Consider the following 70,446-nt stretch of genomic DNA (forward strand, 5'->3'; position numbering starts at 1 on the left):
ACAATTAATTTGTTAATGATCCCTTTTCAGGATCATCTAACTCAGTAGTTCTCAGAATGTGACCTCAAACCAGCAGCATCAGCATCACTGGAAACTTGATTGAAATGCAACACTGTGGGCCCAGCCCAGACTTACTAAATCAGAATTAGTGTTTAGCAAAACTACTAGAAGATTCTGATGCTCTTTAAAATTTGAGAATCAGTAGGCCAAAGCAGAAGTCTAAGTAAAAATATTCCTTTGCTCTCTTTATTAATGACTGATTCATATGTTCCCCGTTTCAACAAATTATTATTTTGTTACTGTGCTGCAGCTAATTTTTCCCAAATGGTTTTTCCTGGCTGTGGATACAGTTTGAAGGTCTCGGCCCTCAGGCTCGCTGGCCGTGGGCTAGTTCAGAATTGGGAGCCAATACCACCCTGGTTGTCAGCATTGAAGAGAACAAGCAGAGAGGGGGCTGGTTATCCCCCGTCAGCTGTAAGGTGGAATTGGAGCCCACCCAAACAATCAGAGCTGAAGCCCCAGGTCCTGGAACCATGCGACCAGCTTCTGTTGGGCATTACGTGTGTGTGACCCCTATGGGCATATCCCCTGTTCTTACCAGGCCTACCTGGAGGCACTCCACTCACTCTACACCCCACCTCGACACTGCTGGCCCTATCTTCACCACTCTCCCCTCTGCCCCAGTCACACTGTCCTCCTCCTGGCATTCCTGGATCACACCGGGGGAAATTTATACTTCCCATTCCTTCTTGCTGGAGCACTGCCCCCGCCCACCACACTTCCTGGCTGACATCCTCAATTCCTTCAAGTTTCTTGTCCAACGTCACCCGCCCATTGCCTATGATTGCTTTCTACTGTCATTTGTCTTCATTGCCTCTGTAGCGTCTGAAATGGTACAGTGATTTATCTCTGTTGTGCCTTTATCCTGCACTATACCATAAGCTTTAAGAACTTATGGGCTCTGGGCTCCGTTGTGTTTGCTCAGCACTGTGCCTGCAGCTCTGTGGAGGACACAAATGGAGAAGCAGGCAATTGTGTTGCTTGCTTCCAGAAGCACCTGAGGGCTCACTAATTGCCACTTGATTTGTGTAATTGCATCACCCGGCAGTTGCTCTAGGAAGAGCAGCAAGTAAATTTGGGCAGGGCAAGATGAGCCAAGTTGCTCAGAAAGTTCTACGGAAATCCATATTTTAATGACAGGTGGCCCATTTTTCTGCCTGCCCAACAGAACATGCTTGATCCAAATGGTTAAGGCTGAATTTTTCATCTCTCCTGACCTGCCAGCCGCTCTGTGGAACCTCATTTTCTCCTGTGGTAGGGGAAGCGGCATCCGCCTTGCAATATGCAGATGGGATAAGGAGCAGAGAGAAGACCAGGGAAGGAGCCCACAGACTCTGTGCCCAGCTGGGGCTCCAACCTCCAGCCCCCAGTCCTTCTGTTGGAGGGGGCACCGGGCACTCTCATCACCTTGCAGAAAGTGCTCAGGAAGTTGGTCTCATCCATCAGGGCATCCACTTTGGCCTCCAGGCCCACCTTGTTTATGTAGGCAGCATCCATGTTCCACAGAACACACTATCACTCTGGGCCTTACCCTTCCAGGGATAACCAGCCCCCTCTGTCTGTGAATTAGGTGGAAGAGCTTCAGTTCCCAAGGTCAGAACAACTGTCTACTCCAGGCCATGGAGTAGAACTTGGCAGGGAGAGAGGGAGTAGAACTTCCAAACTGTGTGAAGACCTGGGCCTTCAGGGGTGCCCACCTGCTCATTAGCTCTGGTGCCACATGGAAGGATCTCCTGCGTCACCTCACATGGTGAGGACTACCCTGTCCTGGCCCCGGCCACCAAGCAGGAAGGCCCAGAACTCCGTGGAGCTGCTTCCGGAGTGCCCCGTCCTCCTGAGCCTGACTGGGTGCCTGGAGACCCAGCCCAGGACAAGGCCCATTTTGTTTCCCGTCTCCACACTGGACTCCACACGGGGTGGGGGCTGGTGTTGGGATTTGCAGCTCAGACTCTGGAGTCCTGGGTCCTGACTCACTCCTGATTATCTAGGTAGCCCTGGGCAAGTGTCTTTACCTCTCCGAATTGTAGTTTTCCCACTGTTAAAGTAAGACCTACTTCTAGGCTTGCTGTGCAATTAAATAAGGCCTTGTATGAGGCCACTGGGAGCCGGGCAGGAGGAACTCTCTCCACTCACCTTGAGCACCACAAACTCATTCTCTGCCTCAGTGCACCTGTTGAGTTCTTCTTCATACCTGTGGGAAGGATCAATAAGTGGTTTGGGGTTGGAGTGGGTGCTAGGAGTTAGGTCAGACAGTGGAGTGGAGGTGGGCAGACAATGGCGGGTCTGCAGAGCAGCCTTAGCAAATCCTCCACTGTAGCCTGGCTCTCCTATGACACATATGGCCCCAAATCCCAAATCAAACAAACCACTAAACAAAACCCAAAACCAAAACAACAAGACAGATTCCCTCTCATTCTTTCTGAGGTTTCTTTTCTGACAGCTCGGCTCCTTGGAGTATTTGGGTCCCCTAAAGGGGCATATACATTTCCTTTTTTTTTTTTTTTTTTTTTTTTTTTTAATGGTCTTGCTCCAACCCAGGGCAGGGAGGAGAGGAACTGGGAGAAAGGTCAGAGGCCGGCAGCCCCTCACCCCACAACACCCGCATTTCCCTTACTCTGTTCAGGCACACTAAACTGTGGCCTAAGAAGTAGAGACTTCAGGCCCATAGGAACCCTCTCTCCCAAAGCTTTCTCATTCCTCAATTTGCCTGTAGGCAGCAACCCCGCCCTGTCTGTTCCCCAGGGGCATGAGGAGGTGCCCCCCTGCTCACTGAGCTCTGGGAATGAAGTTTCGCTTCTATTCCAGGTGAACCATTCCCCACCCAACCTACCTGGGTGCATCAGCACACCCCACCCTTGTGGTGCTAGACAGCTGTGGTTTTGATCTCAGCTGCTCTACCCATCAGTCATATGACCTCTCAGAGAATCTTTCTCTACTACGTAATGGAAAGTTGTCATTCTTTTAAAACCAGAGTCCCATCACATGACTTACATGAAGCAGGATCTTCCTGGCTTTCATATTTCCTCTGCTGCTCCATAGGATCTGAGAAAATCTCTTGCCTGCCATTGAAATTTCAATATTGTACTTTCTCCCAGTGTTCTCTGGGAAAAGCAATTCTGTTTTCCTTATTGTTTCCTTGAGTTGCCTTTTAAAGAACTCTGAATGTCTCTTCTTTACCTAACTCCGTACAACTGTCCTCATCTTCCATGCGGCCCAGCTCACAGTCCCTCTGCTGAAGGGCAAGCATCACCTGGCCCTGCACGGGCCACTTTGATGCCACAGGAACATTGCCTGGCCGTTGACCAGGAGCACACTCTTCAACAGATGCCCTGCCATATCCCTGCGCTGTGCCTCCTTCCTTTTCAACCCTAAGCTTTAGCCTTCTCCTCCAGGAAGCCTTCTTGGATTGAAACACTGTTAGTCCATGCTTGCATACATGTTATAAATTACCGATCTGCACTTGCTTCTTTTGTCTGCGTCTGTATCACTACACATACATCCCTAATCATAAATACAATAAACATAGCTAACACTTATTAACAACTTACTATGTGCCAGGCACTGTGAACCCTACCAAGCACCTTACATGCAAGTTTTGATTTAATAATCTCAGTGCTCTTGTGAGATGGGTACTATTGATGTTTCTTTTAATAGATAAAGAACCTGGGGCTTAGAGAGGTTAGTTTTCTTAAGGTCATTCAGCCATTAAGTGATTGAGCCAAGATCCTAAAACCACTGACTCTGAAGTCTATAGTGCTGTCCGGCAGAACTTTCCATGATGACAGAATTGCTCTGTATCTGTGTTCATTACAGGATCCATTAGCCACGTGTGGCCATTGAACACCTGAAATGTGGCATGTGTGACTGAGGAACTGAATTTTAAATTTTATTTAATTTTAATTAATTTAAATTTAAATACTCACGTGTGGCTTCTGGCTCCTGGCTACTATGCTGGATAGCACAACCCTAAAACCTGAACTTGTGCTATAGTATACAAACAGTGTTAACCAAAACTCAGGATCCAGTTACTAATTTTGGTTGGACCAAGATAATTAAAAATAATTGGAACCAGAAAAATAAGAAATAAAAATAAGCAAAAGCAATAAAATCAATAAATTTGTATCTATAGGCGTTAGTATTTGAGCATCTCATGTTTAGCGGGGTGGGTGTGTGTGTGTGTGTGTGTGTGTGTGTGTATGTGTGTGTGTGTGTGTATGTGTGTGTGTGTGTGTATGTGTGTGTGTGTGTGTTTGGGGGTATGTGTGTGTGTATGTGTGTGTGTGTTTGTGTGTGTGTGTGTATGTGTGTGTGTGTGTGTGTGTGTTTGTATGTATGTGGTTCTGGGAGAAGGCAGCAAATGTGTCTCTTTCTTTTTTGTTCTCCAGCCTCGTGGCCTGGATTGGAGTGAATATGTGAACACTGTGCAAATTAGCAGTGAGATTTACTTGCATTCATATGAGAGTAAGATTCTATGGGATTCATTCTTAACTCCCGAGTTGCCACTTTGTGTCTTCTTTGGTATGCTATCTCAGAGCCTTACTTTCCTCATCTGCAGAGTTTGAAGAATGTTGTGTGTATCATGCTTTTTGTACTTATGTTAGGTATCATCATCTACGATCCCAGCCCTTCACTAAAGCCTCGGCATTCTTGGCCACAGGGTGGGTCCCAGCTCTCTTGATACTTTTATGTTTATTTCTGATTCCACCTCTGTGCCCTAAGTGTGTTCCATTTCTCCACTGGACTGGACATTTCTGGAGAGCACAGGCTGTTTCTCCTGCCCCATCTGACCTCCCCTGGAGCCCCAGGGCAGGGCCCTGGCCCAGGCACTGGCTGAGTCTGCTCCCTTGTTCTTGAAGTCCCCTACCACGTCCTGGATGTTCTTTAACTCCACATCCAGCCTCCCCTCCCCTCCACCCAGGCAGTCCAGCTGCTGCCTCATGTTGTTGATGTGGGCAACAAACATGGGCTCAAAATTGGCCCTGACGATGTTTTGGTCTTGCAGGAAGCTCCATTTAGTCACCAGGACTTTGTTCTCCTGTTCCAGAAACCACACCTGCCCCAGCCAGAGGTAAGAGACTGAGAGAGCTTCCATGCAGGAGCCTCCCAGAAGGCTCTGGGATATGGGATCCCTAACAGTCCAGGGAGGTTCTGCACAACCTGGACCTCAGAGTCCAGGCGGCAGCCTCTTTCTCCTCTTCCTCAGCCTGGAAGGAGCCTGGAACGTAGAGAGCCAAGCAGATGTTGGGGCAATGGGCTTGGGAGACAAATGGTTTGGTTTGGAGAGGGAAGAAGCAGGAAGAGTCAGAGGGTCTGGCACCAACCAGGTGCATGTGTGGTAATTCAAGAAAAGAACACTCCACCATCATGTTACCGGGTAAAGTTTTGAATTCCATTAAACGGGCAGGAGGTCCTTGGCAGAAAGTTTAACATGTCCATTTTCTTTCTGACATGATCTCTCTAGACCTAGAATCTGGACTCAATTGCCCATATACTCTGGGAATGCTGCAATGGGTCACACTGGAGTTGAACTGCGAGGACCCGGGTATGTCCCCAGCCATGTCCATCATGAGCCATGTGGCCTTGGGCCAGCCCCCACGTCCCTTCCTCTCTCTGCTCTCTTGAGTCCTTTGTGGTCTTGTGCAGCCAATTTGGGTTTCTTGAATAACCTTCATCTCACCTCAATGTGGGAGACAGACTTGGGAAATACACACAATTTTCCCCCTTAAACAAAGTTCCCAGGACAAGGTATGGGGATTGGGGTCTGGAGCAGACGTGGGGCAAGCCTGAGGGTTTTCGGGCCCCCTACCCACCCAGGCTCTCAGCCACACATTGCGGACACTCCTGTAGCCTCTCGTCTGAACTCCCTTCTCTATTCCCAGGTCTTGGGCTCTGAACCCAAAGCCACTAAATTATGCTCCCTCCCATTCTATTCACTTATGATTTCTAAAAATTCATTTATTGGAGATTCAGTCTGTGCCGCACCACATGGCAGGTCAGCCGCAAGCATGATTTCATTTGATTCTCATAATAACTTTGTGAGGGTGGATGATAAAAATAACGACGATTTTGAATATTTTTTGAGCAGCCACTATGGGTAGCTGGTTTCCATGTATCTTCTTTAATCTGAAATAGCACTACAGGGGTCATTGTTATGATTCTTGTTTGACAAAGGAGGTGATTGAGGCACAGTGTAGTTAGGCACCTTGGCTGAGGTCACGTAGCTAGTGAGCACTGCGGCCATTGTCAGAACCCTGACTCCCGGTCCCATGCCCTGAATCATTGCACCCCACACAGATGGGAAAATCAGGCCAGAGAGGAGAGGCATTTTGGCCAGTGGAGAAAGCCTCAAGATGTCACTCCGAATTCCTGTCCCTCCACTTCTCTCCTCTCTCAGTCTGAACTTGCCCTTACCCCAACACTGGGGATTTCACAATTGTTCTCAGTGTCATTTCCCTCCTTCCTGCCATCCTCCCCCTCCCATCCATTCCAAATTTTAGCCCCTGGTTTTACACTCATCTTCCCTCCTGATTCAAGGCCTCCCTCTCCCCCCACTTCACTTCCTGCTCCTTCACCCTGGACAAAGGTGTTTTAGAACCCTGGCTCCCAAGTAGCTTACATCAGTCCTGAGCTTAGTCCCGAGCAATGAACCCACTCCCTCCAAGCCCACATTGACTGCCCCACTCTGGGTGAGCCCACTGGGCTATGCCCCAGCTCAGGCCTGATGGGAGGGGTCCAGGAGACTGTAAACTCAGGAATGTGGGAGCTTCCTGGATGTCTCACTGCTGCCTGCAATTATGGGCTAAATGGCTCCTCTCCTTGGTGAAAGCGTTGCTCCCAGGGCTGCCTTTTAACTCTTCTTCGTGGCCTGTTATTTCTCTGCTGGGTCTGCAAGTTTGAAGCTGTCAGGGAACAATCAGCCCCTCTGCTGGGCCGCCCACCCGGCGTCGGCATTCTGGAACACTGGTTTGGAACAGGGACGGCACCAACAGAGCAGGGAGCCCAGTCTGGGCTTCTCCCAGTAGCTCCAGCTCCCCAAACAATGCATGCCAAAGAGAGGGAAAAGGAAGTCTGGCCAGCCCTGCACTCCCTGCTCCTCTGCAGCCCGCCCTCCCTTCCTGCCAGCCAGCCTTCTTAGCTCAGAGGGAAGGGGCCAGGGCTGATGCCTCTGAGCACTGCTTGTGTGAGGCCTGTTCTGGGAGCAGGCCTGGGGGAGGAGGAGAATTACTTTGGGTCCGTCACCATTCCAAACAGAGGACCAGACAACAAACAGGTGACACATGCATTTAATAGACACATTCCAGGGAGGGAACAGAAGGAGCGCTCACTCCCAACAGGCTGCTTATAAACACGATGAGACAGGTGGGTGACAACCTAGCGTTGAGACAGACTCCCCAACCTCTGCATCTGGAGGGAGGGAGGGAGGTGGAGCTGGAGGAGGACTTTCCAGCTGCCTGGGCCTCACAAGATAGGCTGAATGAGAGCCTCGGGAGAGAGCAGGTTTTGGTTTTACATGTGTAGCAGACAGGTGCTGCCGGCAGTCTGGGCACTGTCAGGAGGGAGAAGCTAGCTTAGGCCTGGGAATGGGGTGTAGCCAGTACTCCAGGCTCCCAGCAGCACAGGTGCACCTTACAAGGAGAGAGGAAGGAGGAGGACCCAGGTGTCCAGGTGTGACTGCAAACAGGCCTCAAGGCAGGGGAGAGGGAGCCATGCGGCTCTCTTAGTGCTTGTAGCTCTTCCGGCTGGAGGATGTGGTAGAGACAAACTTGACACTAGAACCACTGCCCCCTAGGCCCCGGTTGCTGGTGGCACTGAAACCAGAACCTCCCAGGCCTGCACCCAGGCTATGCCCGCCACTGGTGGTGAAGGAGTAGCCGCTGCCCCCACCGAGGCCCAGGCTTCCACCTCCAATGCCGCTGCCGCTTCCATAGCCACTAGAAAGAGTGGAGGTGACCACAGCTGCCGGGAAGAAAGGAGGTGTGGTCAGATCAAGTGCAGGAGAGAAGACAGTGGGAGTGTCAGGGCCTGTGCCCTGGAGTCCTTTGGTGGGGAGGGGTGGTCTCATCAGCCAGCAGTTTGCCTCCTTCCAATATCCCCTGCTTAGTGAGATCACTGCCATATGCCTTGGCCTGTGTTCCTGAGCTGCAGCTCCAGGCAGCCTCTCAGGCAGGAATGGCTTCCTCCTCCCCTTCTAGAACCTACTGGAGCCCTCTCCTCCTGGAAGCAGCTCCAGTCCACCTGCTTTCCCTTTGATCTTCCTGCTGTGCCATCTGGGCCTGTCTCCCTCTCCGGGCCTGAGTCCAGAGTTTCTCTTCCTTCTAGATGCTCATCGGGGGAGGGGCACACTCCTCTTCCCTCAGGGTCCCCCAGCCCCACACTCAGAATCACAGAGTGGAGGCTGGAATATTCTTGATGGATCAAGTGACAGATTAACCTGTTGGCCAGTCAACTGTGCCCCAGTTATCCTCCCAACCTATTCTTCTCCTAATTTATAACTCATCCCCTTACACATTCTAATACCCTACTTAGGGTTCTGCAGAAGGAAAATCAAATAAAAAAAATAGACTCCGTTACAGAATGAACCGTGTCTTTCAAAAACCTATGATGAAGTGTTAACACCAGCATCCGTGAATGCAGTCTTATTTGGAAATGGGATTGTTGCAGGTACAACCAAGTTAAGATAAAGTCTGTAGGGTGGGCTCTGATCTAACATGACTGGTGTCCATAGAGAAAGAAGGAAGACATTCATCTGAAGCCACAGACACACAGGCACACGGTCATACAATCACAGAGACAGAGTGGAGGGATGCAGCCACAAGCCAAGGAACACCGAGGATGGATGGCCACTGCCAGAGCTAGGAGGAGGCTGGAGGGGGGCTGGGCCACCATGTTCCAGGACTCCATCTGGTTTGGAGAGGGGATAGCGCCACCCTGCCTGACATACAGAGCAGGAGGCTGGCCTGGGCTCCAAGTTTCAGAGGGAGCAGGGCCCTGCTAACCCCTAATTTCAGCCTCCGGAACTGTGAGACAAAACATTTCTGTTGCTTTAAGCTACCTGACTGGTGGTACTTTGCTGCAGCAGACCTGGAAAACTAATACAGACAATGAGGTGTTTTCAAGAGAAAAGGAGCTTCGAGGTTATGCTTGAAGGTCTGTCCCCAAAATTAGCTTAGAGGGTCTCCGGCACCACCAGACAAGGACATCAGGGAAGAAGGACACCTGGGTGGTTCAGACGGCTTTGCCTTCTAGAATCATTGGCTAATATAATCAATTGCCCTTATGAATGCCCATCAAGAAAACCAAACCCAAACTGATTTGTAGAGGGGGAGTTGTAAGAGTCATTTCTGTTGCCCTTGTGATGCCAGCACTGAGCTCTGTGAGTGACCACTTCTCTCACCAGCACAGGGCCATGCCATCTTGTTAATAACTCTCCTGTTTTAGAGCTACTGTACCTAACTGTCATATTTTATGCTGCCCTCACTGCTTTGAAAACCCTTGGCATCTTTCTGCAGATATACTCTGCAGAACTGAGCCAAGCAGCGGAGCTTCTTCAAAAATGGTTTGGGAGACAAGCTGCCTAGTTGGCAATGCTCTTGTCTGCAGCATAAAGGCTCCCTTTAAAGGTCCAAGCCAGACCAGGAATTGTCATAAATCCTGTCTTCATCAAATGCTCACTTCTGTGCTGGGCTTGCAGCCCCAACAAAAAAGGCAGGGAATTCTGGCAGGGAGGAGATGTGGCCAGGATCTTTTAAACCCACTCAGAACAATGACAACAAATCTCCCATCACCCCTTCTGTGACACCCTCACTCTCAAAGAGGAAAGAACTGTGACATCAAAGACTCTCCTAATATGGCTTGCTTTGTAAGGGACTCAAAACCTCCAACCTTCTCCAAATGAACTCTGTCTGTGAGGTCCCTTCTAACCCCTCATATCTTCACCCTCCTGCAGGCCCACCACATCCCCATCCCCTCCACCACACACACTCCAAATGGCACAAGAAGGATGTCATACTCACAAATGTTAACTGGAGAAACTCCCTCTCCACTCAACCTGATTGGGAAGAGCGGGGAGAAGAAAGGTTACCAATGTGGCCAGCAGCTTATGGGCCTTTGCAATGACACTTTTGTAATTGTTTTCAAAGCATTTAAACATACTTTATTATTTTTATTGCAGAAGTAATACAGGTTGAAATTATTTGAGAACTAGTAATATTAAAGATAATATTAATAATCTAATGAATAAAATAAGATGGAGTTTGAGGTTCATAGGAGCAAAAATCTATAATCTCAGAAATACATTTTTTGGTTTAAACTAGTTAGATGCCTTAAGGAAATTAAAAGTAATCATACACTGGCATCAACTGGATAGGAAGGGCCTGTCCTATAATAAGATTTGTCTCTCAACAAGGGTCCATTGTCAAGCACTGAGCCAGGGCAGAGCTTATTATACATAAGTGTGGAGAGGAGTCTGAGTCATAAAAATAACAATAGTAATATCAGTTTATTATTATCTTAGTAACCAAGTAACTTTGCTTTAGCATCTTCAGGACAGAACTGGCATTCATTCATAAACACATACTGAGAATCTTAACAAGAGCTAGCAGTTGTTGAGTATCTGTTACCTATATCACACCACTCAGTTCTCTCAACAACCCCATGAGGTAGGTATTATTCACTCACTTTTGTAGAGGGAGAAATGGAAGCTCAGACAAGTTAACTAACTTGCCCATAGTCACAAAGCTGGATTTGAAGCCAGATTAATCTGACACCAAAACCTATGTCTTTGGCCACGAAGCTGAATGATAGCTAACATTTATTGAACACGCTGTGTACCATGCATTGTTCTAAGAGCTTTGTGTGTATTCCCCTGTTTTAACACTTTTAATAATGTGAGAATTTAGAACTATTGTTATTCACATTTTATTGGGTGAGAACACTGAGACATGGAGAGGTTAAGTAATCTGCTCTTGGCTACAGAGCTTCTAACTGGTAGAGCACAAAACTCCCATGAAGCTTTGCAGATCATGTAATCTGACCTTTTCATTTTATCATTGAAGAAATTGAGGGCCAGAGAAGGGAGACTGACTTTCCCAAGGTTATGTAGCTACTTAGTGGTAGATCTGTAAGCCCAAATCCTAGGACTGTTTGTTTTCAGCCTATGGCCTTTTAGACCACATTTTGAGAGCTGCCATGTAACCAGATGTCTCCTTTGGTAGAATTCATTTACTTAGACCTGATCAGGTTTTAGGTTTCCATGGGGGTACTAATTGTAGTTGCACCTCAAATGATTTACTAGCCTGGAAGGAAATTAAAATTACTTTTTTTTTTTTTTTTTTGCCATAGCCCAATTCTGAGCTGCATTTTCTTCCAGGAGAAGAAGGGGCTGCAACAGCCTGAGCCCCTAGGAATGCCCAGGAAGCTGGGGGGAACTCAACTTGCTTTGAGGATGAAGTTGGTGCATCTATCTCACCTGCACTCCTCACCCTCCAGCAGCTTGCGGTAGGTGGCGATCTCCACGTCCAGGGCCAGCTTGATGTTCATCAGCTCCTGGTACTCACGCAGGAGCCGAGCCATATCCTGCTTGGCCTTCTGCAGAGCCTCCTCAAGGTCCACCAACTTGGCCCGTGCATCCTTGAGAGCCAGTTCTCCACGCTGTTCTGCATCAGCAATGGCTGTTTGCAAGCTGGAGCACTGTAAGGACAGGAGGAAACCATGAATCCTGCTGACAGCCCATGGAGGTGTGGTGCTTCTTGGGGAGGAGTTCTTAAAGATGGCAGAATGGCCCAGAAGAAATGAGCATTTGAGGAGCTCTTGGCCCTGCCAAAACTTTACCTGCTTCTTGATGCTGTCGATCTCAGCTCTCAGCCTCTGGATCATGCGGTTCATTTCAGAGATCTCTTGTTTGGTGTTTCGAAGGTCATCCCCATGTCTGCCTGCTGTGACCTGCAGCTCCTCATACTGAGAGAATCAGAGCAAACTCAGTCACTGAGTCAAATGCCTGGCCCGGCCACTCGCTGTGCACACAGACTCACCCTGGGTGCCACAAGCAGGCTCATTTATTCCTGGTCATTCACTCCTTCCCCCTGAAGCTTACAGTTTATTGGGGGACATAGACATTAATTGAATCAGCATATGATCAAATGTATAGTTCCACACTGAGATAAGTGCTCTTAGGAAATGAACAGTGTAGTGAAGGAATCTGACCTAGAGTTGGAAGTGGGGAGTGGTGGTCAGGGAAGTCTCTCCAGAGATGGAGATGCCTGAGCTGTGGTCTGAAGGATGAGAAGGAGGGACCTAAGTGACCAGCTGTGGGGGAGAACATTCCAGACAAAGGAAACAGCCTGCATGAAGGCCCTGGGTCAGGAAAGGAACATGGTGAGTTCTAGGAGTGAGATGGTGATTTGGTCACTATCCCTGGGGAGTTTCTGGTCACAAAGCATGCATCCAGACCAACTGTGCCCATGAATTTTGGTAGCCCACCAAACACCAGTGCTGGGGAAACAGGGAGGAGATATGGGGGAACGGTGTGGGATGGTACAGAGGCTGTGGAAGGCACAATTTTGAAGTCTTTGTAAAAGTATTTCCAATCTCAGGTAGTTCTCAATCTAATGGTGCATATCCAGGACACAGGACACATGAATTTAAGAGCGATAATTGCACCCTGTCTCCTCTAGCAGACTGAAGTGAAATGTACACCCTTCCCCAACACAAGGAGATCCCCTGCCCGAGTCAAGATCTGTGAGGTTCTTGAAAGTGCTGACGAGCTCAGCTTCCTGTTTCTATACACGATTAAATGGAGCAACAGCCCAACAACATGAGGAATTGTTTGCCATCGATTTCAACCACTTCACCTTGGGGTTAAGTGCATCATGTTTCCTCTCACCGTCAAGGCGCTGCCTCTGCGCTGTGGACCCCTGGCCCCTGCTACCCACCTTCCTTTCCACCACACTCCTGACCAGACGGGACTGAGGCAGTGCATGGAGCAGGCAAAGAGTAGGAACCAGCTTGTAAGTGAGCAGCTGCCCCAAGAGGGGTCTGGATTTGGCAGGGAGCTGGTATCGTGGGTCACCTGTACCCTTCCAAAGCCAAACATCTTTGTGGCTGTCTGAGCTCTGGGAAGTAGCTGTTTGTGTTTATCCCAGCCTTCCTCTTCCTGACGTAAACTCCCTTGCTTGTTTCTGCCTGCCAGCTCCTTGTTCAGCCTTAAATCTCTCCCCACTCCTCGGCAATCTTTTGTCCCTCACGGCTTCCCAACTGGACAAAGCTCCCACGTCTTCCTGGAAGCTTTTTATTCATGCTATCTTTTCCCTTCCATGATTATCTATTCACTTCATGGCCTTCCAGAGCTTGGGTTCTCTGTTTGCAGTTTATTCATTTGCAACCCTGTAACCTTGATTGGCATACAGCAGGAGCTCAGAAAATATATAGAGAATAAATAAGCCTTTTAGAAACTGCTTCATGACTGTGTCTCAGTTGTCCTGGTGTCTCACTCTGCTGCCACCCAGATCTTGAGGAATATGGGGCCGGTGGATGTCCCGAGCTCCCAGCATTGGGTTGACCACATATTAGTGTGTCTGGTTGGGCTTCCACATGCATTTTAAGCTAAGTTTTCATAGCATCAAAGACATGCCTGCTAAGTTGAAATAAACGAATGTGCTCACACATTTCCTGAGGTTGAGTTAAGTGATAATGTGCAGCCTCAGAGAACACTAACCCTGGAGCCTATCATGCAGGTGTCCATGCTCACCTTGGTCTGGTACCAGGACTCAGCCTCGGCCCGGCTGCGGTTGGCAATGTCCTCGTATTGCGCTTTGACCTCGGCGATGATACTGTCCAGGTCCAGGTTGCGGCTGTTGTCCATGGACAGCACCACTGACGTGTCACTGACCTGGGTCTGCAACTGGGACAGCTCCTGCAGGGCAGTAAACTCAGCATCACCAAGGCATAAGAAGAAGGATCTTAAATCTTCATGGTTGACTACCCATCTAGGTCAGGAATCCTTTCCTTGGTATTCCTGGAAGATTCTCCCAGCTGTTCCCTAGGTATTCCCATTCATCCCCAAAGATCAGTGTGGTGAAAGTCTTTCCCAGCCTTGCTTCTCAAGGCTCCCATCTGTGTGCTTTCCCTGGGCGTAAGGATGGATAAGCATCTTCTGAATTAGAATTGCACAGATTTGAATGTGACATATGTCTGTTCAGTCTGCCAGCATAAAAGCCTTCTTCAAGAGCATCAGGGGACATCTGGGACCCTGCTTCCCCCTGCGCAGTGTGACTCCATCACTTTCCACCTCTCTCTCTCTTTCCACAGACCCAGGTCTCTGCCTTCGGAGGGTTAGCGCTCAGAAGGAGGCATCTTCAAAGGGCAGGAAGCCCCCTGACCAATGAGCTGAGGGGTAGCTTGCTTTTTTTCTTTTTAAATACTTTTCAGGGAAGGGGAAGGGAACAGGTATGTCTTGATTCCTTGGGAAAGTTACCCAGTGACCTTGAATTTGGGAATCAGTACTCTCTCCTTGCTAGATGTTGTCCTTTCATGGGATGAGGGAGTTCGGGGGAGAAGCATCAGAGCTGGGGTAGTTTAGTATGATAAGGCTCCAAGCAGTTCTCCCTGGTCCCCCTACCCCCAAGCCCCAGCTTGAAGTATCCAGGCAAGATATTGGGCAGAGGCACTGAGTAAATGAATGACACAATGCATCATCCTTTTCTTTCCAGGCCCCAGACCTAGGAGGGACAGAAATACTTGCAGACTCTTACTGCATCAAAGACTGAGTGGAGGAAGTTGATCTCCTCAGGCAGAGATTTGACCTTGGCCTCCAGCTCCACCTTGTTCATGTAGGCAGCATCTACGTCCTGGAACGACAGCACAGGATGCTTCTTTGAGTCTGCAGCCCCAAGCACTTAGCCCAAAAGAAGCTGAGCAGATTTCTCCCTAGCCCATCTAGTTTGGATTTTAGAAAACTCTGTGTCTGGGGGATTTGGGGTTGGGGATGAGTGATTACTAAGAACTGGGACTTGAATCCCTGAGCTCACAGAAACCCAAGTAGGGCTAATGGGGCCATCAACGTAGAGGGAACATGTTAGGAGGTTTGAACCCTGCAGATATTCTCATGGTTGATGTGACATTTTTTGGGTGGCCCAAGGGTCAGAGGTCAGGTTACCCGACACTCCAGATTCTGTTTTAAACCTTTTCCTTTGAGAGACTTCCCCACTCACCTTTTTCAGGGCTACAAATTCATTCTCAGCAGCCGTGCGCTTGTTAATTTCATCTTCATACCTATAAGGACAGAGGAGGGGGTGTGCTGTTGAGTAAGTTTGCATTGAACTCTTCCTGGGCTGGTGTAGCAAGAGTTAAGAGCCCTGGAATCATTTCCAGCTCTTCTGCTGACCTAGGCGTGACTTTGGGTGATTCACCTAACCTCTATTTCTCCCTCCATAAAAGGGGGATAATTTCTTCTGCTAGTTTTTAATAAACTTTTCTAAGAGTAGAAGGTGAGCATGGAACTTAAAGGAATAGAAAAATGTATTTAGGCAATTCCATCTTTTGATAGATATGCAATGCCAATCTTTAAAATGGTTTTCCACCTCAAGTGTCTGCTGAAATCGTGGAGTAAACTTTTTCTGTTCAGCAGGCTCTTTCAGGTACATTTTGATATATTTTCACTGAACCTCAGGGTGGCCCCCGAGAGGTATGCTTTTTGTAACTATGGGTAGCTCAAGCTCAGAAATAAGGGCAAGCTGGCTAACGGGTTAGCCTGCGTCAAATCCCTTTCCACTGGATACCTCACCTACTGCAGCCTGGATGATGTGCAGTCAAAAGTTGCCCCCCACAAGGAAGGTCAGATTGCCTCCTTTAAACTCTTCCTTGCTACCTCTCTTCACTCCACAGTGAATGCCATCCTGGAAATGCAAACCATCCCAGTAATTGAGCCCATGTCCAATGGAATTAAACAATATACTGACTGTGAAATTACATTATGATTTCTAGAGTGAGTAGCAATGTTTTGTCGGATGATGCTGATATCCCTTTGTAGTCATGTGGACAAAAGGAATAGGATCTTCATCAATAGAGATGCATGAGATGAAGGTCCTTGTGTTACCCCACACAGTGCTGTCTCCACCTTGAGGGATAACAGCTACAGTTCCAAAGCTCCCAGCTGATACCGGCATTTGCTCCTTTGCACCTCTCTGATCCTCATACAAAGGAGCCTTAGGATGGCTGTGTGTGGCCAGAAGCCAGTGTTCCACTTACCTGACTTTGAAATCTTCCACAACATCCTGCATGTTCCTCAGCTCAGCTTCAAGCCTGCCCCTCTCGGTGGTGATGCTTTCCAGCTGCCGTCGGAGCTCACTGATATAGGAATCAAAGAGGGGCTCTAGATTCTGCCTCACGGTCCTGGAGCCCTGCTCCTGCAGGAGGGCCCACTTGGTCTCTAGGACCTTGTTTTGCTGCTCCAAGAACCTCACCTGGAGGGAAGAAGAGAGAATGAAACCTTGAGAAGTTGGAGAGGCAGAGTCAGACACTCCTATTCATAAGGGAGAGAAGAAAAAGATATATTTTTTTCACGTGGCACCCATTGACAATAATGTAACTGACAACTCCAACGCAGAAGGAGGCAGTCCATGGAGCTACCAGAAAGTTCCCTAGGGCTTGCATAGGATTTGGGTGGTGGGGCCTAGAGGCTTCTGTTGGCTGCTTTTGGGTTAAATTTCTCAATACCACCTACTCTGGGTTAGGGTAGTTTGCTGAGCAGCAACTCTCCTGTAGAGAATCAACTAAACTCTTCCCTTGGTGTTGACTGAACCAGCCCGCGTGGTTGTGAAAGAGAGGAAATTTTTGCCAGGTCCTGTGGGGCAAGCTGGCCTGACTTGAAAGGGTCTCAGCCCCTGGGAGGCCTTGCTGAACAGTGCTCATTCCCACAGTGGAGTCGTTTCATTATTGCTCTCCCACCATGGGATGGCCCTTCCAAGAGTTTATTCGATACCAAACCCAAGGGGGTGGATGAAGCCCCTGCTCACCTTGTCGATGAAGGAGGCGAACTTGTTGTTGAGGGTCTTGATCTGCTCGCGCTCCTCGGCCCGTACCCGCTGGATGGTGGGGTCGATTTGCAGGTTGAGAGGAGTCAGGAGACTCTGGTTGACGGTGACCTCTTGGATGCCTCCAGGGGGACACACAGGGAAGCTGGGGCCACTGAAGCCTCCTCCAACTCCACCCCCATAGCCAAATCCACTGTTGACTCCAAACCCACTGCTGGCCCTGCCACCAAAGCCACTTCGGAAACTGCTGCCACACCCACTGATGGAGACCCGCTTGGCACCCCCCAGGTTGTAGAGGCTGCGGCTTCCAAAGCTGGCCCCAGCACTGCTGATCTTTCCCAGGCCCCCATTCCCCGCTGCAGAGCGGGCCACAGAGACAGAGCTGAAGCGAGAGCGGCCAGTTGCTGGGGTGGTGGCCGAGGTGGTGCTGAAGCCCCTGCGGCTGCCAGACTGGAAGGTGATGGAGGACTGCCGAGACATGGTGGGTGAGGAAGTCTGGTGAGAAGGCACCTGAGGTGGGCTGGTGCAGGCAGTGGAGAAGACAGGTGGCTGGGGAGCCCTGAGCCCATGACTTTTATGAGCATCCTGCGGGGGCGGGGCACTGCTAATGGAGAGGGCCTTCTGATGGCATCCCCTGGGCATCCGCCAACCCTGAGCTCACACTCGACATCCCTCGGGAAATGGTGTAAGGGCCACTCGCTGGTTCCCTGGCACCCCCTCCCCACAACGTGCAAACTCCTTTCCAGTTGCAACTTGATCAGCAGATGAGTAAGAAGCAAGTTAATTGCTTTCCGTCATGTGCTAATGATGCATCTTGTAAAGGACTCAGCAAACGCTGCCTCATTTCTAAACCGCTTTCTTAGGCCTGGGACCAACTCCTTCCTGTCCAAACATCTTGTGTTAATACAAGCCACTGTGCTTCACTGTTTCCTTGGGGTGCTTCCTATTCCCTAAGCATTTTCTCAGCAGCTACTGCCTGGTTCCCCAAGCCCCATCAAGCTATCTTTCCAGACCTTGAAGGTCCTGCTCTGTAATCATCTTCCTTAGTAATCCACCCCTCTTTGATGGCCCCTTTATTCTGCTCTTAATTTTCCATATCTATTGTGTAGGTCACACACGTGGTTTTCTGGAGCGTGTGTGTGCCTGTGCCCTGCCCACTGCAATATAATGTGACTCTCAAGGCCAGCCAGCGCTCTGTCTCCTGGGGACAGAGGTTGTGAGGGGCGGAAGACTTGGGTTTGAATCTCAGACCTGCTCATAGTTGTGGGACCTTGAGCAAGCCATGAAACTTTTCTGTGCCTCAACTTGCATGTCTGTAAAATGGGGTTTGTGATGAATATTCACATGTGAAAACTTTTGCAAGGCCTGATACATGTAAGTGCTGAGTAAATGTCTCTTGAGGCTTCCCTGCTTCTGATACAATGAAGTAATATTAAGGAAGTGCCAAACATGTGTCCATCCTGTGACTAGTCCTATGGGAATTCAAAAGAAACACACTGAACATTATTTACCTTCAACAAGTTCATGGTCCTGTTGGGAAGATAAAACTGTACAAGATGGTGTACCATGAAGCATCACCTCCAGGATGCATTTGAGGCTGCCTATCCCAGAAGTCTTCCAGGCAGGTCCCTCCTCCTCCTGAGGACCAAGAATTCCTAGCTCTCCAGTCCTTCATCAAAAGAGCTCCAACAGCTGCACCTAGCAGAGGATTTGTTATTTCCCTGTTTCTCCTGTTAACCTTGTAGATTGTCCCCTACATTCTCCATTAGTCTACAAACCACAAAGAACACTTCAAGGCACCTCATCCTTCTGTTCTGCAACTCATTGTCCCGTCTCTACCATGGCAAGAGTCAGACCAAACATTGCTGGATCTTCTTCCTTTTTTTTTTTTCTTCCTTGAGACAGGGTCTCACTCTGTCACCCAGGCTGGAGTGCAGTGGCTCCATCTCGGCTCACTGCAACCTCCACCTCCTGGGCTCAGGTGATCTTCCCACCTCAGCTTCCTGAGTAGCTGGGACTACAGGCATGCTCCACCACGCCCATCTATTTTTTTTTTTTTTTTTTTTTTTACTATTTTGCTCAGGCTGGTCTTGAACTCCTGAACTCAAGTCATCCATCCTCCTTGGTCTCCCAAAGTACTGAGATTACAGGCGTGAGCCACCGCACCTGGCCTGAATCTTCTTTTATCTTGCTGCCTGCTTTCTTCTTGCTGTGGTTTTGAAAGCTGGGAGAGTAAGAGAGGAATTAATCAGCATTCAGTCTCCATTTCATGGATGAGGGCATTGAGCCCAGAATGGTTAACTAGCCAGACAGACCCACAAGAAGTAGAGCCAGATTCCATGGTCTTTCCACACAGGTGTCCTTTTAGGGGCACACTGGTAACCGACCATTTGGCAGACGTTCTCACCTGCCTGGAATGGCAGCTTGGCACTCGGAGCGGCAGTTCTTTGTTCTCTAAGCTGTTTCCTCCTTGGGACTGAGGCCAGGGGGAGGCCTCTCCCCCATCTAGAGATTATTTGGGAGTCTCAGTTTGCACAGGAAAGATATGAATCATAGCTTGTGTTGATACAGGCCAGGAAGAGCAGAGGAGTTCCCTCACCTGGTTCCGTTGCCAACCCCAGCCAGGGTGGTGCATGGTTCTCAAGTGGAAAGAATAATTGTGTTTGTTTTCTGTACTCTTCATTGCATGATAATCTGGCCCCCAGAAGAAAGGACACTTGTTTCCTGAGCTGTGCTGAGCAAATGCTTGCAGAGCTTTCCACAAAACAAAGGCCTTGGAGGGTCCGGGTGTGGGGAGTGGCTGGGCCAGCATGTCCACGGGAAGGGAGGTCCCCAGCCTTCTCTCACCACGCTTCCCATGTGGGAAGCTGGCTCCAGGCTGACTTCCCTCCCAGCCATTCCTTTCTTTCCCATGTTCCCTGCTGGGGCCCTCTTCCTAGTCACTTCATCTCATTCTGTTTCCGTTCTGGTTTTTCTCAGCCATCACCTCTTGCCTGGGGCTGCTCGTTTATTCTTTTTCCCCTTCCCCCTCTAGTTTTCCCAAGACTGTTGTTTCTGAAGCTAGACAGTCTTACTCACAGGCTTTGCCAAGTTACATTGAAATAGAGAGATCGTTCACCTCCCTTCCTCCTCCACTCCCTCTTTTGTGACCTTTGACCTGCACCGTGACCTTTATCCTGGTGGTCAATATCTAGAAGAGTGGCTGGGACACCTGGTCTCCCGGACAACTTGTGTCACCACCCTTTTAAAAATCTCAAAACTCATAGATTGTTAACACCTTCTTCGCTTTCTGCCATTTTTGTTTTGTTTTTAACCTGTTTGTAATTCTGCTTACAACTTATCCCTCAGAAGTCATCGAAGATGAACTGGGCCTAGCACTACCCCTTAACGCTGTTTCCCTGGAGTGCCTGCCTCTGGCATGCCCTTTGATATCTTGGTTTTCTGGTGTTATGAGCGTTAGTCCACTTCTGAGGGTTGGGCGTTTTCCTCCCAGCTCCGACTAGCCTCCTAACCACCCCAGATAGAATTGTGGCAGAAGTTCGTGTGATTCAGGCTGTCTAATTTAAAGAAGAACTACACATTCCTTTCTGTTCTCCAGTCTTTCTGCAGCCCTCTCCAACTCTGTGTTATTGGGTCTATCTGAGACAAGTTTTCTTGAGTTTGGAGGAGTGCTGGATTCAAGGGCCATGGTGTGTGCTCTGGTGCCTGAAGCTGGCAGAGGCAAACTCTTCAATTTCCCTGTTCTCTGCCCATCCTGCTCAGGTGATCTCTGTCATCCTGGGAGGAACACTAAGGTCCTTGGCAGGTGGTGAATCCCAGGATGTGGGGCCAGTTGGCAATAGGGGCTGTGGAGGAGGAGAGGAAGTGGGTGGGAGATGCCTCTTCCACAGATGAGGAGTGGCGAACGCACCAGGGAACTTTGGCTTCCAGCCAGGCTAGGGCCAGGGCAGGGCTGGTAGGGCTAAAGACCGTGGGGCAGCAGGGGTTACCTCCCTAGAGCAGGCTGGCCTGAATCATAGAGCCAGGGCCCTGGGCACAGCATCTGAGGACCTAGGCCACAGCCACCTACCCCCAATTCCTCGACTGCTAGACTTCCCAGACTTCTACTCTCTGTGGAGTCCTGGGTTTAGTGAGTAACTACTTATTAGCATCTATAATATGCCAGGCACTTGCTGTTCTAGCATAGGAGATACAGCAGTGAAGAAAGCAGCCACAACTCCCTTCCCTCCTGGAGCTTATATGGAAAGAGGAGGGGAGCAGAGGTGATTTGGAGGGGCAGACAAAATCCGGGTCTCCCAGCTGACACTCCCAGGGGCCAAGTGTGAAGCTAGTTCTGCTGTGGACACTCCAGGGGCCGAGTGTGGAGAAGCTAATTCTGTTGTGGACACTCCAGGGGCCGAGTGTGGAGAAGGTAATTCTGTTGTGATGGCACCTGAGACATGCTGGCCAGAAATGTTTTGCCATCTTCACTATTTGTGCTGGGGTGGCCACACTTCCTCAATGTTTGGTGTGTCTAACAGGCACTGCCCAGCCTGCCTCAGATCCTCCACCTCACAGCCCCCTTTGTGCCTGTAGTCAGCAGCAATAATTGCTCCCCAAAGGGCACTAAAGGTGCCAGCTGATCTGAACAAACTGCCAAGGTCCAGGACTGGGGATATCTGCTTGCAAATGGCCACACTCACCTGATCCGCTCCTGTCCACTGCCAACTCAACGGTCACTTCACATGGGCCCAGATTTGATGGGCAGATGCAGAGCCTGTGCAGGTAAGCAGACAGCCTCCCCTCTCAGTCCATTTCAGCAGAAAAGTGGTGTGCTCTTTTTATTCAACCTCAGGCTTAAGAAAGTATGATGAGACTGTCCTGTCCCTCCACAATCCAGCCCTTCAGACACACCCAACAGATGTGCACATACAAGGTAGACACACAGACACACATGTCATCAGTGCATTCACAAAAGAGCAATCTGCCCGGGTGTGTCAGGATACAGAAGAGAAGAAGCAGAATTAGTCTTTAAAGGCTGGAGGAGCCCCAGAGATGAGGAAACGGGTCAGAGAGGGGAGAACTGTTGAAGGCCGCACAGCTGTTTGGTAGCTGGGCCAGAACTCCTGATCCCTTCTACTGCCCCGCATTAGCCCCGAGGCTTCTCCATGTCAGAGAGCACAGCAAGAACCCTCCCTGTTGCCTGAGAGGCACAGGTGGGGATCTCCTGGAGGGAGGATGTTGGTGAGATGCCAGCCTCTCAGAGGCCCTCCCAGGGAACCCCGACAGAAGGAGAACTGGAGAATTCCAGGTGTATCTTGGCTGTTCATCTCCAACCTTTTTTTTTTTGAGACAGGGTCTGGAGTGCTGTGGTACAATCACGGCTCACTGCAGCCTCAACCTCCCAGGCTCAAGTTATCCTTCTACCTTGGCTTCCCAAAGTGCTGGGACTACAAGTGTGAGCCACTGTGCTTGGCTCCTTCAGCCACTTCAATGGCCTCGTTTGTTCCCAGGGTTAGGATGCTTCCTCCACCAAGTCTCTCTGTGGCTCATACTGGGGAGAAGCTGCCACACAGGGAAACTGCAGGGAGGGAAAGTGGGGAGAAACAGGATGCCGCTCCAGCTCTTTCTCAGGGTGGGGACCCAGAGGCCCTGTCTGAACTGAGGAGTGCAGGACCTGGAAACCAGCCTGGTGAACACTGGCGTGGAGCTCCAGCCTGTGGGTGTGGGCTGAGGGGCTGGTGATCCTGGCACGCTGTGGGATGCTGCTGAAACCTCCTCAGTGTCTTGTCACTGGGTCTGGAGGTTGCTGTGGAGGATTGGGGGTGTTTGTCACCTGACACCTGATGGGAAGTCTGAGCTGAAAGTGGCAGCCTTACCCTCGTGCTGGGCTTGGCACTGCCTCAGTGTCTCTTGGACACTGAAAACTTGGACATCCTGAAAACTCTTCCCTTTTTCTTGCTTGCCAGCCCCCTTCCCTCTCCCAGTTACATCTGAGAGACATATCTGACCTGAGCCTTCAAACCAGCTGCCTTTGCTCAGCATTTATTCTTTCAAGAAATAGTTGTTGGAGACTTATGACACGCAAGGCACTGGGATACAGCAGTGAAGGAGGCACAGTCCCTGCATTGTGACAAGGAAGTGGGTCATTAAGAGAGGGTGTCACTTTAGGGTTAGGTGCAGGGTGTGCACGGGGAGCTCATAATACCTGGGAGGCCATCTCGCCGTCGGTGGCCAGGCTGTGGCCATGTGGCCTGGTGGCCAGACCTTTGCAGTTTACTACAACTCTGGAAGAGCTCAGGAAGCACACTTCATACAGTTCCCATATTTCATGGATGAGGAGTGTGAGGCCCAGAGCCTGACAGGAAGCTTAGAGTAAAACTGCAATAGGACAGTTGTCTCCTGTCCCCCAGAACAGTGTTTGCTCCATGCCGCACTGATCTGTGTGCTGGAGCAGATGGTAAGTGTTCTCCATGAGTTCCACCCACTAGGGGCTTGCTGGGCTGTGGGGAAGATAGAACTGACACGTGTGAAACAGGCATCATGTAAAATGGTATATGAGAGAATTTAAAAATATAGGCCAGGCGCAGTGGCTCACGCTTGTAATTCCAGCACTTTGGGAAGCCGAGGTGGGCGGGTAGCTTGAGCCTGGGAGTTTGAGACCAGCCTGGGCAACATGGCAAAACCCATCTCTACAAAAAATACAAAAATTAGCTGGGTGTGGTGGTGTGCACCTGTGGTCCCAGTTACGCAGGAGGCTGAAGCGGGAGGACGGCTTGAGCCTGGGAGATGGAGGCTGCAGTGAGTTGTAATTGTGCTACTGCAGTCTGTCCCAGGTGATAGAGTGAAACCCTGTCTCAAAAATAAAAAAAATAAACCAATGAAATTCAGACTGTGAGTGATGCAGTCTCTGGATGGACCTCGAGTGCTTCAGAGGACCCTTGCTCTCCTGCTGGCTCCAGATGCCCCATCTCAGGCACACACAGGAGCATGGTGGGAAGCAGCGGCAAGCACAGGAGGGGAGGCCGAGGCAGCTGGCTGGGTCTAAACATTTCCCACGGATAAATTAGAGTGGATCCACCCACACACACTTCAGATGGGATTGCTGAATGCATTCCCACCTTGTCTCTGTAAAGCTGTGTCCGACATGAGGCATCCAGGTGATGCATTGTTTGCTTGTGTGTTTCCATGAATGAGAGCTTCTGTAGCCATGGAGCTGTGTTTTTCATGATCCTGAGAGGGCAGTCCCTTGGGCACCCAGTCTTGGCCTAGGAATTCCTGCCTCATTCTGAGGTGCATGACGCCCAGCTGACCTATAGGCACTAAATCGGCACGTACTGATGATGAGTATGGTGACAGTGACAATGAGGTCAGGAAACTGAGAGCCATTATGCTAGGAGTGACTGACTCACCATAAATGGAGAACAGAAACCTCTTCCTGCTCTGCTTTAAGAGGGGTAGATATTTGAAAGCCCCGATGCAGAGGAATGAAAAATTAGGGCCCATGACTCATTCTTGCCAAAGAATTAGTCTCTTTGAAGGAGGACTCAGCAGAGGGCTCTTCTGATCAGTCAGCTCTCTTTGTGTATGTTCAAAGTGCAATTGATTGACATGTCACTTGCAGGAGGGCTTCCAGGGTGTAAAACCAGATATATTACTGGGATGTCATGAGTAAGATAGTCAGGGCTGTGTCTGTGATGCAGGTTACATCTGAGCAGCCAGAACACCACTTTCCTCCCTTCCCAGAAGAGGGTAAAATGGCCCAGAAGCACCACAGGCAGACGCCGGGATGACCTCTGCGTGATCCTACCTGTGGGTATTCTGGCTGTGCTCCCATCTGGCGGTGAGGGAGAGGAATTCCTTTTAAAGGAAATGCCTGAAAGTGCTTTTCATTCACCCCCTCCAGCACTCGTTTATTAAGCAAGAGTTAGTCAACTTGGGGTGAGCCCAGAGACTAATGAAAATGACCAATGAATTGGGAAACAGAGGTGGGAGCAAAGGGGAAAGGAAGTATGACAGGAGACCAATGTGTTTCTTTGTTGTTGCTGCTCTTACCATCAGGGAGTAAACTTAATCGGCAAGAAGGATTCCACTAAGGGCTTCTAGATTCTAATGGTGAACAGAAAAATATGCTTCTAAGGGAAGTTGTAGAGATTTCTATAAATTCTTCCTGGAATGATTTAGGGCATGTGATTCTGCAATAAACGGAGATTTAAAAAAAATCTCTAAGATAAACACCTATACTCTCTACCCCGATAATGCTCTTTAGGCATCATGGTATTTTATGGATTTAGGATGGAAATAGGGTTTCCCTGCATCTTTCAAAATTTCCCCCGGAAGAGACATGCCCACAGAGCCCCTCTGAAGTTGGACCTGCCATTGCTCATGTTCCTTCATTCTTTGCATCCATTGCCCTTGCCTCTTGATTTATGTGGAGTGTGTGTGCGTGTTCGTGCGTATAGTTCTGGCTCTGCCAGGTAAGAGGGATTTTCAAAGGTAAGCACATAAGTCAGTTGAATTCAACGTGCATCTAATAATGTACCTACCCTCCTTTAATTTGTTCTGAAGTATTCAGGACCCTGCTATGCCACAGGTAATCTTAAACTATATTGCTGAGTGACTTTGCTGGGTTTTTGAGTGACATAAGGCACCTACGAACAAATAATGAACTTTTGAAGACATTTTCCAAGGCAAAGGTAACACAGGCTAAAGACAGTTACATTTCACTCATCACTTTCTCATTACCATGGAATGAACAAGAAGTCAGAGTAGGGGAAATAAAGCTTCAGAGACTAGCACAGGTTCCCAGGAGGAGGAAAGACAAAAACAAAGCTTGGAGGGAGTCCAGAGCTGGGGGAGGAGAGAACAGTCGGCTGAGCCAGCTTGGGGGAAAAGCAAGCATTCTTCTTTTTCCCAATGTGGGTTGGAATTTCCAGGTTAAAAGGCGATCATTGCTCTGGCTGATGTCACCATCCAGCAGTTGCTAGTTTAGGTGAGGAGCCAGCTTCTGCATCTGCTCTTAGCACCCAGAGCAGTAGCTCCTTCACTAGAGGGCAAGCAAAGAAAGGAAAGACTGGGGTGGTGGGGAATGCGGTCAGTCTCATCTTGTTCATGCTGGCAGCACTCTCCCTCCCTCCTGGGACCAGAGCGGGAGGCGATGGAGCCAGATTCCCTGAGTAAGACCACACCTCCCTAGCATTGCAGAAGAGCCAAGTTCCTAAGATGAGGCAGGTTGTTCCTTGGATCCTGGCTCTGCCTTTCTGCCTTTTACTCACCAAGTTACTTAACTTTTCTGAGGCTTGGTTTCCTCATCTTTAAAATGAAGATAAAGTTTAGCAAGGCTGTTGGTTACAAGATCAAGGTACATAAATCAATTATTTTCATGCATTACCTTTCAGTAATTGAAAACATGGTGGAGAGAAAGAAGTTCTAACTCATAACACAAAACCTCTGAGATACCTAAGGATACCTAACAACAACAACAACAACAACAACAACACAACAACAACAACAAAATGCACAAGAATAACCAGAAAACATTGAAGACAAACAATGAGTAGGACTTGCTGTATCAGAAACCAACATGTAAGTAACAGAATAAACATCACCAAGATGGCAGAATAGAAGGTAACTTGCTCATATCTCCCCTCACAACAACAAGAATTCTGCACCCAGTCACAGTCCAAAGTCTCTCTGCAGGAGCCTCAGGGTTCAGACATCATTGCACATCCTTGAGCATCGAGGATGTTCACGGAAAAGACCTCACCAAACAGACAAAATAAGGAACCAGAGACTGACCCTAAAGTAACAGAGAAACCAGCATGTAATACAAAGGTTTAGTAATCACAGTGGTGTGATCAGACAAAGCGATCAATGAAATAGAAGAGGAAGTGTATGAATTCAGCATGTAATAAAAGTGGTATTTCAATGGGGGAAAAGTAGGATGTTGATCTTTAGGTAGCAGAAAAGTTTGAAAATGAAAATAGCAATTACCCAAATTCGCACTCCTCAGAATTAATGACTATTAATATTTTGTCCTATTTGCTTTTGTCCTTTTTCTCCATGTTAACATCCTTCGATAAACTATAGACATAATAAATACAACGTCCTTTAAAAACAATCCACAGCTCAAGCTTCTGGCAAGATGGTTTACCAGCTGGGGCTGTTATCTCCCTCCCACAGGATGAATCCTGAGAAACTGTAGACACGCATGACAGGCACAGATACTAGGAACTATGAACTAGGACCTCACAAATGAAGACACTCCAGGGGCACCCAAGTCTGTTTTGAGCTGATATGAGTTGGGGCAGGTGAGTAGAGCTAAGGCCTGAGGTAATAATGAGGGGGTGGTTTGGAGGAAGGGTCTTAAGCTTGGTCCTTGCCTTTTGTCTACCCCTTATAGGAGAAATCCAAAGCAGCAGCTCAATCACCTGTGTCCTTGTCTGTGGTTCAACATAAAGGAGGTTGACTTCATAGTCAGGGTTGCTAGATTTAGCAAATAAAACTATAGGATGTGCAGTTCAGATTGAATTTCAGATCAGCTACAAATTTCTTTTTAGTTTAAGTGTGTTTCATACACTATTTGGGACATACTTAGACTATGAATTTTTGTTGTTTATCTGTAGTTCAACTTTAACTGGGATTTGGGTTGCAATGGTTCATGCCTATAATTCCAGCACTTTGGGAGGTTGAGGTGGAAGGATCAGTTGAGCCCAGGAGTTTGAGACTGGCCTGGGCAAATAGTGAGACCCTATCTCTACAAAAATTACAAAAAAGAAGAAATTAGCTAGGCATGGTGGCGCATGCCTGTGGTCACAGGTACTCAAGAGGCAGGAGGGTCACTTGAGCCTGGGAAGTCCAGTCAGCAGGGAGCCATGACTGCACTACTATACTCTAGCCTGGGTGTTAGAATGAGACTCTGTCTACAAACAAAACACAACAAAATTAACTGGGCTTCTTCTATTTGTCTGGACAACCCTATTCACAGATGACTCGAATGCCTGCTCCAAGTCTCAAGCTAGCTGGCATCTAGTGGGCCTCTCAGAGTTGGTAAGCATCTGGACTACACTTGAGGATAGTGAGGGACCCTGCCAGTAGCCTGCTGTCCTGGAGCTTTTCACCCGAGGAGGGAGAATGACTTTGCCTGGCACACTGGGAAGTTGTCCTAACAGCTTTTGGGACTTGTACAACGTGGCAGTTCCTACGCTCTGCTTCCACCATGCCTTTGACTTCAAACCCTAGACTGCAGTGATAGAAAGGGAGGGGGTCACTAATTCCCCAAGGTCTCCTCCAGCTCCAAAGCTTCTGCTAATGACCTGCGCAGCGGCAAGACCCTTGCCCGCCCACAGACAACCATGGGAAGAAGGCGAGACCTCAACTGCAGTAGTGACCCATGGGAAAGAGTCTCTGCTGTGGCATCAAATGGGAAAAATATGACCATAGCTGAAAGGGTTGCTGTTGTTCTTCTGGAAGTTCCCCTCACTTTTTATTCTTCTGCTCACAGATAAGACCTGATTAGCCAGGGTGTAGAATAAGCTTGTATAAACATAGCCTAAAAGATAGAGATTCTGTTTCGGTCTAAAAGTGAAAATTACAACCCTGGTGTTGATACCTGGTCAATTTGAATGAACATCCAAGCATCAATTTTTGCTTGTCAAAATTATCATGGAAGTTTACGGTTAAAATGTGCATGGTTTTTTTTTTTTTTTTTTTTCATCCTGTTATCAAATGAGGAACTCCTTTAACCTTCATCACCCAGGCTGGAGTGCAGTGGTGCAATCATAACTCACTGTACCCTCAGATGCCTTGGCTCAAGTGATTCTCTTGCTTCGGTTTCCTAAGTAGTTAAAACTACAGGTGTGCACCACCATGCCCAACTAGTTTTTTAGTTTTTTGTACAGACGGGGTCTGGCTATGTTGCCCAGGCTTGTCTCACACTCCTGGACTCAAGTGATTCCTGCCTTAGCCCCCAAAAGTGTTGGGATTACAGGCCTGAACCACTGTGCTCAGGCTCCATGTTGATCTGAGTGTCGTCTGTCAGCATGCACCATGTCATCTCATGGACCATGTCATCTCTACCAGCAGCAACTCAACACAAATTCTCTAATTTTATAAAGAAATTTTATGAATTTATTTTATTGACTTTTTTTTGACAACTTCACTTTTTCTAAGAGTTGTTGAGGTATAATGTACAGATAGTCAAAGTCACTGTTTTTAGGTGTACAATCATAAACATTCTAACCAGCCTTTCCCAAGATAAGTTTTTTTTTTTCTTTTTCTTTTTCTTTTTTCAATAGAGTTCATGCTTTTTGTCCAGGCTGGAGTGCAGTGGCATTATCTCGGCTCACTGCAATCTCCGCCTCCCAGGCTCAAGTGATTCTTGTGCCTCAGACTCCTGAGTAGCTGGAATTACAGGTGCATACCACCATGCCCAGCTAAGTTTTGTATTTTTAGTAGAGGCAGAGTTTCTTCTTGTTGACCAGCTGGTCTCGAACTCCTGGCCTCAAGTGATCCACCTGCCTCCACCTCCCAAAGTGCTGGAATTAACAGGCGTGAGCCACCAGCTCCGGCCCCTAGATAAGTTCTTAAATTTGGCACGTGTATCTTTGAGTTGTGTCAAAACCATTCCAACACACACGGCACTGCACTGCTTCAAATCCACACACTGAGATTTGAGGATGCCCCTTTACTGTATCTATTAGTTTGAATGATGAATTTTAGAAGTTATATCAGAGCAAGCATTGGTGGCAAATGCTTAATAGTCTTAATAATCATAGAGTCAGAGCAAGCAGTTGCTTCTTACCAAGTGTTTCTGATCTACAGGGTCAGTGCAGTGTTTCCCTGGTGGTGGGGAGCCGGGGAGTGAGGGAGCCTCAGAGATCAGTGTGGGGCCAAGCCACCAAGTGATGGGGCTGAAAAATAAAAAATATAAATAAATCTTAGTTATCAGATTATGCTGATCCAGATTCCAGGACTTAGCTTCCCTTTTGGTTCTGATGCTTTCTAAAAGACTCCATTTGTGGAAAAAGCCCTGAGTGGTGAGGGTTGAGTAGTTGGTGGTTGTCCACCAGAGTGTGCGACAGAATCACACAATGCTGACTGATGGAGGAGGCTGTGGAGGAGGAGCTCCCGACTTGTCCTCCATGATGACTTGTCAGTGGGGAGAGGAGCAGTTCCCCAAAGATGAGAAACCATTTGTGTGGTGAGAATGTTTCTAAACCAGGATGTGGTCAGCAATACAATCTAACACAACATGTTCACATTCTCAATCTGCTTTATTCAACAGAATGAAAGAAGGCAAAGAGAGCAGAGAAAGCGGTGCAGGAATGCAGACTGCATCAGAGGGTACATCACACACCATTCAGGGACACTGCAAGAGAAGATCAGGACAACTGATTTGTCAGATGGGAACTCCTGAGTGTAGCTATAATGGGCAGAACAGTTAGCAATTAAAGAGAGGACTCCTTGTCTGCAGCTGGACTTAGACTGAGTTTCAGTTCTCATGGGTGTATGGGTCATTTTCTTCTCAGAATTATGGCAGACTCAGATACCTGTAATAATATGGGAGCATAAAAAGAACACTTGCATGTCTGAGTGATGATAACTGTTGACCTGATGGTGAGCAACAGGAGCTCAGAGGAACAGGTACTGATGAGAAGAAAAGTGAGGGCATCTCAGCTCTGCCTGGGAGGGCAGGGAAGACCGGAGGCCAGGGGAGGATAAGCAACCTGAGGAGAGGGCTCTGCAGCCAGAGAGGGGCCTGAGGACTGTTGGATCAAGAGCTGGTGGCAGCACTTCAGTGCTTGTAGCTCTTCCTGCTGGAGGAGGAGGTGGTGGTGTACTTGATGGTGGAACTGCCGCCTCCAACAGAGCTGAGGCCACCCCCAATGGCTCTGCCGCTGCTGGAACTGAAGCCACCTCCAACGCCAAGACCACTGCCATAGGAGTAGCTGCTTCCTCCACCCAGGCCTAAGCCACTGCCGACACCGCTGGCACCGCCATAGCCACTGGAGACGGTGGATTGTACCACAGCTGTGGTGGGGAGGGAGACAAGGACACAAGAAGCCATGGTGAGCTCATCCTGTCAGCCTGAGCCCAGTCAGAAGAGTGCAAGGGCAGGGGAGGAAGGCAAGCAAAGGTACTTACAGATGTTGACTTGTCCAACACCTTCGCCATTCAGCCTGTGGAGAGGAACACAGTGAGGGTGAGACCTCAGAGAGCCCTTCCCCGGAGGAGCATGGGAAGCCTTGGTGGGTGGACGAGTCTACGGGAAAACTTTTAGTTTTCTCCCAAGAAGAGCAATTATGGTCTTGGGCAGTGCACCTTAAAGTTGTGCTCAGTGCCAGGAACGTTGAAGATGGACTCAGCTGTTGGAGGAAGTCGCGTCAGTTACCCACCTGCACTCCTCGCCTTCCAGCAGCTTGCGATAGGTGGCGATCTCCACGTCCAAGGCCAGCTTGACATTCATCAGCTCCTGGTACTCTTTCAGCAGTCGGGCCAGGTCCTGCTTGGCCTTCTGCAGGGCATCCTCCAGCCCTTCCAGCTTCTTCTTGGCATCCTTGAGTGCCATCTCCCCACGCTGCTCAGCATCAGCAATGGCAGCCTGCAGGTTGGCACACTAAGAGGGGAAAGGAATGGAAAGAACTTGTCATCTGGTCTTCCAGAGGAGACTAAACCTGGCTGGTTCTTTTCCAGCGAAGAAGGTACCAGGAACCCAGAATTGATGGTAAATGAGCTCTGACACTTCCTGTCTAGCCTTTTTACTATCTTCAAACCTTTTACATCTGGAGTTACATGATAAAATCCTGTGCCCCTTTGTGTTAACTCCCCTGCCTAAAGATGTGGTTGATGACCCATGGAAGATGCCAGAGTGGACACAAGATCAAGTACATTAAGTGTTGTCTCCAAAGCAAAACCAAAACCATTTTTGATGATCTTGTATGGATGCCACAATAATATGCAAACATTGTCAACTGTGGTGATGAGTTTTCACATGAGGCTGTTGAGACCTTGCCTTCCTCCTGCCTCACATTCTCTCACCCGCTTGGGCCATGTTTTCCTTCCTCATGGCCCTGGTTTCACTTTCTTTTTCACTGTGAACCTTGAGCAGATTTGCAGCAATGTTACTCATGCTTTCTGACCTGACACCTCACCCAACTTGGTCCTTTGCAATTCCAAAGTCAATCAGTCTTCTTACATAAGCCTTTCCAATGCCTCTAGACTATACTTTTACATCTTTGACCAGGTGAAAGTGCTTCTGCCCAGGTGATTGTTTCATGTCCTTGGGTGTGATCCATGTCTCCGAGCCAGAGTGTTCTCACTGAGCCTAGGAACTGCATGTCTTTCCTTCTCTGCTTATCACTCGATTCCCAAAGAATTTTACTAAATGATGGTTGACTGCTGCCTCATGACCTAATAAAAAAAAATGATGCTTTTCTCCTCCATTGCCCCTCACTATACCTGCTTCTTGACGTGGTCGATCTCGGATCTCAGCCTCTGGATCATGCGGTTGATCTCAGCAATCTCCTGCTTGGTGTTGCGCAGGTCGTCCCCATGTCTGCCCACTGTGACCTGCAGCTCCTCGTACTGCAGCCCAGAGGTGGAGAGAGAGACAGTGTCTACGGGTTCTTACCTGGCTAACGATGACTTTCACTTGTGTATCATGCATGTCATGAAGTGGACCTAATGGCTTCTCCCCAAGAAACTTGAGGAAAAGCTGATATTATGTGGTGGATGGATAATAAACTCTAGAGTCACAGACCATCCTCATTATGGCACCACTGCCTGCCTAGTTTCGTCAGGGAGTAGAAATGTTCTGTACCATTTTCTAAAAGTCAGCAATCAGGATGAAGCTAAATGCAGAGATAACTATGTCATTGTCTATGGTAGTTTTCCTCCTGTGTTGGGTTCTTTTTCCTTCTTGACTTGGGCGTAAGTTCCGCAAATGTCTACTCTAATAGTGCAGGTGCACGTCCTGTGAGAGGACCCTGGCTTCCTGTAAGGGGATGTCCCCAATGAAGTCTGCAGTTCTCTGGTATTCAGAGCTGGACACAGGGATTCCTCAGCGGCTACCCATACCCTGCTCACCTTGCTCTGGTACCAGGACTCGGCCTCAGCCCGGCTCCTCTGAGCAATCTCCTCGTATTGGGCCTTGACCTCAGCGATGATGCTGTCCAGGTCCAGGTTGCGGTTGTTGTCCATGGACAGCACCACGGATGTGTCTGAGATGTGGGTCTGCATCTGGGACAGCTCCTGCAGAACAGAAGGTCATAAGATCAACTTCACTTCTGACATTTACAGAGATACCCAGCCCTATACATCTTCTCCCCTTTGCAGACCCCGTCAGAGTAAACAGAAGAATGGTGGAGATGCTTACTGCTTCATACAAGGCTCTCAGGAAGTTGATCTCGTCTGTGAGAGTGTCTGCCTTGGCTTGCAGTTCAACCTTGTTCATGTAGGCAGCATCCACGTCCTGGGGAAAGAGCCAACAACCTGGAGTTACCTGAGCGCAGCTTCCCAATCTACCCATCTTCTAGTCCCCCTACCGATTCTCCTCTCCCAGGTGAGCGACAACACAGAGCCACTTCTGTCCTAAGTGAATTTGAACCCCACGGCTTCATCTGCTCACCTTCTTCAGAGTCACAAATTCATTCTCTGCTGCTGTGCGCTTGTTGATTTCATCCTCATATCTGCAGGAAGGAAGGCATGGGATATATTAGAGCCAGTGGGTAGGATGAAACAGAAAAGCAGCCTGGGATCCAACATTTTCCAAAATGGAATATATTCTAATTGAGCTTTCCTGTCATAGAGCGCCTAAGGGACGGTTTTTGCTTCTCCTAAATTTGTCTCTTCTTTAATCTCCCTATCCTCCCATAACCATTTGTGGTTCTTGCAGGTTTGCTCCTAGGGACTAATTTGTGCTTTCCATTTCCATGGACATGGGTTGTTAGGAATCCCACCCCCATCTGGCCCTGGTCACCCAATAGTCTTGAAGTGTGTGCTGCAGGAAACTGAGTCCTCACTTGTTCTTGAGGTCCTCCACTAGGTCCTGCATGTTTCTCAGCTCTGAGTCCAGGCGGCCCCGTTCCCCGACGATACTGTCCAGCTGCCTCCTGAGGTTGTTGATGTACTGCTCGAACAACGGCTCCAGATTCTGCCTCACGGTCTTGGTGCCCTGCTCCTGCAGCAGGGTCCACTTGGTTTCCAGAACCTTGTTCTGCTGCTCCAGGAACCGCACCTGGAGGGGAAGCAAGACGGTCATTTTCCAGGCAAAGGAAGGAAGAAAAAGTGTCTGATATCTGGTTTCCTGGCAGGTCCAGGAGGTCCCCATGGTGCTGGGCTACTACAGTGCAAGTAAAGAGGCTCAGGCTGGGCTCTGCTCCCCCAACCCCTTCTTCTTTGCACCCCACCAATCTCACTAGAGAAATTGTCCCACGGACCATTGAGGTGTGTGTTCTCACACTGTAATCTATTAATTGTATCAGTGAGTTTCAACATTTCTTCGTTTTCTCTTTCAAAGCACAGTCACAAATCTAGTTTAAAAATACTATTTACCTGATGTGTTGTACAGTTTTTGTTACTGATAGGACCTCAGTTAGGAGGGATATTAAATGTTGCCTTATGATTAGATTCCAGTCTACTTTCCCATTTAGTGTGGTGTCTCCTCTCAAATATTCTGATGTTATGATCATTCTCTGTTTTAAAAATTTATTAGCATTTCTCCAGGTTTTATAGCCATTTCTATATCCTTTTTATTCTTAATCCAGCCATATTATCTTTTCCTTTTCTTTCTAAATGATTTCCTCTTACTCAGACCTGAGAGTGTAATTTACCAGCCCATATACTCCAGGCATTTACTTTGTAATCTCTTAGACACTTTAGAGGGAAGAGTTAACCTACTCCACTCTCCGATGGCCTCATCTGTGCTTCAGGGTTGTGAAAAGTTGTGGCTTTCCCTAGGCAGCAGTGAGAACCAGTCCGGAGATCCCATGTGGGAGTGATGCCGGTCCCTGCTGCCGGCTGTGCGGCTGTGCACCGAAAGCCACGTGCACTCTGCAGAGCTGGGCTGAGTCCCCTTCTCCCTCCCTCCTAGGTCTCCCTGGCAGGAATGTGTTCCTCCTCTGGTCTGGGGACCCTGAAGTGCCCCGTGGAGGGCATGACCCTGGCTCACCTTGTCGATGAAGGAGGCGAACTTGTTGTTGAGGGTCTTGATCTGCTCGCGCTCCTCGGCCCGCACCCGCTGGATGGCGGGGTCGATTTGCAGGTTGAGGGGAGTCAGGAGACTCTGGTTGACGGTGACCTCTTGGATGCCTCCAGGGGGGCACACAGGGAAGCCAGGGCCCCCAAAGCCACCAGCAAGGCCGGCTCCACCACCCAGACCAAAGCCAATGCCGGCTCCACCACCGAAACCAAATCCACTCCCGGCGCCACCAAAGCCATAGCTGCCTCCGGCTCTGCTGCCATAGCCGCCACCGATGGCACAGCTGCCCCCTCCAATGGAGATCCTCTTGGAGCCCCCCAGGCCATACAGGCTGCGGCTGCCAAAGCCAGCTCCTCCACATGCGCCACCCAGGCCACCACTGCCCCTGGAGCGGGACACGGAGACGCTGCTGAAGCCAGAGCGGCTGACCCCAGGGAGCCTGGCTGAGCCGGCACTGAAGCCCCTGCGGCTGCTGCTGTGGCTCCTGATGGTGGTGGATGTGCTGGCCATGGTTCCAGGAGATGAGAGGGCTGTGGAGAGCGTTAGAGTCTGGAGGCGAGAGGGAAGAGAAGCAGGACAAGGAATAGGCCTCCAGCAGCAGCTTATATATGGAGAGCATGGGCTGGGCCCAGTCCTGGAAGGTGAGCTTGCAGGTTGGGAAGGGCTGGGCTTTACAAATAGTGAGATCACACCTGCATTATTACAAAAGTTATGAAACACCGAGATTGCAATTTTCGCTTCCTTTAGTCAGGGAAAATGTTCCTGCCTCCAGCTTTGACTCGAGATCTCAGCACAATAAGAACATTCTCAGTTCATGAAGCTGGAGTTAGTCACTGTCTCTAGCAAAGGTTCTGCATGCTAGGCTGTTTATCAACATGCCCCGAGTGTTCTCCTCTTCCCAGTCTGACTTTCTTCCAGCAGATATATTGGAGATCACACGCACTGTATTGCAAATGGCTTAACAGAAAAATTACCATTTCCCCATAATTGTTTCACCTTTTAGGTGCAATTTTAAACAGGTAGAGAAGCAGAACACTGCAATGGGCCTGTATATACCTGTCACCTGCTTCCATGATGATTAACTCATGGCCCGCCTAATTTCTTTCATACTTCAACCCAATTTCCTCTTCCATTCTAAATTGTTTGAAAGCAAATTCCAGAAGTCATATTATGTCTTCAACAAATAATTCAATATTAATATCTAAATAATAGGTCCTTTAAAAAAAACCAAAAAGCTTTTTTTGTATGTTAAAATTTACATACTAATTAAAATGAACAAATGTCTATTTAGTCTTCAAACAGTCCTGTTTTTGATATCTATTTCTTATATTTTGGCGTCCCAATCAGGGTCGAAATAAGCTCTATAAACGTAGTATTTGAGTGATATATCCTTTAAATCATTGAAATTTAGAAATCTCCCTTCATTTCTTTATTTTATTTGTTAAATAAAACAGGTCAACTGTTCGTTGTACTTTTTCATTCTTGGGGTTTTTCTAATTGCATACCCCTATTGTTTCCTTTAATATGTGACTCTAACCTTCATATTACGTATTAAAATTAGAAGCTTATTAAGATTCTCTCTATGTTTAAACATTCTAGATGTAGATGTAGTAGATTGCCCATTTAAATTTTGAATAGTACTACTTGCACAATTATTTACATGTTTACAAATTGAATACATGATACATGTTTTAAAAATTTTTTTGTAAAACATGCTAAACAACAAAATAATATAGCTCAAGGCCATTCCACAGTTACCCAATTCCTATCTGTGGAGGAAGTAATATTAGCAGTTCCTTGTGTATCCTTGTATCTTTACTTGGATATTTTTCTGTGCTTTTCCTGGGCCATGGGTGACATGTCTGTGCATATGTGTTTGTGTCAATATGCGTTTGTATGAGTGAGGAAGAGGTGGAGGGAGCTGGCGTATGTAGAGAGGGAGCCTGCATTGTAGAAAGGTATATAAATAAATACATGACTGTTTTGTGTGTATGTGTTTGAGTGTTTTATGTATATAAAATATTTCATGTGTTCATATATACAAAACATAAAAATATTGTCTTTTCCAATTGTGATTGCGTTGTGTCTGCTTTGTCTCCCACATCTATGTTTTCTGATTCTCTTTTTAACAGGCTCTAATCTCTTTTTCATAGTGGTTTGCTTTTCCCAGTTATTCTGGGACATTTCCCCCAAATGTCCATTACTGTCTCTTCACCAATGTCTTTCCTCCTTATGCTGCTTTCAGTTTGGCCTTCATTTCTTTTTTTTCTTTTCTTTTCTTTTCTTTTTTTTTTTTATACAGAGTCTTGCTCTGTCACCCAGGCTGGAGTGCAATGGCATGATCTCAGCTCATTGCAACCTCCGCCTCCCAGGTTCAAGCAATTCTCCTGCCTCAGCCTCCCGAGTAGCTGGGATTACAGGCATGTACCGCCACGCCTGGCTAATTTTTGTATTTTTAGTAGAGACGGGGTTTCAGCATGTTGGCCGGGCTGATCTTGAACTCCTGACCTTGTGATCCACCGCATTGGTTTCCCAAAGTGCTGGGATTATAGGTGTGAGCCACTGTACCTGGCCAATTTGGCCTTCATTTCTAAGCATGGCTTTGATGTTTTCTTTACCTCTTTTCTGCACTCCACAAATGAATATTTTATCTTTTACTGTCTCACTGTATTTTCTCTTCTTTTTCCCACTTCATAGTGTTTTTCAGTATTTTGTTGTGCCTTTTTCTGTTGAGTGTTCTTTATGAGTCTTTTTTTTTTTTCCTACTTTTTTCAATTTTGAATGCACAGATCTTTTGCGAGTCCTGGAATGGTTCCTTTCTGACTAGTGCTGATTTTTAATGAGATGAGCCCCCTCTGGACCTGCCATTTGTAGAAAGTATTCTGGGAGGAGAAGCCACGGCCATATCCAGGCTAACAGGAGCTCTGATTGTGACACAGGGCTGTGTGAATAGTTCTTGTATTCTTTCATTCAGCCAAACCAATAAATATCACTGCAGAGTGGCCCACAATTCACAACCTCTCTGTTTTCTTTGCCTCACAACAAAATGCTGCTAGTAGACCTTGTCTCTCTTTTTATTCAACTTTGCCTTTGTAGTTTCTTGAAACTTCATGACAAGCAGGGTCCTGGCTCGTGCTCACACACCCAGTTGTGATAGTTGCAAATAAGGGATTCTTGGATTTTCACATGAGGACATGCCCTTTACATTGATTTAGTTGAGGGAAATGAGTCAACTGTGCCTGGCATGTAGTAAAACCTCAGTTAGGCTGTGTTTGGTTTTCCTTTGTGGTTACTGTGTTGTTTGATTTTGATCTGTTTATTTGTGAGTGTTCTTCACTGGCTTTTTCTGAGATCGGCAGCCATGGCATCTGCTCTCTGAGTTTTCCTAACAACCTTGTTTGTATTTCTCTATTTATGTGAGGACATTCTATTATTATTATTATTATTATATCATTTGGCTTAGGGATTTTAAGATCTTTTACTTCTGGTGTCTGCCTTTATGTTTTTTGTTCTCTTTGTTGTTTTTAGGTAATTTCTGAGAAGAGGAAGTGCTTCCCTTTCTTCCACTAGATTAAGTTCAGAAGCCACTTATTTATATTTAAAATATCATATTATGTAAAATGTTAATCTAATAACCTAAGTTAGAAATATTATTATTTTCCTCTCTTGCACTTTGTTAATATAGATGTCTCATTGTTCTCTAGGGCCTCCGTCTTCCCTGGAGCTATTTTTGAGTAACTTGAACACTTCCTATAAAATGTCATTTTTACTATCGCTAGAAATTTAACCTCAAACTATATTTGTGGTTTTTCTCAGTGTAATAAGCCACTTCATTGCTAAAACAAACTTTGTATTATTGAAAATTTCCAACAGGTAAAGAGAACAGTATATAAACCTCCATGAATGAATCACACAGATTAAACAATTATCAACATTTTTCTCATTATTGTTCCATTTAACTCCCCTAGTCTTTTTATATCTAACTCCCCTACTTCTTTTCTTAAAGTATCTTAAATGAAATCTAGACATCAAGTCATTTCACTTGTCAATATTTTTATATATATTTGAGTAATAGTGAATTTGTAATCTAGTTGTGTAACAGTATTAAATCTATCCAATACCTCCTTCATATTCTTATTTCTCTGATTATCTCAAAAATTTCTCTTTGTGGCTGGCTTGCTCCAAGCAACATCCTAACTAGGTTCATATATTGCATTTGGCTGCCATGTCTTTTAAGGTTATTTATTCTGTAATGCTGTAATGAACCCTGTCTTTTTCTTTTATTTGCCATTGATTTGTGGAATTTTTGTTTGTTTGTTTCTTTAGAATGTTCATATTCTGGATTTGACTCATTGCTTCCTGTTGGTATCACATAATGCCTTCTCCCCCCAGTTTTTCCTATTTGTTGGTAGTTGTAGTGAAGACTCGATTAGATTTGTTCCCGTTGTAGCAGGCAAGACTATGCAATAGTTGACCCTCTTGCACCATATTGTAAGATATGTAATACTAATTGCCTACTTTTTGTGATGTTAAGACTGATCAGGGGATTTCAGTGGTTTCAACCTAATCCCTCCATTATAAAGCACTGCACACAATATATTTTTCATCTGATATATTAATACTCATTAATTTCATCAATTTCCAGATTCACTACTTCATTAGAGGTTGCAAAATGTCATCTTTCTGATTTTATCATGCCTTCTGCGTCCATTAATTGGGATTCCTCTACAAAGAAGACCTCTTCGTCATTTACCTTTCAGGTAACCTAACATTTAATTCCTGCAAGAAACTTAGAATAAGTGTTTGACTCTCTTTATTTATCAGTTTTCAGATAATAGATTGGTTCTCTAGCAATCTTCAAAGGTAATCAAGAAGGTATTTTTGTTTTGATATAATTATAAATTCACAATTTTACAAAAAATATATTTGATATGTTTTAGTTCATTGCAGTCATTAATTCTTTTGGCACTTAAATGGTCCTATCTGAAGCAATGGAAGCTCTTCAGATTGGCTTCTGTGTCCTTTAACAGGACCTCATTTGGTTTTGATAGGTTCCTGGTTTTCTAGGACCAGATGTCTCAGGCTTACTTTGTACTGATCATGCAATGGACATGAAATCACTTATTTCTCCTTGTAGATCTAGTTGCTCTTATTGGGAAATGATATATATCAACTAGAATTTGGATGCTAGGAGACCTTTTTATTACTGAGTTGCATTTGTTGTGAAGTCTTTTCAATGGACAGAGTTAGGAAAAGGTAAATTATGTTTAAAAAGACAGCAAATCAGAAGCTTATATTGATATTTCAATTCAAATAGAAGATTATATTAGGTTGGTGCAAAAGTAATGGCAAAAACAGTGATTACTTTTGCTCCAATCTAATAGAATAATGTATACCTACATTTAAATTGTCTCACACTGAAAAGTTTGGCTCTAACTGACATTAACATATTGTTTGTTTGCTTTATTTTGCAACATACTTACAACAGTATCAAGATAACAATTTATATTCCTTTGGGTATATACCCAGTAATGGGAATGCTGGGTCAAATAGTATTTCTGTTTTTAGGTCTTTGAGGAATCCACACTGTCTTCCACAATGGTTGAGCTAATTTACACTCCCACCAACAGTGCAAAACCATTCCTTTTTCTCTGCAACTGTTATTTTTTGACTTTTAAATTCTGACTGGAGTGTGATGGTATCTCATTATGGTTTTGAGTTGCATTTCTCTAATTATCAGTAATGTTAAGCTGTTTTTCATATGACTGTTAGTCACATGTATGTCTTCTTTTGAAAAGTGTCTGTTCATGTCCTTTGCCACTCTTTAATGGGGTTGTTTTATTCTTATAAATTTGTTTAAGTTCCTTATAGATGCTGGATATTAGACCTTTGTCAGACGCATAGTTTGCAAAATTTTTTCTCATTCTGTGGGTTATTCGTTCACTCTGTTGATAGTTTTCTTTGCTGTGCCGAAGCTCTTTAGTTTAATTAGACCCCATTTGTCAATTTTTCCTTTTGTTGCATTTGCTTTTGGTGTCTTTGTCATGAAATCTTTGCCTGTTCCTATGTCCATAATGGTGTTGCCTAGGTTGTCTTCCAGGGTTTTTATAGTTTTGGGTTTTACATTTTTCTTTAATTCATCTTGAGTTGATTTTTGTATATGATGTAAAGAAAGGGTCCAATTTCAGCCTTCTGCGTATGGCTAGCCAGTTTTCCCAGCACCACTTATAGAATTGCTTGTTTTTGTCAGGTTTGTCAAAGATTAGATGGTTGTATGTGTGTAGACTTATTTCTGGATTCTCTATTCTGTTCCATGTGTCTGTTTTTGTACCAGTACCATGTTTTGGTTACTGTAGTATAGTTTGAAATTGGGTAGTGTGATGCCTCCAGCTTTGCTCTTTTTGCTTAGGATTGCCTTGGCTATTCAGGCTCTTTTTTAGTTTCATATGAATTTTAAAATAATTTTTTTCTAGTTCTGTAAAGAATGTTGTTGGTAGTTTGATAGGAATCACATTGAATATAATTCAGTGTGATTGAATCTGCTCAGATTGCTTTGGGCAGTATGGCCATTTTAATGATATTGATTCCTCCTATCCATGAGCATGGGATGTTCTTTCCATTTGTTTGTGTCATCTCTCATTTCTTTAAGCAGTGTTTTGTCATTTTCATTGTAGAGACCTTTCACCTCCCTGGTTAGCTGTATTCCCAGGTATTTTATTCTTTTTGTGGCAATTATGAATGGGATTGCTTTCCTGATTTGGCTCTCGACTTGGCTGTTGTTGGTGTACAGGAATGTTAATGATTTTTGTATGTTGATTTTGTATCCTGAAACTTTTCTGAAGTTGTGTATCAACTAAAGGAGCTTTTGGGCCAAGACTACGGAGTTTTCTACATATAGAATCATGTCCATCTGCAAACAGGGATGGTTTGACTTTCTCTCTTCCTATTTGGATGCCTTCGTTTCTTTTCTTGCCTAATTGCCCTTGATAAGACTTCTAATACTATGTTGAATAGGAGTGGTGAGAGAGGGAATCCTTGTCTGGTACAGCTTTTCAAAGAGAATGTTTTCAGCTTCTGCTCATTCAGTATGATGTTAGCTGTGGGTTTGCCACAGAAGACTCTTTTTATTTTGAGGTATGTTCCTTCAATGCCTAATTTATTGAGAATTTTTAGCATGAAGCGGTGTTTAATTTCATTGAAAGCCTTTTCTGCAGCAATTGAGATAATCATGTGACTTTTGTTTTTAGTTCTGTTGTTGTGATGAATCACATGTATTGATTTGTATATGTTGAAACAAACTTGAATCCCAGGGATAAATCCTACTTGATCATGGTGGATAAGTTTTTCGATGTGCTGCTAGATTTGCCAGTATTTTGTTGAGGATCTTTGTTTCAATGTTCATCACTGATATTGTCCGGAACTTTTCTTTTTTTGTGGTGTCTCTGCCAAGTTTTGGTATCAAGATGATGCTGGCCTCCTAGAATGAGTTAGGGAGGAGTCACTTCTCAATTTTTTGGAATAGTTTCAGCAGGAATGGTACCAGCTCTTCTTGTACATCTGGTAGAATTCAGCTGTGAGTCTTCTCTTTTCTTTTTTATTAGTTTAGCTAGTGGTATATCTATTTCATTAATTTAAAAAAAACCAGTTCCTGGATTATTATTATTTTTAGACAGAGTCTTACTCTATCACCCAACTGGAGTGCAGTGGCATGATCTTGGCTCACTGCCAGCTCTGCCTCCCAGGTTCAAGCAATTCTCATGCCTCAACCTCTCCAGTAGCTGGGATTACAGGCATGGGCCACTACACCCGGCTAATTTATTTATTTATTTTCATTTTTTAGTAGAGATGGGGATCACATCATGTTGGCTAGGCTGGTCTCGAACCCCCAACCTTGGCCTCCCAAAGTGCTGGGATTAAAGTGTGAGCCTCCACACCTGACTTTGATCTTTTGAATGGTTTTTCATATCTCAATCTCCTTCAGTTCAGCTCTGATTTTGGTTATTTCTTGTCTTCTGCTAGTTTTGGGATTTGTATGCTCTTGGTTCTCTAGTTCTTTCAGTTGTGATGTTAGGTTGTTAACTTGAGATCTTTCTAACTTTCTGATGTGGGCATTTAGTGCTATAAATTTCCTTCTTAATACTTCCTTTGCTGCATCCCAGAAATTCAGTATCTTTGTTCTGATTAGTTTCAAAGAACTTCTTGATTTTTGCCGTAATTTTATTATTTACCCAAGTCATTCAGGAGCAGGTTATTCAAATCCCATGTAACTTGTCTGGTTTTGAGTGAATTTCTTAGTCTTGATTCCTAATTTGATTGTGCTGTGGTCCGTGAGACTGTTTGTAGCTGGCTTGATTTTCAGATCAACTGTCAGGGTATCACAGTGCTTGTGTTCAGGAACCCTTATTTTACTTAAAATACTAACAAGAACTTAATTATTAGTTATTGTTGATTTCTCACAGTGCCTCATTTATAAATTAAGCTTTATTATAGGTATGTGTGCATAGGAGATAACCCAGTATATGAACGGTTTGATACTATCTGAGGTTTGGGCATCCACTAGGGGACTTAGAACTATCCGCATGGATAAGGGGGGACTACTGCACCTCCTTTTCATACTCTGCTCTTTGTAAGGAAGTCATTAATCACAGCCCACACAAGCGGGGAACAGTTATACACTACCTCATTCTGGGGGAGTACTTACATAAATTGTTTGGAATTCTTCAATGTGACAGTTGTCTATCCTCTCTTACTGATTTACTCAGTCATTTATTTATAGCATTATAGGTTTATTTTGTACTTTGCACTGTAATCCAATACATATATTTATTTATTTACTTCATCGCTCAACTTTTTCCAATGTGGCCATTGGCAGCACTTTTAATTGACACCTTGTGTTTTTTCATTTTTGTTTGCTTCTTCGTTATTTAAAAAGCTTCCTTACTTTCTGACATGGCAAGATGCTCCAGGATCATCTTCTATGTCTCCTGCCATAGTCCTAAAATCAGCCATTTCTCCAAGGACCACTTGCTCCTAGTCAGGGTTCTTCAGATAAACTGAACCAATAGGAGATAAATATATAAAGAGATTTATTTTAAGGAATTCACTAATATAACTACGGAGAATGGCAAATCCAAAATCTGCAGAGCTGATGTATCAGTTTGACTTTGAAGGCTGGAAGCTGCTGTAGAACCAGAGGGAGCTATTGTCCCAGTTTGAAGGCCATGAGGTAGGAGAATTCTCTCCTACTAGAGGGAGTGTCAGTCAGACTTTTGTTCTATTCAGGCCTTCAGCTGATTGAATAAGGCCTACCCACAATAGGGAGGGCAATCTGCTTTACTCAGTCTATGGATTCAAATCTTAATCTCATCCAAAACATCCTCACAGAAATACTTAAAATAGTGTTGACCAAATATCTGGGCACCTGTAGCCCAGTTAAGCTGACACATAAAATTAACCATCATGTTAACAGTGGGTAGCAGTGGGTAATAGCTTTAGCAACCAAGATCTAGGTACAAGATGTGCTCATTGCTACTAGGGTGTTATTACTTCTGGGCCCTGTTAGCTGACAATAAACATATTTCTATATATAATTATCTGTAACCATTTGTATCTATTATTCAAGTCTCAACTTGAATTCATTACCACATGGATCATTCTAGCATCTTCCCTTGCTTATCTACAACCTCATATAACAACAGCAAAAACCCTGGCTGTAACTATCTGCTATCCATTTACTTAATTGTTCTGTTCCTCAGTATATATTGTGATGGGACAGTATAACATGAATGGAACACATAACATCCATTGAAGTTGCCACATAAAATTAATCATCAGAACATATGCTGTGGAATAGAATTAAAATTAGAGGGAAGATGGTGGATAGGAGACGGGGTTGACTTGCAGCTCCCACTTTGATGAACAGAACATCATGTGGAGACTCACACTGTAAACTTTTGCTCCAGGAACCACTGCAGAAGCATACCAGGAAAACAGAAAGAAATCACAGATTTTTTGAAAAAAGCAGCAGGCTTCTGCAAATTCCACAAGACAGATGAAGAACTCTAATCACAAAAGACATAAACTCTTGAGAGCTTTATGACCCCAGCCATAACCTGAGAAACCTGAATACTTATCCTGGTCAACTTAGGGCAAAGCTTATATTCCCCTTCTACTATTGCAACTAGTGCTTTCTCAAAAGTGCCACCTCCTGGCTGGAGGCCAACGAACTCAGGACAGTACAGCAACTTAAGACAGAACAACCCTGCTCCAAAGAAGGAGAAAACAATAGCTCATTACACTGCCTGCAACATTCTGGTCTGTCCACGTGATAACTTCACTGCTAGCATAACCAGCATTCAAGAAAACCAGCACACTAAACGTATCGACAACCAAAGACTCTCACAGAGTCTATTTCACTCCCCTGCCACCTCCACCAGTCATAAAGAGAAATGAAATGATGGCATTCATAGCAGCCTGGCTAAAGTTGGAGACCACTATCTTAAGTGAAGTGACTCAGGAATGGAAAACCAGATGTTGCATGTTCTCACTTATAAGCAGGAGCTAAGCTATGAGGATGCAAAGGCATACAAATGATATAATGAACTTTGGGAACTTGGGGAGAAGGGTAGAAGTGGGGTGAGGGATAAAAGACTACACACTGGGTACAGTGTACACTGCTTGGGTGATGAGCGCACCAGAATTTCAGAAATCACCACTAAAGAATGTTTCCATGCAACCAAACACCACCTGTTCCCCCAAAACTATTGAACTTGTTTTTTTAAAAAAAGTATGTTGTGAAATAGAAAAATGTTTTTAAATTATTGTGGAATATTTTTGTGGGAATTCCCAGATATCTGGTAAAACATCATTCAGGGTGTGTCTGTGAGTATGTTTCTGGATGAGATTAATATTTGAATATATATGCTGAGTAAAGCAAATTGCCCTACTTATGTGAGTGGGCCTCATTAAATTAGTTAAAGGGAAGAATAGAACAAACAGGTTAGTAAGAGAGAATTCTTTTTGCCTAATAGCATTTGAGCTAGGTTTTTTCTGCCTTTAGACTCAAACTAGAACACTTGCTTTCTTGGGTCTCCTGCTTGTCCACTGCAGATCTTGAGACTTGTCAGCCACCTGAATCACATCAACCAATTCATTATAATCTCTCTCTCTCTCTCTCTCTCTCTCCAAATAGATAGATAGGTAAGTAGATTGATAGATGCAGATAGGTAGATAGATAGAGAGATAGAGATATACATATATATGTGTGTCTGTATATATATATCTTATAGTTTCCATTACTCTGGAGAACACTGACTAAAACACAGGCCTAGTGGTTTCAGAATTGTTAGTCATCCCACCATGGGAAGCAACCTTATCAATTCAAATACAATACTGACATACGGTTCTTACAAGTTTCTTTGCCTTTAGTCTCATAGACTCCACTCACTTCCAGAGTTCCTAATGTCAGCCTTTTTTCTCCCCATCCACTTCAGGGAGATGATTTCATACATTTGTAATATAGTTAGATCCTTTTGCCACATTGTACATTCCATTCTAGGATCTCTCAATCTCATAAATCATATTCTTTAATTTCAAACATTAAGGTTTACTCTGCAGTATAAAATTCTATGAGTTTTCCCTAATAAAAATCCCACAGTATAAAATTCTATGAGTTTTCCCCATAAAATCCCAGCAAATTACTTTGTGGATATCAACAAACTGATTCTAAAGTTTTTATGGTGAGGCGAAAGACCCGAAATAGCTAACACAATATTGAAGGAGAAGGAAGTCAGAGGACTACAAGCATCCTACTTTAAGACTTACTATGAAACTACAGTAACAAAGACACTATGGTATTGGTGAAAGAATAGACAAATAGATGAAGGAACAAAATAGAGAGCTCAGAATTTGATCTACATAAATACAATCAACTGATCTTTGTCAAAGAAGCAAAGGCAATACAAAGACAGCCTTGTCAACAATTAGTGTGGAATAACTAGATATCTACATGTAGAAAAACAAATTTGGATATGGGGCGTATACTCGCCACAGAAATTAACTTAGAATGGATCGTAACCCTAAATGCAAGATGCAAAACTGTAAAGCTCCTAAAAGATAACATAGGAGAAAGCTTTGATAACCTTAGGTATGACAATGACATTTTAGATACAATACCAAAGTCAGGAACCATGAAAGAGATAATTGATGAAATGGACTTCATTAAAATTATTAATAAAACTTCTGCTCTGCAAAACACACTACCAAGAGAATGAGAATTCAAGTCACAGACTGGAAGAAAATATTGGTAAAAGACATATTCGATAAAGGACTGTTATCCAAACTGTACAAAGAACTCTTAAAATTAATAATAAGTAATCCATTGATTATAAAATGGGCCAAAGTCTTTAACAGACCCATCACCAATGCAGATATACAAATGGTAAATGAGCATAGGTCATCAGAGCAATGCAACTTAGCACAATGAGATATCACTATGTGCCTATTAGAATAGCTAAATCCAGAACACTGACCATACCAAATGCTGGCAAGGATGTGGAGCAACAGGAACTCTCATTCATTGCAATGCAAAATGGTATGGCTACTTTGGAAGAGTGTCTGGCCATTTCTTACAAAACTAAGCATACTCTTACCACACAATTCAGCAACTGCATGCCTTGGTGTTTACCCAAATGAGTTAAAAACTTATGCCCATCAAAAAGCCTGCACACAGATATTTATAGTAGCTTTATTCCTAATTTCCCAAACTAGGAAGCAACCAACATATCTTTCAGTAGGTGAATGGTAAGTCAACTGTGGCCCATCAGGACAATGAAATATTATTCAATACTAAAATGAAATGAGCTATCAAGCCATGAAAACACATGGAGGAAACTTAAATGCATATTACTAGGTGAAAGAAGCCAACCTGAAAAGGCTGCATAATGTATGATTCCAACTATATGACGTGCTGGAAAAGGAAAAAAGCTATGAAGACAGTAAAAAGATCATTGGCTGCCAAGACTTAGTTGGGAAAGATAAATAGGTGGAGCACAGAAGATTATTTAGGGCAGTGAAATGAATTTGTATGATACTATAGTGGTAGATACATGTTATCCATTTTTCATAACCATAGAATGTACAACAGCAAGAGTTAACCCTACTGTAAGCTTGGACTTTGGTTAATAATGACGTCAACGTAGATTTGATTGTAACAAATGTACCACTCTGGTGGGGGCTGTTGATAGTGAGTGAGGCTATGAATTTGTGTGGGCAGTGGGTATATGGTAAGCTTTTGTACCTCTGGACAATTTTACTGTGAACCTAAAACTGCTCTAAAAAATAAAGACAATATAGATAAACCTGGCAGACGTTATGCTAAGTGAAGTAAGCCAGACATAGGATGACAAATACTACATGGTCTCACTTATTGTGTTATGTAGAAGAGAGGAACTTATGGAAGTTTAGAGTAGAATGATGGTTATGAGAGACTGGGGGAGGGGGTGAGGATGGGATAGAATGGGAATAGCTTGTCAAAGAGCACAATTTCAGTTAGATGAGAGGAATAAGTTTTGAGATCTATTGTGCAGCAGGGTGACAATCATCAATAATAATATATTGCATATTTCAAAATAGCTAAGAAAGTAAATGTCAAATGTCTCACCACAGAAAATGATAAAGCAAGGTGATAGATATATTAAGTAGCTTGATTTAATCATTTCATATTTTGTATATATATAAAAACATCATATTGTACCTCATAAATTTATGCAATTTTGTTTTTGTCAATTTAAAATGATATTAATTTTTAAAATGCCCCCAAAATTCTATGGATTTTGACAAATGCATAATGTGACCTCACCACTACAATTGTTTCACTTATCACCTTGCAAAGATCTTTTGCCTTTTCATATAAACTTTATCCAGTTTATTGATATTTGCACAATAGCTTGCTGGGATTTTAATTGGGATTGTGTTGAATCTATGTATCAGTTTAGAGAGAATTGACAGCTTAATAATTCTGAGTCTTCCAATCTACCAATCTGGATTGTCTCTTCATTTATTTATATCTTTGATTTATTTCATCATTATTTAGTAGTTTTCCACTTACGGAGTCTCTTTATATTTTGTTAGATTTATGCCTAAGCATTTAATCTTTTGGTGTTATTTTGAAGGGTATTGATTTTTAATTTCAAATTTCAGTTCCTCATTGATGGTATATAAGAAAGTACTTACTTTTGTCTAGTAATCTCGTGGCCTGCAACTTTGCTGTTTTGCTTATTGCTGCCAGGAAAGTTTTGGTAGATTCTTTGAAATTTTCTGCATTGACTAAATGTCATATGAGAACAAAGAGAGTTTTTTAAAAAAATTTCTAATATATATTACTTTTATTGCTTTTTCTCATCTTACTGCTGCAGTTAAACTTCCAGTACAATGCGAGTAACAGTGGAGAGAGGGGACATGTCTGCCTTGCTCTCGAACTATGCGAAAATGGCCTAGTCTCTCACTATTAAGTATGATGTTAACTATGGGATTTTTTATTTTTCTTATGTTCTTCACCAAGTTGAGGAAGTTGCCCTCCATTTCTTGTTTGCTGACAGGCTTGTTTTCTTTGAAACATGAATTGATGTTGGGTTATATAATCAACTTTTTCTGCATCAATTGATATAGTTACATTATTTTTCTTTTTTAGTCCTCTGATATGGTAGATTTTATTGATGGCTTTTGAATGTTACACTAGCCTCACATATATATGATAAATCCTGGTTCGTTATGGTGTATAACTTTTAAGTACTTGGTAGGATTAAATTTGGTAATATTTTGTTGAACAATTTTGCATCTATGTTTATAAAAGGTATTGGTCTATAGTTTTCTTTTCTCAAAATGTCTTTATCTAGTTTTGGTGTTAGAGTAATACCGACCTCTGTGGAATGAGTTATAAAGTGTTCTCTCTGCATCTGTTTCCCAGAAGACATTGTAGACAATCGGTATCATTTCATTTTTAAATGTTAATAGAATTAACCAATAAAAATATCTGGGCCCGGTACTTTCTTTTAGAGAGGCTGTAAATTATTGATTCAACTTATTTAATAGGTATGTGAGTATTCCAATCTATTTCTCCCTGTGTGAATTTTGGTAACCTGTGTCTTTCAAGAATTTGGTGCATTTCATCGTAGTTTCAAGTTTGTTCATTTGTAGTTTTCCTTTATTATGCTTTGAATGTCCATATACTATAAGATTTTTATTTTTTATATGGATACACATTTATGCACATTGTTTTAAACCTCCTTTTGGTATACTTCTACATCCTAGATAATTTACCTTGTCAGTTATTTTCCTTTTCATTATACCTCATGAGTATATAACTGTATGTGTGGTCAGTGGGCTTGGGTCAGTTATGACATGCGTGCTGTTGGGGAGATCTGGAGGGCAATGAGGAGACATCAATGTCGGAAGCTGCCCATGTTGCTGAGGAAAAGCCTAAGGGTGAACACAGTGGGAATCTGACACAGCAGGATCCTGAAACACCTTCTGTGAATTTGCCAACCAAATAAAATGTCTCTAGTGATGTGGGAGCCAGAATGTTAGGGGGATAATTGTCACTCCTGAGGAAAACAGGAACTGAGGTGGCCCAAAGGCAACGCTAGCTGACCATCCGCTCATATCCTGAGACTTTCCTTAGCCATTCAGAGATGCCAGTCCAGTTCACAGACAGGCCAGTTCACTCCTGAGGGAGGAATATAACTGTCTCTTCTGATAAACAGACTCGGTTTCATGGAATCTCTGTGAGAGGCTTAGAGTACGAAAGGGAGGGAATTTCCATTCTTGTTTTGCTTTCCCATTTCAAGGAATAAGCATGTGAGTTTTGTGCCTGGCTGTTTGGTTTTTTATTTTTTATTTTTCAATTTATTTTTTGAGACAGAGTCTTGCTCTGTTGCCCAGGCTGGAGTACAGCAGCATGATCTCAGCTCACTGCAACCTCCCTCCTGCTCCCGGGTTCAAGTGATTTTCCTGCCTCAGCCTTCTGAGTAGCTGGGATTGGCACCCACCACCATGCTCAGCTAATTTTTATATTTTTAGTAGAGATGGGATTTCACCATGTTGGCTAGGCTGGTCTCAAACTCCTGACCTCAGGTGATCCACCCACCTCAGCTTCCCAAAGTGTGGGGATTACGGGAGTGAGCCACCGCCCCCAGCTGTTTGGATTTTAATTGTATCAGCTTTAATGTCCCATTTCCCTGTTGTGAAGATTACTGTGGTGCATATCCATGTGCGTATAGCTTTCTGCATTTGCATATTCTCCTCAGGATACATTTCCAGAGGTGTAATTTCAGTTCTAAGTAGGCACATATTGATTGCTGTTGATACACCTTGTCAAATAATTTTCTTAGTCATGGGGCAATTCTAAGTATAAATAAAGTATCTTATTTTCTTCTCAAATGACTTTTATTCTATTTGGCCAAAAATGTTTCTCCGCCTGGGCATTTAGGCCAAGCGCCGGTGTATAAGGAAGAGTAGTCTTAGAGACCAAGTCAGAGGCACTTGGCTGCCAGTTCCTACATACAGTAAAACGAGAGTGGACAATCATGGTGGACCAAATGCCTCCCACTCCACTTGCCAAACATTTAGGAGGAATTTGATCTGAGAAGAGACCTGAATATCAGGATACCATAGTGCTGTTAATTGAACCTCTCTAAAGGAGAAGGTTTAAGCACATGGGGATATGGATTATCAGTTAAAAATAAAAAGGCATTTGTCAACTGAAAAAGCTGAAGAAATATTGGTACCATGCATTACTTTAAAACCTGCTTTATTTAGAAATTACAAAGAGCAAAGAGCAGAGAATTCATCACAGGGAGACAGACTGTATACATCATACGACTAGTCACTTGCGCTTCCATGGATACTGCAGGGGGAGTTCACAATACTTTTAAGGTAGGGAGTCTGGGGGCCAATGGAAAATAAGTGGAAGTTGTTCTGATATAAGCCTCAGGCAGTTTTCAGTAATGAAAAGGAGCAGAGATCATTTTCTTATCATGCTCAGCCTCAGAGATAGAACACCGGAGGCAAGATATTAATAAATTAGTAACAGAGTGAAGCTCCAGTGGTGATTACATCATGATGTAAAATCAGAGGTTGATCTGATGGTGAGCAATGGGTGCTCAAATGGGGCTGGTATAGACAGAGAGAAGAAGTGAGGGCACTAAGCATCCATCCCCAGCTCTACCTGGGAGAGCAGGGGAGACTGGAGGCCACGAGAGGACAGACAGCCTGAGGAGAGGGCTCTGCAGCCAGAGAGGGGCCTGAGAACTGTGGGACCGAGAGCTGGTGGCAGCACTTCAGTGCTTGTAGCTCTTCCTGCTGGAGGAGGAGGTGGTGGTGTACTTGATGGTGGAACTGCCGCCTCCAACAGAGCTGAGGCCACCCCCAATGGCTCTGCCGCTGCTGGAACTGAAGCCACCTCCAACACCAAGACCACTGCCATAGGAGTAGCTGCTTCCTCCACCCAGGCCTAAGCCACTGCCGACACCACTGGCACCGCCATAGCCACTGGAGACGGTGGATTGTACCACAGCTGTGGTGGGGAGGGGACAAGGACACAAGAAGCCACGGTGAGCTCATCTTGTCAGCCTGAGCCCAGTCAGAAGAGTGCAAGGGCAGGGGAGGAAGGCAAGCAAAGGTACTTACAGATGTTGACTTGTCCAACGCCTTCGCCATTCAGCCTGTGGAGAGGAACACAGGGAGGGTGAGACCTCAGAGAGCCCTTCTTTCCCTGGACCAGTGTGGGCAGCCTCGGTGTGTAGAAGAGTCCATGGGAAACAGCTCTTTTAGTTTTCTCTCAAGAAAAGCAATTATGGCCATGGGCAGTGCACCCTAGAGTTGTGCTCAGTGCCAGGCACCTTAAAGATGGACTCAACTGTTGGAGGAAGCCGCGTCAGTTACCCACCTGCACTCCTCGCCCTCCAGCAGCTTGCGGTAGGTGGCAATCTCCACGTCCAGGGCCAGCTTCACGTTCATCAACTCCTGGTACTCCTTCAGCAGCCGGGCCAGGTCCTGCTTGGCCTTCTGCAGGGCATCCTCCAGCCCTTCCAGCTTGTTCTTGGCATCCTTGAGTGCCATTTCCCCACGCTGCTCAGCATCAGCAATGGCAGCCTGCAGGCTGGCACACTAGGAGGGGAAAGGAAGAGAAGGAACTTATTGCCTCCTCCTCCAGAGGAGGCTGGCTCTTGTTTAGTGAACAAGGGTCCTGTAACCCAAAATTGACAGAGAATGAGCTCTGACTCTTCCTGTCCAGTGTTTTTCCATTTGGCAATATTTGTCTAGTCTGGGAGTCAAGTGACAAAGTCCTATGCCCCTTGTATTAAGCACCTGCATGAGAATGTGCTCTGTATCTGATGGGAGACAATACAATGGACCCAAAAACAAGGTACATGGAAGATGAAGGCCCAGATTTGTACTGAGTGCTGTTTTCAAAACTACAACAAGAAAAATTTTGAGGAATACATCTGGATGCCACATTAAAATATACAAAATTGTGACTATCTGTAGGTGAGGTGATGACTTTTTACTTGACTGTTGAGACCTGGCCTTGCTCATGCCTCAGAGGCTCATCCTCTTGAGTGGGATTCACTTCTCTATTGAGTTCTCAATGAGGGCAAGAACTATATATGTTCCTCACCCTAGTGTTGGTTTACTTTTCAAGAATTATCTCAAATAATAGCTAATGACTGCCTAATGGGTCTAGCAAAAAATGATGCTTCTCTACTTCATTGCCCCTCACCATACCTGCTTCTTGACGTGGTCGATCTCAGATCTTAGCCTCTGGATCATGCGGTTGATCTCAGCAATCTCCTGCTTGGTGTTGCGCAGGTCGTCCCCGTGTCTGCCCGCTGTGACCTGCAGCTCCTCGTACTGCAGTCCAGAGGTGGAGAGAGAGACAGTGTCTACGGGTTCTTACCTGGCTAGCGATGACTTTCTCTTGTGTATCATGCATGTCATGAAGTGAACCTAATGGCTTCTCCCCAAGGAACTTGAGGAGAAGCTGATGTTATGTGGTGGGTGGTTACTAAACACTGGAGTCACAGACCATCCTCATTGTGGCACCACTATCTGCCTAATTTCCTTAGGGAGTACAAATGTTCTGTACCATTTTCTAAAAGTCAGCAATCAGGATGAAGCTAAATGCAGAGATGACTATGTCATTGTCTATGGTAGCTTTCCTCCTGCGTTGGGTTCTTTTTCCTTCTTGACTTGGGTGTAAGTTCCGCAAATGTCTGCTCTAATAGTGCAGGTGCACGTCCTGTGAGAGGACCCTGGCTTCCTGTAAGGGGATGTCCCCAATGAAGTCTGCAGTTCTCTGGCATTCAGGGCTGGACACAGGGATTCCTCAGCGGCTACCCACCCTCTGCTCACCTTGCTCTGGTACCAAGACTCGGCCTCAGCCCGGCTCCTCTGAGCAATCTCCTCATATTGGGCCTTGACCTCAGCGATGATGCTGTCCAGGTCCAGGTTGCGGTTGTTGTCCATGGACAGCACCACGGATGTGTCTGAGATGTGGGTCTGCATCTGGGACAGCTCCTGCAGAACAGAAGGTCATAAGATCAACTTCACTTCTGACATTTACAGAGATACCCAGCCCTATACATCTTCTCCCCTTTGCAGACCCCATCAGAGTAAACAGAAGAATGGTGGAGATGCTTACTGCTTCATACAAGGCTCTCAGGAAGTTGATCTCGTCTGTGAGAGTGTCTGCCTTGGCTTGCAGTTCAACCTTGTTCATGTAGGCAGCATCCACGTCCTGGGGAAAGAGCCAACAATCTGGAGTTACCTGAGCGCAGCTTCCCAATCTACCCACCTTCTAGTCCCCCTACCGATTCTCCTCTCCCAGGTGAGTGATGACACAGAGCCACTTCTGTCCTTCCAAGTGAATTTGAACCCCCGGCTTCATCTGCTCACCTTCTTCAGAGTCACAAATTCATTCTCTGCTGCTGTGCGCTTGTTGATTTCATCCTCATATCTGCAGGAAGGAAGGCATGGGATATATTAGAGCCAGTGGGTAGGATGAAACAGAAAAGCAGCCTGGAATCCAACATTTTCCAAAATGGAATATATTCTAATTGAGCTTTCCTGCCACAGAGCGCCTAAGGGACGGTTTTTGCTTCTCCTAAATTTGTCACTTCTTTAATCTCGCCATCCTCTCATAACCATTTGTGGTTCTTGCAGGTTTGCTCCTAGGGACTAATTTGTGCTTTCCGTTTCCATGGACATGGGTTGTTAGGAATGCCACCCCCATCTGGCCCTGGTCACCCAATAGTCTTGAAGTGTGTGCTGCAGGAAATTGAGTCCATTTCTCCTATTTAACTCACTTGTTCTTGAAGTCCTCCACCAGGTCCTGCATGCCTCTGAGCTCCGAGTCCAGGCGGCCCCGTTCCCCAACGATGCTGTCCAGCTGCCTCCTGAGGTTGTTGATGTACTGCTCGAACAACGGCTCCAGGTTCTGCCTCACGGTCTTGGTTCCCTGCTCCTGCAGCAGGGTCCACTTGGTGTCCAGAACCTTGTTCTGCTGCTCCAGGAACCGCACCTGGAGGGGAAGCAAGACGGTCATTTTCCAGGCAAAGGAAGGAAGAAAAAGTGTCTGATACCTGGTTTACTGGCAGGTCCAGGAGGTCCCCATGGTGCTGGGCTACTACAGTGCATGTAGAGAGGCTCAGGCTGGGCTCTGCTCCCCCAACCCCTTCTCCTTTGCACCCCACCAATCTCACTAGAGAAATTGTCCCACAGACCATTGAGGTGTGTGTTCTCACACTGTAAGCTATTAATTGTATCAGTGAGTTTCAACATTTCTTCGTTTTCTTTTTCCAAGCACAGTCACAAATCTAGTTTAAAAATACTATTTACCTGATGTGTTGTACAGTTTTTATTACTGATAGGACCTCAGTTAGGAAGGATATTAGATGTTGCCTTATGATTAGATTCCAGTCTAATTTCCGATTTAGTGTGGTTTCTCCACTCAAATATTCTGATGTTATGATCATTCTCTGTTTTTAAAATTAATTAGCATTTCTCCAGGTTTTATAGTTGTTTCTATGCCCATTTTTTCTTAATCCAGCCAGATTATCTTTTTCTTTTCTTTCTAAATTTTTTTCCTCTTACTCAGACCTGAGAGTGTAATTTACCAGCCCATATACTCCTGGCATTTGCTTTGTAATCTCTTAGACACTTTAGAGGGAAGAGTTAACCTACTCCCCTCTCCGATGGCCTCATCTGTGCTTCAGGGTTGTGAAAAGTTGTGGCTCTCCCTAGGCAGGAGTGAGAACCAATCCGTAGATCCCATGTGGGAGTGATGCCTGTCCCTGCTGCCGGCTGTGCGGCTGTGCACCGGAAGCCACGTGCACTCTGCAGAGCTGGGCTGAGTCCCCTTCTCCCTCCCTCCTAGGTCTCCCTGGCAGGAATGTGTTCCTCCTCTGGTCTGGGGACCCTGAAGTGCCCCGTGGAGGGCATGACCCTGGCTCACCTTGTCGATGAAGGAGGCGAACTTGTTGTTGAGGGTCTTGATCTGCTCGCGCTCCTCGGCCCGCACCCGCTGGATGGCGGGGTCGATTTGCAGGTTGAGGGGAGTCAGGAGACTCTGGTTGACGGTGACCTCTTGGATGCCTCCAGGGGGGCACACAGGGAAGCCAGGGCCCCCAAAGCCACCAGCAAGGCCGGCTCCACCACCCAGACCAAAGCCAATGCCGGCTCCACCACCGAAACCAAATCCACTCCCGGCGCCACCAAAGCCATAGCTGCCTCCGGCTCTGCTGCCATAGCCGCCACCGATGGCACAGCTGCCCCCTCCAATGGAGATCCTCTTGGAGCCCCCCAGGCCATACAGGCTGCGGCTGCCAAAGCCAGCTCCTCCACATGCGCCACCCAGGCCACCACTGCCCCTGGAGCGGGACACGGAGACGCTGCTGAAGCCAGAGCGGCTGACCCCAGGGAGCCTGGCTGAGCCGGCACTGAAGCCCCTGCGGCTGCTGCTGTGGCTCCTGATGGTGGTGGATGTGCTGGCCATGGTTCCAGGAGATGAGAGGGCTGTGGAGAGCGTGAGAGGCTGGAGGTGAGAGGGAAGAGAAGCAGGACTAGGAATCAGGCTCCGGACAGCAGCTTATATATGGAGAGCATGGGCTGGGCCCAGTCCTGGAAGGTGAGCTTGCAGGTTGGGAAGGGCTGGGCTTTACAAATAGTGAGATCACACCTGGATTAGAAAAGTTATGAAATGCCGAGATTGCATTTTTCACCTCCTTTAGTCAGGGAAAATGTTCCTGCCTCCAGCTTTGACTCGAGATCTCAGCACAATAAGAGCATTCTCAGTTCATGAAGCTGGAGTTAGTCACTGTCTCTAGCAAAGGTTCTGCATGCTAGGCTGTTTATCAACATGCTCCGAGAGCTTTCCTCTTCCCAGTCTGACTTTCTTCCAGCAGATATATTGGAGATCACAAGCACTGTATTGCAAATTCCTTAACAGAAATATTACTGTTTTCCTTGTAATTATTTTTCCTTCTATGTGCAATTTCAAACATGTAGAGTAGCAGAACAGCACAATGGGCCTGTATATACCTATTAACTGTTTCCATGATGATTACGTTATGTCCAGTCTTATATCTTGTATATTTCCACCCAATTCCCTTATCAATGTTAAATTTTTTTAAATCCCCAAAATATTTGGGATTTAATTCAATATTAATGCAATATTAATCTCTAAATGATAGGTCGTTAAAAAATATAACTGAAATATTATTTTGTATTTTAAAAGTTTATGTATTTATTAAGTCTTCACCCTCAAGGAGTTGACTCTAATAAAGATGACAAATAACACAAAAGGAGATAGAAGACATCGCCTCTAGTGGCATCACTGAGCTAGAAAGAAAGTAATGCTTGACTAGGAAGAAAAGAGCACAGAGAAGGGATGTAGAGGGGACAGTGGGGAAGGGTAATTTTTTTTTTAAGACAGAGTCTTGCTCTGTCGCCCAGGCTGGAGTGCAGTGGTGCGATCTGGGCTCACTGCAACCTTCACCTCCCAGGTTCAAGAGATTCTCTCACCTCAGCCTCCTGGGTAGCTGAGATTACAGGCGCTCGCCACCAAGCACAGCTAATTTTTTGTATTTTTAGTAGAGATGGGGTTTTGCCATGTTGGCCAGGCTGGTCTCGAACTCCTGACCTCAGGTGATCCACCCGCCTCAGCCTCCAAAAGTGCTGGGATTACAGGCACGAGCCACCACACCCAACCAATTTATGTATTTATTAACATCAATATGTCTATTCAATTCTCCAATGTCCTTGTTTATTTATTGCCTTATGGTTTACAATTCATTTGTTGATGAGACCAGATTAATTGTCCTGAGTAGTATTTCAGTCTTTGGGGTTTCCTCATTGCTTACTCACAGTGTTTCATTTAAGATGCTACTGTGTCCTCTATATTTCCTGCAAACTGATCATTAAAACTTGAAGCTTAATAAGACTCTCATATATTTAGACTTTCCAGATGTGGATATAATAGAATGCCTATTTAAATATTGAAAATTGGCCGGGCGCTGTGGCTCACACCTGTAATCCCAGCACTTTCGGAGGCTGAGGCGGGCGAATCACCTGAAGTCAGGAGTTTGAGACCAGCCTGGCCAACATGGTGAAACCCCATCTCCACTAAAAATACAAAAATTAGCCGGTGTGGTGGTGTAAGTCTGTAATCCCAGCTACTACTCCAGAGGCTGAGGTGGGAGGATCCCTTGAACCTGGGAGGCAGAGGTTGCAGTGAGCTGAGATTGCACCACTGCACTCTAGCCTGGGTGACAGAGCGAGACTCTGTCTCAAAAAAATAAATAAAATGAAAAACAAAAATACTGAAAATTGTTATTTACACACTTATTTATATGTTTATAAATTGAATATGTAATAAATGTTTAAGGAGAAAATGCATACTAAAGCCATTCCCCAGTCACACAAACATTTTGTGTGGAAGTAAGCACTGTTACCAAGTCCTTGTGTATCCTTCTGGTAACTTTACTTGGATATGTTTCTGAGCTTTTTCTGGGGAATATGTGAGATGTGTGTATTTGTGTGTGTGTGTATATGTGTATGAGAGAGAAGACAGAGGGTGAGAGAGGAGGGGGAGTTTTATATGTAAAGAGTAAGCCCCCTTGAAAAGTACATATAGGTGAATTATAGCAAAAGAGAGAGAGAGAGGTTTGTCTGTGAGTTTTTTATATTAAATTTCCATACATATATAAAATATTTTAAAATTATATACATATTAAACAATATACATGTATTATCTTCCAATTAAGTTTGTGTTGTCTCTACTTTGCCTTCCAAATCTATTTTTTTCTCTTTATTCTTTTACCACTCTGTGATCCCTTTTTTTCTCTTTGCTTTTCTCCATCTTTTCCTATATGTCAATTACTGTGCCTTCAGCAATATCTTTCTTTCCTCTTTGTGCTGCTTTCAGTTGGTCTTCGTTTCTATTGTTCTTTATTGTTTCAACATATTGTCCCTTAGTTCTCTTATTTTATGGAGGTGATCATTTCATTGAAATTTTTTTGCTAGCATTTTATCGTGCCTTTTTTCTGTTGAACATTCTTTAAGTGCCTTTTTTTGTCTCACTCCTTTCAGTTTTAAATGCATAGATCTTTTGTGGATCCTGGGATGGTTCCTTTCCAACTGGTGCTCATTTTTAATGAGATGAGCATCCTCTGGGGCTAGGGGCTACCATTTACAGGACATATTATGGGAGAAGGGACCAAGGGCATATTCAGGTGGGTTGGAATTCTCATTATGACACAAGGCTGTGTGAATAATTCTTTTAAACATCAATTCAACCAAGCCAACAAAGATCGCTGCAGAGTGGCTCATAAATCACAGGCTCTCTGCTTTCTTTGTCTTACCAACAAAATGATGTCAATGGGCAACAAAATGCTGTCAACATGACTGGGCCACAGGGTGCCCAGATATTTGCTCAAACACTATTCTGGATGTGTCCCTTTAGATGCTTCTGTATGAGATTAAAATCTGAATCTGAATTGTTAGACTGAGTAAAGCAGGTTACCCTTCCTAATGTGGGTGGGCCTGTTTAGTCAGTTAAAGGCATAAATGTAATACAAAGACTGAGTAAGTGGATAATCTTCCTGCATGACTATCTTCAAACTGGAACATTGGATTTTTGTTTTTATACTGCCCTCAGACTTTATCTAAAATATCTGCTTGTTCTGGGTCTCAAGCCTGTGGTGTTTTGGATTGAAGCTACACCATCAAATCTTTGGAATCCTTGAGATTGAGTCTGGAACTGGAACATCAGCTCTCCAAATTGCCATCTTGGGACTTGTTAACCTCCAAGACAACAACAGCCGATTGTTAATAATAATAATTCTTTCTCTCTTATCTATTAATCAATCAATCATCTATCTATCTATATATGTGTGTGTGTATAACCAAAAGGATATCTCTTTATATATATATGTGTGTGTGTGTGTGTGTGTGTGTATAAGCTGAACTTCATTAAAATTTCAATGCTTGAGACTTTGCACAAAACACTGCCAAGAGAATGAGAAGTCAAGCCACAGAGTAAGAATATGTTGGCAAAAGACATATCTGATAAAGTACTGTTACCGAAACTATACAAAGAACTCTTAAAATTAACAATAAGAAAAAACCTGGTTGTAAAATGGACCAGAGTGTTTAACAGATGCATAACCAAAGCAGATATACAAATGACAAATAAGCATATGAAAGATGTTCAACATTATATGTCATCAGGTAAGTTAAAATTTAAAAAAACAATGAGATAACACTACACGCCTATTCAAATGTTTAAAATCCAGAGCACTGAGAATACCACATACTGATGAAGATGTGGAACAACAGGAACTCTCATTCATTGCTTGTGGAAATACAAAATGGCATGGCCACTTTGGGAGACAGTTTGGCAGTTTCTCCCAAAACTAAACCTACTTTTACCATACAATTCATCTACTGAACTCATTAGTATTTACCCAAATGAATTGAAAGTATATGCCCATTTAGAAACCTGCACACAGATTGATGTGGTTTGGATTTGTGTCCCCACCCAAATCTTATGTTGAATGGTAATCCCCAATGTTGGAGGAGGAACCTGGTGGGAGGTGATTAGATGTTGGTGGCAAACTTCCCCCTTTCTGTTTGCATGATAGAGAGTGAGTTCTCATGAGGTCTGGTTGTCTAAAAGTGTGTAGCAGTTTCCCTTTCTCTCTTTCTTCCTTCTGCTGCAGTCACGTAAGACATGCCAGCTTCTCCTTCACGTTCTACCATGATTGTAAGTTTCCTGAGGCCTTCCCAGAAGCAGAGGCCTATAGAGCCTGCATAATTGTGAGCCAATTAAACCTTTTTTCTTTATAAATTATCCAGTTTCAGGTATTTCTTTATAGCAGTGAGAGAAAGGACTAACACACAGATATTTATAGTAGCTTTATTACCAATTGCCCAAACTAGTGTGAAAGGAAAATAAATCTTGGGATCCCCAAATCACTAAGCTAAAGGGAAAAGTCAAGCTGGGAACTGCTTAGGGAACCTGCCTCCCATTCTATTCAGAGTCAACCATCTGTATTCACTGAGATAGACGCATATCTGATTGCTTCCTTTGGAAAGACCAATGAGAAACTCAAAAGAATGCAACTGTTCGTCTCTTAGCTACCTATAACCTGGAAGCCTCCCTCCCAGCTTCAAGTTGTCCCATATTTCAGACTGAACCAATGTACCGTCTTATATTGATTGATGTCTCATGTCTCCCTAAAATGTATAAAACCAAGCTGTTCCCCAACCATCTTGGGCACATGTTGTCAGGACCTCCTGAGGCTGTGTCATGGTGCACATCCTTAACTTTGGCAAAAAAAAAAAAAAACTTCCTAAATTGACTGAGACCTGTCTCAGATATTTGGGGTTCACACTAGGAAGCAATCAATATGTCTTTTAGTAGGTGGATAGTAAACAAACTGTGGCCTATCAAGACAATGGAATATTCAACGCTAAAAAGAAATGAGCTGTCAAGCCATGAAAAGACATGTAGGAAATTTAGATGCATGTTACCAAGTGAAAAAAGCCAATCTGAAAAGGCTACGTATTGTATGATTCCTGCTAGATGGCATACTTTAGGCACAACTATGAGGACAGTAAAAAGATTATTGGCTGTTCGTGGGGAAGGAAGAATGAATACGCTTAGAATAGAGGATTTTCAGGGTAGTGAAACTAACCTGTATGATACAATAATGGTAGCTAAATGTCATAATACATTGTTCAAAATCCATAAAATGTACAACACTAAGATCAAAACTAATCTGTATGATATAATAATGGTAGATAAATGTCATAATACGTTGTTCAAAATCCACAAAATGTACAACACTGAGAATGAACCTTAATGTAAACTATGAACTTTGGATAATAATGGCATGCCAATGTAGATTCATTGGTTGCAAAAAATATACTTCTCTGTTTGGTGTTGTGAATGGGTGAAGCTCTGAATTTGTATGGGCAGGGGATATATGCTAAATCTTTGTATCTTCTGGACTATTTGGTTGTGAACCTAAAACTGCTCTAAGAAATAAAGATAATATGGTGTGGCTGAGTCCCCAACCAACTCACATCTTGAATTGTAGTTTTCATAATCCCCATTTGTCATGGAAGGGACTCAGTGGGAAGTGATTGGATCATGGGAGTTGATGCTTCCCCGATGCTCTTCTCAAGATAGTGAGTGAGTCTCATGAGATCTGATGGTTTTATAAGCATCTAACATTTCCCCTGCTTGCACTCATTCACTCTCCTTCTGCCCTGTGAAGAGGTGCCTCTGATTGCAAGTTTCCTGAGAACCCCCTAGCCATGCAGAACTGTGAGTCAATTAAACCTCTTTTTTTATGAATTACCCAGTCTCAGATATTTCTTCATAGCAGCAAAAGAAAGGACTAATACAGTAAATTGTTACCACAGAAAGTGGGTTGCTGCTATAAAGATACCTGAAAATGTGGAAGTGATTTTGGAACTGGGTAACAGGCAGAGGTTGGAACAGTTTGGAGGGCTGAGAAGACACAAAAATGTGGGAAAGTTTGGAACTTTCTAGGGACTTGTTGAATGGCTTTAATCAAACTACTGACAGTGATATGAACAATTAAGTACAGGCTGAGGTGGTCTCAGATAAAGATGAGGACCTTGTTGGGAACTAGAGTAAAGGTCCCTCTTGCTATGTTTCACAAAGAGACTGGAGGCATTTTGACCCTGCCCTAGAGATTTGTGGAGCTTTAAACTTGAGAGAGATGATTTAGGGTATCTGGTGGAAGAAATTTTTAAGCAGCAAAGCATTCAAGAGGTGACAGAGAATAAAAGTTTGGAAATTTTGCAGCCTGATGATGCAGCAGAAAAGAAAAACCCATTTTATGGGGAGAAATTCAAGCCCTCTACAGAAATTTGCATAAGTGACAAGAAGGTGAAAGTTAATCATCAAGACAATTGGGGAAATGTCTCCAGAGCATGACAGAGACCTTCACAGCAGCCTCTTCCATCACAGGCCCAGAGGCCTAGGAGGGAAAAATGGTTTCCTGGACTGGGCCCAGGGCCCCCCTGCTCTATACAGCCTTGGAACATGGTGCCCTGCATCCCAACTGCTTCAGCTCCAGCTGTGGTTAAAAAAGGTCAAGGTACAACTCAGGCCATTGCCTCAGAGGATGCAAGCACCAAGCCTTGGTGGCTTCCATGTGGTGTTGAGCCTGTGAGTTCACAGAAGTCAAAAATTAAGGTTTGGGAACCTCTGCCTAGATTTCAGAGGGTGTATGGAAACGCCTGGATGTCCAGGAAGAAATTAGCTATAGGGGTGAAGCCCTCATGGAGAATCTCTGCCTGGGCAGTGTGGAAGGGAAATATGGGGTTGGAGCCACAATACAGAGTCCCCACTGGGGCACTGCCTACTGGGGCTGTCAGAAGCAGGCCACTGTCCTCCAGACCTGAGAATGATAGATCCACTGACAGCTTGTACTGTGTGCTTGGAAAAGCCACAGGCACTCAATGCTAGCCTGTGAAAGCAGCCAGGAGGAGAGGCTGTACCCTGCAAAGCCACAGGGGCAGAGCTTCCCAAGGCCATGGTAGCCCACTTCTTGCATCAGTGTGACGTGGATGTGAGACATGGAGTCAAAGGAGAACATTTTGGAACTTAAAAGTTTAATGACTGCCCTATTGGATTCTGGGCTTGCATGGGGCCTGTAGCCCCTTTGTTTTGGGCATTTTTTCCCACTTAGAATAGGTGTATTTACCCAATGCCTATACTCCCATTGTATCTTGGAAGGAACTAACTTGTGTTTGATTTTTACCAGCTCACAGGTGGAAGGGACTTGTCTTGTCTCAGATGAGACTTTGGACTTGTACTTTTGCGTTAATGCTGGAATGAGTTTAGAATTTGGGGGACTTTTGGGAAGACATGATCGTGTTTTGAAATATGAGGACCTGAGATTTGGGAGGAACCAGGGGTGGAATTATATGGTTTGGTTGTGTCCCTACCCAAATCTCATCTTGAATTGTAGTTCCCATAATCCCCACGTATTGTGGGAGGGACTCAGTGGGAAGTGATTGGATCGTGGGGGCAGTTTCCCCCATACTGTTCTCATAACAGTGAGTGAGTTCTCATGAGATCTGATGGTTTTATAAGCATCTGGCATTTCCTCTGCTTGCACTCATTCTCTCTCCTGCTACTCTGTGAAAAGGTGCGTTACACCATGATTGTAAGTTTCCTGAGGCCTCCCCAGCCATGCAGAACTGTGAATCAATTAAATCCCTTTTCTTTATGAATTTCTCAGTCTTGGATATTTCTTCAAAGCAGGATAAGAATGGACTAATACAAAAGACATGATGGAGGACATCATGGTAAATGAAAAAAGGCAGGTATAGGAATACCACATGACCACACTTACATGTGAAATCTTAAAAAGTCAAATTTCATGGAAATAGAGAACAGAACGATAATTACTAGAGACTGGGTCAAAGGTCTAGAGAATAGAATGATGGTTACTGGAGACTGGGTCAAAGGGTACAAATGGTACAAGCTTTGTCAAAGGGTCAATTAGACAGGAGGAATAAGTCTTGAGATCTGTTTCACAGTAGGGTGACCATAGTAATAACATACTGCACATCTCAAAATAACTAGAAGGGTAAATTTCAAATATTTCACCCTACAAAAAATGACATGAGATGCTAATTTGCCTGTTTTAATCACTCCACATTGTGTGTGTGTCTGTGTATACACATATGTAAACATCATATTGAACTTCATAAATGTATATTCTTACTTTTTCAATTAAAATAATATTAATTTTAAAACAAAAAATTTGTGGGTTTTGGCAAATGTATATCATTATTTCATCACTACAGTTGTTTCACTTATTCACATTGCAAAGATCTATTTTCTTCACATACAATCTTTATTCAGTTTGTTGAAACTAGCCTGCTAGGATTTTTACTGAAATTATGTTAAATCTATACATCAAGTTAGAAAGCATTGACAGCTTAATAATATTGAGTCAATTCAATTAATACTATTGAATATGTAATACTCCTTCATTTATTTACCTCTTAGATTTCTTTAATCATTATTTAGTAGTTTCTACCTACAGCTTCTTTTCTATATATTTTGTCAGATTTATGCCTAAGTACTTAATCTAATTGTGCTATTGTGAATAATATTGATTTTTAATTTCAAATTTCAGTTCTTTATTGCTGGTATATAAGAATGTACTTACTTTTTGGCCAGGTGTAGTGGCTCACACCTGTAATCCCAACACTTTGGGAGACCGAGACAGGTATATTGCTTGAGCCCCATAGTTCAAAACCAGCCTGGGCAATATGGTGAAATCCCATCTATACAATAAATACAAAAAATCAGCCATGCATGTTGGCATGCACCTGTAGTCCCAGCTACTTGTGTGGCTAAGGTGGGAGGCTCACTTGAACCAGGGAGGTCAAAGCTACAGTGAGCTGTGATCATGCCACTGCACTCTAGCTTGGATAATAGAACAAAACTCTGTCTCAAAACAAAAACAAAATTGAAACAAAACCAAAAAAGCAAAGAATGTACTTACTTTTTATAGTAACCTTTTTGAATGCAGTTTTGCCATCTTTGCTGATTATTTCCTGGAAGTTTTTGGCAGATTCTTTAGAATTTTCTACGTAGATTATAACGTCATATGAGAATAAAGACAGTTTTATTTTTTCATTTCTGTCTAACTTTTATTTCTTTTTCACATCTTCTTGCTCTAGTTAGACTTCCAGTACATTATGAGTAACAGTGGGAGAGGACATGCTCGCCTTGTTCTTAGTCTAGGGGAAAAGGGTCCAGTCTCTCACCATTAAGTGTGATGTTATTAGCTGTGGAATTTCTCTAGACATTCTTTCCCAAGTTTAGGAAGTTGTCCCTATTCTTTACTTTCTGAGAGTTAATTTTTTTTAACTTGAATGAGTGTTAGGTTGTGTTTTATACCTTTTTTGCATCAATTGTTATAATCACTTGATTCTCCTTCTTTATTCCTTTGATGTAGTGAATTGCATTGATTGATTTTCAATGTTAAACTAGGCTTACATATCTGAAATAAATCCCACTTGTTCGTATTATATAATTCTTTATATACTTGGTTGGATTCATTTTGGTAATATTTTCTTGAACATTTTTGTGTCTATGTTTATAATAGGTATTGATCTGTAGGTTTTCTTTCTTGAAATGTCTTTATCTAGTTTTAATGTAAGTGTTATACCGGCCTCCATATAATGAATTAGAAAGTGCTGTCTTGTTTCTATTTTCTGAAAGAGATTGTAGAGTATTGTTGTCATCTCAGTTTTTAAATGCTCCTAGAGTGAACCAATGAAAATATCCCAATCCTTTCTTTATTGAAAGGTTATATATTATTGTTTCAATTTATCTGATAGATATATGGATATTCTGATTGTCAGTTTATCCTTGTGAGATATTTGGTATTTTGTGTCTTCAAGATTTAGCCCATTTAATCTAAGTTTACAAGTTGTTTATAACATGAAAGTCCTTTAAAATTTTAATTTTAATAGATGAATAATAATTGTACATCTTCATGAGGTACATAGTGATATTTCTATGCATATAATACATAGTGATCAGATCAGGTAATTAGCATATCTATTGTTTCAAACATTTAGCATTTCTTTGTGTTGAGAACTTTCAATATCCTCCTTCCAGCTGTTTGAAACTAGATACATTGTCAACTATAGTCATCCTACAGTGATATAGAACACTAGAACTTATTCCTCCAAAGTAGCTATAATTTTACCTCTTTTAACAAATCTGTCTCTATCCCACCCTTCCTCCTACCCTTCCTATCCTCTAGTATCCTCTGTCCTACTTTTCACTTTTCTAAGATCAAGTTTTTTAAGCTTCCACATATGAGCAAGAATGTGTGGTGTTTAACTTTCTGTCCCTGGCTTATTTCACTTAAGATAATATCTTCCAGTTCCATTCATGTTGCCATGAATGACAAGATTTCACTCTTTATTATGGCTGGATAGTATTCCATAGTGTGTATATACCACATTTTCTTTATCCATTCATCTGTTGTTGGACACCTAGGTTGATTCTGTATCTTGACTATTGTGAATATTGCTGCAATAAACATGAGGTTCAGATATCTCTTTGATATCATGATTTCCTTTCCTTTGGATAAATTCTCAGTAGTGAGATTGCTGGATCATATAGTAGTTCTATTCGTAGTGTTTTGGGAGCCTCCATACTGTTCTCCATAGTTGCTGTGGTAGTTTACATTCTCACCAGCAATGTATGAGAGTTTTCTTTTCTCTGCATCCTTGTCAGCTTTTTTTTTTTTTTTTTTTTTGTCTTTTTGATAATAACCATCCTAACTGGGGTGAGATGATAGCTCATTGTAGTTTTGATTTGCGTTTCCCTGATGATTAGTGATGTCGAACATTTTATCATATGTTTGTTTGCCATTCGTATGTCTTCTTTAGATAAATGTCTGTTCAGATCACTTGCCAATTTTTAAATTGAATTGTTTGCTGTTTTGCTGTTGAGATGTTTGAGTTCCTTATATATTCTGGATACTGTTGGATGAAGACTCAACAAATATTTTAGTCTCATTCTGTAGGTTGTCTTTTCACTCTGTTGATTGTTTCTTCTGCAGTACAGAAGCTTTTCAGTTTTATACAATCCCATTTGTTTATTTTTGCTTTCATTGCCTGTGCCTTTGAGGTCTTATTTATAAAATATTTCCCAGACCAATGTTCTGAAGTGATTCCCTTATGTTTTCTTCTGTAGTTTTATCATTTTGGGTCTTACATTTAGCTCTTTCATTCATTTTGAGTTGATTTTTATATAAAATGAGAGGTAGGACTCTAGTTTCATTCTTTTGCATATGGATATTCAGTTTTCCCAGCACCATTTATTGAAAAGGTTTTTTTTATCCCTAACAAGTGTTGTTGAAAACTTAGTCGAAAATCCGTTGGCTATAGATATGTAGATTATTTCCTGGGTTCTCTATTCTGTTCCATTGATCTCTGTGTCTGTTTTTATGCCAGTATCATGCTATTTTTCTTACTACAGCTTTGTGATATATTTTGACATCTTGTAGTATAATAACTTCAGCTTTGCTCTTTTTGATCAGGATTGCTTTGGTTATTGGGCATCGGGTGGTGGTCTTTTGTGGTTCCATACAAATTTTAGAATTTCTTTTCTATTTCTGTAAAGAACTTCATTGATATTTTGACAGGGATTGCATTAATCTGTAGATTGCTTTGGGTAGTATTGTCATTTTAACAATATTAATTTTTCCAGTCCATGAGCATGGGATATCTTTCCATTTGTATGTATGTTCTTCAGTTTATTTCATCAGAGTTTTGTGGTTTTCCTTGCAGAAGTTTCTCACCTTCTTGGTTAAATTTATTCCTGGAAATTTTATTTCATTTTTATAGTTATTGTAAATGGGATTGCCTTCTTGATTTTTTTTAGCTAGTTTTGTTTTTGGGTTTAGAAATGCTACTGGTATTTGCTTATTAATTTTGTATCCTGCAACTTTACTGAATTTGTTTATCAATTCTAAGCATTTTTGTAGTCTTTACGTTTCTCTATATAAAATATTATGTCATCTGCAAACAGGGAAAATTTGACTTCCTCCTTTACAGTTTGGATGCCCTTTATTTCTTTTTGTTGCCTAATTGCTCTAGTTAGGACTTCCAATACTATGTTGCATGAAAGTGGTGAGAGGACATCCTTGTCTTGTTCCAGTTCTTAGAGGAAAAACGTTCAGCTTTTCCTTGTTTAGTAAAATGTTAGCTATGGGTTTGTCCTATATGGACTTTATTATATTGAGATACTTTCCTTCTATACCTAATTTATTAAGAGTTTTTATTGTGAAGGGATGTTGAATTTTATCAAAAGTTTCTCTGCATCTGTTGAGGTGATCATACGGCTTCTGTCCATTCTATTAATGTGATGTATGACATTTAATCATATGTTGAACCATCTTTGCATTTCTGGGATAAATGCCACTTGATTATGGTGTATTCTCTTTTTGATGTGTTGTTGGGTTTGGTATGCTAGTATTTTGTTGAGAACTTTTGCCTCTGTGTTCATCAGGGATATTGGCCTTTAATTTTCTTTTCCATGTTGTGTCCTTATCTGGTTTTGATATCAGGATTATACTGGCCTTGTAGAATGAGTTAGGAAGAATTTCCTCTGCTTCAATTTTTTTGGAATAGGTTGAGAAGAGTTAATATAGAGACGAGTTTATAGCAATAAGTGCCTACATCAAAAAACTAGAAAGGTTTCCAATAAACAACCTAATGTTGTACCTCGAGGAACCAGAAAAACAAGAATGAACCAAACCAAAAATTAGTAGAAGGAAATAAATAATAAAGATCAGAGCAGAAATAAACAAAAATGAGATTAAAAAATACCAAAGATCAAGGAAACAAAAAGCTGATAAACAAAACTGACAAACTATTAACTAGACTAAGAAAAAAGAGACGACGCAAATAAAATCGGAAATGAAAAAGGAGACGTCACAATGGATAACACAGAAATACAAAGGATCACTAGTGACTACTTACGAACAACTATATGCCAATAAATTTGAAAACCTAGAGGAAATGGGTAAATTCCTGGACACA

General features: G+C 44.1%; 3 protein-coding genes and 1 long non-coding RNA gene across 5 annotated transcripts; 1 reads left to right on the plus strand and 3 right to left on the minus strand.

The window, feature by feature from the left end:
- Nucleotides 1-7,428: 7,428 nt before the first annotated feature.
- On the minus strand, nt 7,429-17,788 carry LOC126931041 (keratin, type II cytoskeletal 75). Its single transcript, XM_050748742.1, has 9 exons — nt 17,070-17,788; nt 16,303-16,517; nt 15,267-15,327; nt 14,808-14,903; nt 13,805-13,969; nt 11,890-12,015; nt 11,528-11,748; nt 10,074-10,108; nt 7,429-8,016 (listed from the first exon to the last, which is right to left on the minus strand). The coding sequence occupies exons 1-9, from the start codon at nt 17,727-17,729 to the stop codon at nt 7,778-7,780; spliced, it is 1,818 nt and encodes a 605-aa protein (XP_050604699.1). The 5' UTR covers nt 17,730-17,788; the 3' UTR covers nt 7,429-7,777.
- A 3,933-nt stretch (nt 17,789-21,721) lies between these two features.
- On the plus strand, nt 21,722-30,439 carry LOC126931093 (uncharacterized). Of its 2 annotated transcripts, none has more exons than XR_007717776.1 (5): nt 21,722-21,851; nt 26,465-26,651; nt 27,249-27,376; nt 28,054-28,115; nt 30,352-30,439. It is a non-coding gene; the product is annotated as an uncharacterized LOC126931093 (long non-coding RNA). The 2 variants fall into 2 exon arrangements; XR_007717775.1 differs by lacking the exon at nt 21,722-21,851 and adding an exon at nt 23,294-23,526.
- On the minus strand, nt 30,322-35,843 carry LOC126931085 (keratin, type II cytoskeletal 6C-like). The gene is made up of 9 exons (XM_050748824.1): nt 35,236-35,843; nt 34,088-34,302; nt 33,694-33,754; nt 33,442-33,537; nt 33,153-33,317; nt 32,526-32,651; nt 31,463-31,683; nt 31,212-31,246; nt 30,322-31,097 (listed from the first exon to the last, which is right to left on the minus strand). The coding sequence occupies exons 1-9, from the start codon at nt 35,773-35,775 to the stop codon at nt 30,862-30,864; spliced, it is 1,695 nt and encodes a 564-aa protein (XP_050604781.1). The 5' UTR covers nt 35,776-35,843; the 3' UTR covers nt 30,322-30,861.
- Nucleotides 35,844-52,052: 16,209 nt separating this feature from the next.
- On the minus strand, nt 52,053-57,384 carry LOC126931084 (keratin, type II cytoskeletal 6A-like). Its single transcript, XM_050748823.1, has 9 exons — nt 56,777-57,384; nt 55,629-55,843; nt 55,219-55,279; nt 54,965-55,060; nt 54,676-54,840; nt 54,049-54,174; nt 53,210-53,430; nt 52,951-52,985; nt 52,053-52,837 (listed from the first exon to the last, which is right to left on the minus strand). Exons 1-9 carry the CDS (start codon nt 57,314-57,316, stop codon nt 52,602-52,604), a joined length of 1,695 nt encoding a protein of 564 aa, XP_050604780.1. The 5' UTR covers nt 57,317-57,384; the 3' UTR covers nt 52,053-52,601.
- Nucleotides 57,385-70,446: the final 13,062 nt, after the last annotated feature.

The sequence above is a fragment of the Macaca thibetana genome, chromosome 11 (assembly GCF_024542745.1).
Source record: "Macaca thibetana thibetana isolate TM-01 chromosome 11, ASM2454274v1, whole genome shotgun sequence".
Taxonomy (NCBI): Eukaryota; Metazoa; Chordata; class Mammalia; order Primates; family Cercopithecidae; genus Macaca; species Macaca thibetana.

Coding starts and splice junctions, on each gene's coding strand:
- LOC126931041 (XM_050748742.1), bottom strand. CDS start 17,729: ATGCCCAGGGGATGCCATCAGAAGGCCCTCTCCATTAGCAGTGCCCCG. Junction 15,328..16,302: donor GTGGAAGATTTCAAAGTCAG/GTAAGTGGAACA, acceptor CTGTCCTTATAG/GTATGAAGATGAAATTAACA. Junction 12,016..13,804: donor AGTCCTGGTACCAGACCAAG/GTGAGCATGGAC, acceptor TGATTCTCTCAG/TATGAGGAGCTGCAGGTCAC.
- LOC126931085 (XM_050748824.1), bottom strand. CDS start 35,775: ATGGCCAGCACATCCACCACCATCAGGAGCCACAGCAGCAGCCGCAGG. Junction 33,755..34,087: donor GTGGAGGACCTCAAGAACAA/GTGAGGACTCAG, acceptor TCCTTCCTGCAG/ATATGAGGATGAAATCAACA. Junction 31,098..31,211: donor TGTTGGACAAGTCAACATCT/GTAAGTACCTTT, acceptor TCCCCACCACAG/CTGTGGTACAATCCACCGTC.
- LOC126931084 (XM_050748823.1), bottom strand. CDS start 57,316: ATGGCCAGCACATCCACCACCATCAGGAGCCACAGCAGCAGCCGCAGG. Junction 54,841..54,964: donor TGAGAGCCTTGTATGAAGCA/GTAAGCATCTCC, acceptor TCTGTTCTGCAG/GAGCTGTCCCAGATGCAGAC. Junction 52,838..52,950: donor CGTTGGACAAGTCAACATCT/GTAAGTACCTTT, acceptor TCCCCACCACAG/CTGTGGTACAATCCACCGTC.